The sequence below is a fragment of the Gopherus evgoodei genome, chromosome 6 (genome assembly GCF_007399415.2).
Source record: "Gopherus evgoodei ecotype Sinaloan lineage chromosome 6, rGopEvg1_v1.p, whole genome shotgun sequence".
Taxonomy (NCBI): domain Eukaryota; kingdom Metazoa; phylum Chordata; order Testudines; family Testudinidae; genus Gopherus; species Gopherus evgoodei.
Window position 1 is genome coordinate 113,375,397 of NC_044327.1, and position 70,399 is coordinate 113,445,795.

The window sequence follows — 70,399 nt, forward strand, 5'->3', positions numbered from 1 at the left end:
TCCTTGTACTAGAATATTTCACTGAAAAATGGTGTTTTCAGAAGTTTCAATGATTCATCAGAGGGTTGAGTAACCTAGATGACTCTGTTAGAGGTAAATACCCAGTGTGAGCATCTGATCTCTGTTACATTAGTATGAATCCAGAGTAACGCCACTAAAGTCAGTGGGGTTACCTTGACTTTACACCAATATAACTGATCAGATTCTGGCTCTAATCATTCAGTCCAGTTGTCCTTGAATCAAAACTCCCACTGAAGTCAATGGGAGCAGTCAGCATGCAAGAATGGTAGGACCGAGTCCTCAGTGCTCAGAACTCTCCTTACCAGTTTGCTGGTGGACACACTGAACTCCCTGAAAACATGTGCTACCATCTCCCATGCTTCACAATTCTCCACACTTTCCAAGCTGAGCAGCTTCCGGATGAAATGAAGAACTGCCGTCCTCACCTGCAAGGGTAGAGATGACACACATGAGTTATTGTTATCCCTTCTGCCTGAAATAGGAGATAGGATATGAGAGTCCTTATGCTTTTGATTTGATCTCCTTGGCTTATAAACATGGATCCATTTAACACAGGCAGGAGAATGACATGCCTTCTCTAGTCTGCAGTCTCTCCTCTGGATCTGAATGAAAGCTCCACCCACATATCCATTCATCCCATATCACTGAAAATAACTGAAATATTTCACTGCTCCACACACACTCTTACCGTAGCATTCTGATCACCCAGAGTGGATTTCACTGCCTTCACAATCAGAAACTTTTTCAGTCTTGTCTCGGGCACTGAAAGATAAGGAGAGGTGTACAGTACTTCTTTGTTCCACACACTCACTTTCCACATTGGAATTAATCCTGGATTTCAAAAGGCCCCATTTAAGAATAGTACCAAGCTTCTCTCATATACAGAATCAGTGGGGAAAATATAGGACCAGACTCTGGTCTCAGTTACATCAGTGTAAATCTAAAATAATTCCATTGCTATAAATAGTGCCATCATATTGCCATGATGGAAATATTTTCACAGAGTTAGATAGACTGAGGTCACCGAGGTTTATCTGTGTTTATACAGTATAACAGAACTCAGAATCTAGTCTATAGTGTCTAATACTGATGATTGAGTCAGGAGGGCTATTTTATTTTTATCTGATGATTGTTAATGTGCATTAACCCCAAGTCAGCTTCTGTATCTGAAGTTGAAAAATATCTTGGGCTACATTCAGCACTTAGTTGAACCTGTTGATTTCTGTGTGGCCATAGGGGGGTAACTTAGGGCAGCATTTGGTCCCTTAGTGGATATCCAGAGCACTGGTGACTGTGTGTTATGGAGCCTCTGTGCCCCATTTGCAGAGGCGATGAGTCTGTTACTGCCCTGCCATGCCTACAAAGCCTTGGTTCTTCAGCTCAATCTATAGTAGCTATGCTTTTAGCTCTGGGTGTCCCCAACTCAATCCTCAGCATGTTGGCCAAGAGGGCAGCTAGCACAGTTGCTCCTGTGTTACTTACAGTCAGCATCAACAATAGCTCTGAGCAGATTCAAAGATGTCACGCAAACAGCCTCATTCTTAATCTTCAGCTGGGAGTGCAGAAATGCTATCAGATCCTCCGGAGAAGAACGGGCTGCAAGGGAAGAAATCACGTCCTCACTGATGACAGAACTCTTATTCTTACCATACCTTACAAAGGTAAGGAAGTTACACGGAAACCACTGTGTAACTCAGAGTCTCTTCCCCTTACCTAGCAGAATTATACAATGGACCAGCTCTGCGTGATTTTCTGTGCTGAGCGGCTTAGCTTGAGAACAGATCTGTGGGAAGGAGGGAAATGGTCAAAGAAAAACTAATCAGAAGCAATTGAAAAGAAAATGTTCAATTAATTTCTAAGCTTCCACTTCCTACGTCTCCAACTAGAGGTCTCAACCCCAGGTGGATGGTACTGAATGCACAGCAAGGATCAAACACAATGATCAGGAGGAGGGAGAAAACTTGTTCACCTTAGCCTCTAATGATAGAACAAGAAGCAATGGGCTTAAACTGCAGCAAGGGAGATTTAGGTTGGACATTAGGAAAAAGTTTCTAACTGTCAGGGTAGTTAAACACTGGAATAAATTGCCTAGGGAGGTTGTGGAATCTCCATCTCTGGAGATATTTAAGAGTAGGTTAGATAAATGTCTATCAGGGATGATCTAGACAGTATTTGGTCCTGCCATGAGGGCAGGGGACTGGACTGGATGACCTCTTGAGGTCCCTTCCAGTCCTAGAGTCTAACAATCTATGAATCTATGAATCAATACATTAGATAAGAGAAGCTAGAGTGTTTTGAGCAGCAGAGCTCATCGAATCAAGACACAGCCACAGTTTTTACTGTACAATTCTGACTCCCCCTGATAATCGGCTTATGGTGAAATTGCTTTACAAACTGAGCTGGATATTAGCTAAGAAAATGAGACTGCTACCTGCTCACTCTTGAGCCTGCAGAAATCAGGAAGGCATGAGGAGGTCCCCAGGCTCTGCACTATCATTCGATAGATTTGGATTGTTAATATGCTTCAGATCTGCTGTGCCTAACTCAAGGGATCCAAGCAAAACTACCCCTCACCTGGTTGTGCAGAGCACTGCAGATGGCTTGAAACTCCCCTTTAGGGAGAGGGATCTTATGTTCACCAGAGACCTCCAAGAGCTGGCTCAGACTCTGCAACAGAGGGTAAAAGTCAGATGGTGGCACACACAGGAGCAGTATGTAGTGACTGAAGCAGATTTAGGGGATTCGTGGATTCCAAGGCCGGAACGGATTATTGCCATCATCTAGTCTGACCTCCGGTATAACACAGGCCACAGATCTTGCCCAGAATAATTCCCAGAGCAGAGCTTTTAGAAAAACATCCCAATCTCGATATAAAAACTGTCAGCGAGGGAGAATCTGCCTCAGCCATTGGTAAATGGTTCTAATGGTTAATTATCTCACCATTAAAAATGTACATGGTATTTTCCAGTCTGAATGTGTCTCACTTCAGTTTCTAGCCATTGGATCAAGTTACACCTTTCTCTGCTAGACTGAAGAGCCCATTATAAAACATGAGTCCCTCATGTAAGATATTATAGACCGTAATTAAGTCACCCTGTCACAGGGCAGGTCCATCCAACAGGTTGGTACCAGGCTGTGGAGGAATTGAAGTAGATCTCGGGCGGCCCAGCTGGCCTAGTCTCCCTAGCCACCGCAGCAGTCCTGGCTTCTAGGGCAGCATAGCCTAATGGTTGGTATCAGCGCAGCAGCCCTTTTGTGAGGGTCCACGGCCCAACAGCCTGAGTCACTAGGGCTACTCTTCTAGGTATGGCAGTGCTGCCTAGTGGCCAGAGTCAACAGAACCACCTTTTGTGGCAGGGAAGTGTTGCCTAGCGGCCAGCCCTTCTCCACTGGCTCCTACCTATTCCACAAGTCCCAGCCCAGGGCCCTGTCTTGCCGCAGGGGTATCTGCCACCAACTCAGCAGGGATCCTTTCAAAACATGCCGCGTCAAAGCCAGGTTCCTCAGCTGGATCAGTGCTTAGTCCACCTAGGCTACTTCCCACCCATTCTTCTGCAGCTGGCGGTCTCAGGGATTCTGTGGTCTCTCTTCCGTCTCTGGCATTGGGTGGCTGGGGGTCGTGGGTTGCAGCCACAGTCCAGCTGGACACTGAATCCTGGAGCACTGGCAGTCTCTCTGCAGGAGCCTGCAATGCACCTTTGCTCCCTTCGGCAGCCATCCCAGACTCAGCTGAGCGGCTCTCTTTTATATCCTGGTTCCAGCTGAAGCATGCCCAGCAGAGAGGAGAGGCCATGGCCTCCTCGGCCCACAAAGTAGGATTAACCCCTGTTGAACCAATGGGGTGTAGGGAAACCCCATCACACACCCTTTCACTTTCAGTTTGTTAAATTAAATAGATAGAGTTCCTCGCTTCTACTACTGGAAGGCATGTTTTCTAATCCTGTAATCACTGTGACTCTTCTCTCAATATCCTCTCCAATTTATCAACACCCTTTTTGAGTTGTGGGCACTAGAACTGGACACAGTATTCCAACAGTAGTCACACAAGTGCCAGACTTAGAGATAACATAACCACTGTATTCCTGCTTGAGAGTCTCCTTTTTATGCTTTTTAGCTTTTTTGGCCACAGCTTGAGTTCATGTTCAGCTGATTATTCATCATGACCCCCACAATCTTTTCCAGAGTCACTGCTTCCCAGGACAGCATCCCCCATCATGTATGTATGGCCTAAATTCTTTGTGCCTAGATGCACACAGTCACATTCAGCCATTTTTAAACACACCTTTGTTTGTGCCTAGTTTACCAAGTGATCTAAATCACTCTGAATCTCTCCTCTTCATTATTTACCACTTCCCAATTTTTATCTCATCTGCCAACTTTATCAGGGACGATTTTATGTCCTCTGCCAGGTTATTGATAAAAAAGCTGAAAATCAAATTCCTTCCTGCATCTAAACACTTTTCTCCTTTGTTGCTTCAAGCTTCCAGAATCTCTTTGATGCCATCTACAGATTTTACTATATTTAAGTAGATGTGTAGTGCCCTGATGCTATCAAACAAGTCCATGATGTACTGGTTCCCTCCAAATCATGGGTTTTTCAACCCCAAATGTGACCACATACTCTGTACCAGAAAGCTTCAACCAACAGAGATGGTGAGTAAATATCACTACCAAGAAGTTACAGCTGTCTGGTGACTTCATTTACAACTGTGTAGCCCCACTGAAGACAGAATATGGCCCCTTTCTTCTTGCTCATGTGGTACTCAGGGTATTTGAAATAGAGAGAGAAGGGAAGTGAGACAATATCTTTAATTAGATTATCTCACCCACCTTGGTGCTCTAATATCTTGGGACCAACATGGCTACAACAGCACTGCATAGAACGGGAGATGAAATAGACAGGCAATGCTTTTAGATCCATCTAGTTACAGAATCCAAAGCAATGACTCTCAAGCCTCCTTAGTATTAATTTTCAACCACTGACTGTTGGCTTGGTACTGACCAGAGACAACATATGGCAGCCCCTGCTCTGAGCAGCTTATGAACTAAAAGATAGACACAGAGTTGACAGGATGTACTAGGAAATCACAAGGAGGGAGTATCTTTTTGGGGAGGGGCGCAGGTGTTTTGTTTTTTATCTCCTTATCATCCTCCCCAGGAAACAGAGGATGCTTTTTCATAAGAGGCATTTACCTACAAATCTTGTTGCCTGACTCACCATGTGTATAAACCCAGAACTCGTGTGTATATTTATTTTCTAACAAGTCACTGTCTCAACCAGGAAACCCCACTGGCAGCAAACTCCTCGTGCAGTTCATACATACAGACACATAGACAGTTACCTGAAGGACTGGTACCTCACCTTCGTGATGTGAAAAACATGAGTGTCCTCCTTATATTGTTCAAGGAGCCATGAGATCGTTTCAAATATCTGATCCCGATACTCCTCTTTATGGAGCAGAAGGCTCATCATGGGACCAAGGGCTTTGATGATTGCCTGCTTGAGCTGCATAGATGAGACACAGAATTTATGTTCCTACTAATTCATTCAGTATCATCCAATGGGCACACCTCTTCTACTTCTAATGCCTGCAACTTCCCTTGTTCCACTGTAGGAACGGCCCTATCTCAAGATTTCCTGGTAAAGAACCAGGACTCGTAGGGTTGGTTTCAGGATTATATTCTAATGTACCTCACAACTATACCAGGTAAGATATTTCCCCAGATAAGAATGCATTCTAGGCCAACTCATCCCTGCTGGAACTCCACTGGGGCCGAATGGAGGAATTAATTTAGCCCACTAGCCCGTCTTCATCTGCACGTTAGGTGCATAAAACTAGAATCCATGTACACTGTGTACAGACAGAATTTCCATGACCTGGTGACATTATAAATGTTTGGGTTTAGATGTTTTACATGACACTCTTTTCCATCCAAAAGGACCTACCATTAAATGCCATCATCACAAAGAGTGCCAGATACATAGAATTTAACATTACAATTTCTGCTAAAGGTTTAGAAAGCCAGCAGTTCTCACCTCCGGCTCCTCACAGGTCAGCCAGTTGCTGGTCACATGAGAATACATGGGAAGAAAATGATTGCAGAGTCGCAATTCACCCGCTATAGGGAATGGGCACTTTTCCCAGTTAGTCAAAAAGAGCTTTACTGCCCTTGACCATTTTTCCAGAACTGTATGGACAGAGAGAAGATAGGCAATGTGAAAAGGACATATTAGTAATGAGGAAAAGTTGCTTTACCAATGAATACACCTAGGCCTAAAGTTTACTACATTTCCATGGCAGCTACTGCTTAGTTCAGGACTAGATGCTGAAATCCCAGATCAATTCTGAGCTATTTCTCTTCCTCCCATTCCATGCCTTATTTCTCAAAAGGCTTTTTCATTTTTTAATTTGCAGATCTCTCAATCTTTTTTCAGTTACCATCATTTGAAGACAATTTTTTTCTCCCTTCCTTGTTACCTCTTAATTAGAGCTGCTTGAAAAAGCAGTTTAAATTCAAAGAAAAATCTTTACTGATAGTGTTTTTTCTTTCAAAATTGCAAAGTATAAAAATCATTTATATTTTTCAAAAATCAAAAAAAATTCAGCCACCTCTTTAGATGCTCCAAACCACTGGATGCACACTTCCTGATCAAACTTGTCATTGACATTTTTCAAGTTTGTTTTTCATCAAATTTGGGGAAAAAATTATGGAAAATATAATTAAAAACCAAAATATTTCAGCAAGCTCTCCTCTGAATGACTCGTGTCCCCTGCAGTTATGACATGCATCTGACGAAGTGGGTATTCACCCATGAAAGCTCATGCTCCAAAACGTCTGTTAGTCTATAAGGTGCCACAGGACTCTTTGCTGCTTTTACAGATCCAGACTAACACGGCTACCCCTCTGATACCTGCAGTTATTGTTTATTTAACCCTAACACTGGATGATTTTATCTTGAGTTACAGTTTGTCTGAAAGATGTTGAGTGCCCCTAACAGCCATTGGCTTTACTGGGATTTGAAGGTAGTGGGGAGCACTTTGCCCTGAAATTAGGTGTATCTAGCGTCCTTGCTAAGAAGAATTAGGGCCCAATCCTGTTGTCTATGAAGTCAATGACAAAAATTTCCATTTACCTCAAAGGCACAGGATTAATCCCTTACTAAGCATCACCTGAAAAGCAAAGGAAGAGAGAAATGGAGAGGAAGAGAAGACAGAGAAAGAGGGTGAGAGGAAATGATGATAAAGAAACTAAGGGAAGAGAATGAATGATGGAGTGGGAAATGGGATTTTTAAATGTACAGTATTGAAATCTGCTCCCTTCACCTCCTCCCCCAGGAGCCTTCTGGCAGATGGGCAGCTTCAGCCTTTGTGTCTGTTTATTTTAAATTATATCCATGAGTCATAAAGGGCCTGAACTTACAAATGCTCAGCGCCTCCTGCAAAGTGAGGAGCACTCTCCACTTCACTGAGTGCCACGGGAGCCCAGGAACAAAGCACCTGGTGCAATGCAGGGCAGGGAGCACAGTTCAGGGCCTGTTTGCAGACTTGGTCAGTCACTCCAATCTGTACCAAGACCCCCTCAATAGCCATTCTAGGCACCTACAGTAAGTGCTGGCACTTACCACCACAAAATGCTTGTCTCATCCGGCTGTCATTGACTAACTCCAACATGTGGAACATGGCGTTCAGGGTTATTCTCACAAAAGGGATACACTTAAGTGCTGCAGAGAAAGGCCAGAAGAGAAAGGAAGACAGATAATCGGCTGCTCTACGCCTTCTTAGAACACACTTAGAAACACTGTGGGGCAGGGTGCTAGGGGCTCCTGGGCCAATTTGCACTGCATAAGCAGAGCAGAATGGCTTTAAAGCAGCCATTGAAAGCCAGTGGGGGATGCACCCTGAAGAGAGGAATCCTCCACCAGTGCACAGCTGTGCCCGCTGCCCAACTCACTCCCAGCGTAAGGGCAGAGAGCACTGGGGCCGGATGGGAAGCGGGGTGGAGAAGAGCTCCACCAGACCTGATCTTCCACTCATTCCCATCCCTAAGGAACTTCAGTTGGGGGCAGAAGTTAGAGCTTGCACCGCCGTCTGGATAGCTCATGATCTGGAAGCCAAAACTAGCAAGAGCAGTTAATCCGGGGTCTCTCCACGCACACACGCACGCACACACTCAAGCAGAGCTCCGTTTAGCTGCAACATTTTTAGGTAGAGAGAGTAATCCCCTGTCCTTAAATGAAAGGTGATAACTTTGAAACAAAAGATGGAAGCTACCGTACCATAGGCTGATGACAAGTTTCCCAACGTAATTAAAACAAATTCTTCAGGCAGATTTGGTGGTTTCAGATGACAGAGCAGCTCAGACATGACATGATCGAAATAGCAGCGTGCCAGAGTCACTAACGTGTTGCTAGCTGCCACTTTGACTTCATTTGTTGACTGTTACTTGCTAAAAAAAAAAAAGAGAGAGAGAGTGAGAGAGACTGAGGTGACTGAAGCCGGTTGCACTAGCCAGAGTTGTTTAGATGAGTCAAGTCCTTATTTCTGTGCATAAGTTGTGAATGAACCCAGCCAACTTTCTGTGGATAGACTCATTAGTCATAAATATTTATTGAATCAAAACAACCTTCAGCCTTTGAGTTGCTTGCAAGCTGCTTAGTTAGACTATTCATTATTAGCTCCTTGTGGTGGATGACTGGTCACCATAGTCACATGATATTTTGCCCCACCCTTCCCTAAGGAGGTAGTAAGACACAGACTGGGCAGCTTCAAAGATATTCAGAGAGCTTTCCTGGAATAAACTGTCCCCCAAAAGGAGACTGACTTCCTTTGGAACAAGAGAGAGATTTTTCCATGGGTTTTCCTGCTGGCCAACTAGATTCTAAATCCAATGCTGCTGCTTTTGGAGATAGCTCAGATTCTGTCTGTCTTAGGGTTTTATACTGCCACTTATCGCTATAGTATCAGAGCGCCTCCCACATAACATCAGTATCAAAAATGAAATCCCTAGTAGACTATGGGAAAGACGTGCTCATGAAGAAACCATAGGCCTGTCTCTGTGTCTGATATCATGCATCTCGGGTCCTGATCCTGCAAAGCACTTAAGCACATGTGTAACTTTCACATGTGAGTTTTTCCATCTTATGCATGTGCACAAGTGCTGTCTAGGAACTGGGCTTTGCTGTGGAGGAAGGTGTGGGCTTCTAGCAGAAGAATACATTTTCATTTCAGTATACAGTTTACCCCCCAACCCCTCCAAAAAAAGAGTTTTAATTAGTTAAAGCTTTGGATCCTTTGATTAGTAGCTCAGGAGAATTAACTTACCTGACTCTCTCTCATCTGGTCAAAGGCTAGGGTTATTATTTTGTTCACTAGCCTTCTCTCTAGGCCCCCGGTGTCCTGCTGTAATACCTTCTCCAGGACATAGTAAATGTCTACTCTGTTTTGCTGGGGACAAACCAGAAAAGAGAACAAACAATTGGGAAAAGTTTTTCTTGATGATCATACAGTAATTGGACAAATAAGCCCCTGCCCTAAAGAGCTTCCAATCCAAACATGAAATGATTAGCCCAAGTCTTATCATAACAGAGCAGGTCCGTGGCCAGGAAGAGAATCCACATCTCCTGAGTCATTATCCAGAGTTCTATCCACTAGGCCACACTGACTCCTCAGCCAGCATGCTCACACAACTAATCCATTGGCTTAATTGGTGTAAAATACGCCATGCCCTCCACAATCAGCGCATTTAGCAGCACTTCAGAAGCAGCCGAGCAATTGACATATTTTAATCTTCCAGGAGAGAAAAGAGCCAGAAGAAGCCTCCTTCACTGCCCCCTTATCGAGTGTCATTTACCACTTTGCCCTTGCTCTGTCCACTCCAGACAGAATTTGAAAATGTTGAATTACAAAATACCCAACTCCCGCAGTATGTCCTCAACAGCTCCTAGGGGAAAGGAGCTCAGCAGTTAGATCTACATTGACAGTTGCACACTTGAAGGTGTCTTTTAGGAGGCCCATCAGTGCAGAAATTCACAGATGATAGTATCAGCTGGGACAGATTAAAAATAAAGAGGGACGCAGAGAAATTAAAAACCTGAGCAGAGAACAAGATTCCTTTCAGAAAACTGCAAACTAGCACATCTGGAAAGGAGGTAGAAGTAACTGACAAAATGGGAGGGTGAAAAGTGGGAAGCAACAAGTGCCCTGGGGGTGACCGTGGAACACAAAGTCAACATGTATATGCAAGGGGTGATGGCTACCACAAAGAACCATGTGGGTTAGGTCTTTTATACACAGGGATCATGGCAGAAAGCAGGAAGAGGACAGTTCCTCATGTTCAGCTGAGGCGTGACTGCATCTGGATTATTGCATTTTCTAGCACCACATTCCCAGAGAGATCAACAAATTGGAAGTAATTCATGGGAGAACAAAAAAGAATGCACGGGGCTGGCAGATTTGACTTCTGAATAGAGCCCTGCAACCTGACCCAAATCCTATGGGATCTGACTACAGGCATCAGGGTCAGGTTGGATGAGAAAACAACTGGACTCTCTTGGGCTCAGGTCAGGTCAGTTCTCCTCCTTTAGCCCATGGGATCAACACAGCAGGGGGCAGTGTCAGAGGATCAAGCCGTTAGTGCACATTATTGCCGCTGCGCCGGCCCCATGAGCAGGATGCGGTGGCAGTATCCGGTTTGGGGGGAAAGGTTGGGACCAGGATGGAAAATGATTCAACCCTCTCAGGGTGAGGTGAGTGGGCTTGGGGCCCATTCAGGTTGGGCTTCAGAATTGGGCCCCAGCAGACCTCTACTTCCGAAGACAGACTGACAGAGCTGTCTATGGCCGATGCGGCCAAGGGGTGACTGTGAGGGAGACATGATAATACCATACACCTATCTGAAGGGTGTGAACACCAAGGAAGGAGAGGAATTTTTTAGTATAATACATTTAGGTAAAAGTAGGAGTAATGGGATTAAACTAAAAAAAGACATACAATTTAGACTTTAATAACAAGAAAAATGCCCCACCTGGGAGACAGGTCTATAAGGTTATGACACAGTCTTTCTAGGAAAACAGTGGAAGCTCAGTCATTAGGGGCTTTTAAAATTAGTTTGGCCAAAACAGTGGAAAATGGCTGCTGGGAATGCTCCTGCATTAGCAGGGAAATGGACTGGATGAGCCAATAGGTCTTTTCCAGCTCTGTCTCCTGTGAGTCTGTAAACCTATGTGACCTGCATGCCAAGGTCATAAAGCCCTTTGGAATGTTCAAAGCCAATCAGATCTCTTGATTGGCTAAACATTCCAGTGTGCTGCTTGAAAAGGGATGCTTCTGCAAACTGCAATCAGAACACACAGCTCCACTGGGGAGAAGCTCCTTCCGTTAATTTTTAAATGTAAGGAGGATTTTTTTTAATTGAAAATTGTCACTGATAATTTAGGAATAAGCTCTACGTACTTCAAGTAGCTCTGGATTATGCAACAATTTTATTCTTTGAAACCAGAAGAGATTCATCATTAATCGAATAATTCAAATAATTAAAGTACTAGGAGGCCAAGACAAGCAGTTCAGTTCTGCTCATAAGGGCTAGTGGGGGACGGCAGACTGAGGCAGGGGCTGAATGGGAGTTGGGGGGGAAGGGTTGGGACCAGGATGGGAAATGATTCAACCCTCTCAGGGTGAGGTGAGTGGGCTTGAGGCCCGTTCAGGTTGGGCTGCAAAATTGGGCCTGAGCAGACCTCTACTTCCGAAGACAGACTGACAGAGCTGTCTTCCGAAGACAGACTGACAGGGTTACGGGGGGAGGGAGGTTCAGAGCCACATAGCGATGGGGGAGGAGGTGCAGAGCTACACAGGGACAGGGAGTGGTTGGGTGGAGGCACAGAGACACATGGGGATGGGGGAGGGGGCACAGGGACACATGGGGATGAGGGGAGTGGGTGTCTGAGTGGGGGTGGAGGGGACATATGTGGCCAGGGGGTGCAAGGACCCATGAGGGTGCAGGAACACATGGAGACAGGGGCAGATGTGCCTTCCTGAATGGGAGAGGTTAGGGGTCAGCCAGGGTCTGAATGGGGGGGACGCTCCCTAACAGTTCCTCCCCGCCCCTCCCAAAAAAACCCTGTTCCATACATTTCCCACCCATACCCAGCAACCCTCCAAGTTCATACCCAGGTTCCTTCCCAGCAATTTACTTCCCCCTCCCTCAGCTCCTCCATCACCCCTGACTCCACCAAGCCTTTGCACTGTGGCTGAGGGGTGCCAGAAATATGGTTCTGTAGTGAGTTGAAATGAATTGTTACTCAGAGTTCTGTATTAATATGCATAATAAGGAATCTATTTGTCAAAAAACATTTCCTGAATCCTTTTCATTGTCTGTATTGACACAGACATACTTGCTGACAGGGATTTTGAAATAAATCATCAAAAATAATTTGAACTGGTGCAATTATATTGTATATTTGCTGAAATGTTAAAATACTGTGTGCATCATTTTTATTTTTTTATTGCAGAATTCCCCCAGTAGAAAATATAGAGATAAGGTCTCTTCAGTGCTATAATCTCAATAATATGTCATCATAAGAAAGGAGTGTTGGCTAGGAATAAGAGCAGGGAGTCAGTTCACTTGGGTTTTAGTCACATTCTTTTACTAACTTGCTAAGTGGTGTTGAGCAAGTAACTTAATTCCCTGTGACACAAATCACCTGCAAATGGGGACCATTCTCACAAGGGTGCTGAGATTCTTAATTCACTAGTATTAGGTAAGCGCTTTGAGATTTTTGGATGAAGATGCTAAAGAAGGGCAAAGTATTATTAAAAGAGATTATTGCTAGTCCTATAGTGTACTTTTACTGTATACAGCCCATGTACTCCACTGTGTGTAAAAGGACTATACTCTCTTTATAGAGCATTATATCATCCTGATCTGTAAGAACAGCATTTTGCATGATGAGTTCATGCCTGAGGACAGAAGGGTGAATATTGATTATGCTGATTGTGCGCCAGGCCACGTTCTAGACTGAATTACCCCCATGCACTTCCCCATGAAGTCAGACAGAATTTGGTGTGGACACATGGAAAGCGGATGTAATTTCATGAAACTGCCCTACCTCATCCAGTTGCAGTTTCTCTAGCAGAACTGTCACAATGCTAGCCAGCTTGGTCTCAGCTATACAGGCAATCCTGAGGGCAATTTTGTCCTTATCTTGGTCATCCATATGTGCCAAGAGGGAAACAACCTCATTATAAACACCTGAAATTAAAGAAAAGGATTTGGCTGGTTACCACTGATAGTAGAAATTGGTGCTGGCCTCTTTAATTCAGTATCCAGTAAAGATTCTGCAGGCACCCAAACACTGTGAGAAGTAGACCTGGGACTCATGTAAATCCTCTTCCTTCCTCCTGATGACCAGGTTTGTTTGCTGAACTGCCCAACGTGTTTGGGGGGAAATCATAATGAAGAAAATTTGCTCCTTTCAAGTAGATCCCCATGTAAAATAATCTTCCTTTCTCTCTTTACTATCAATTGATGAGGTTTGATAGCATACAGAATAATAATTTATGGCCCAAATTTTCAAAACTGGGTGCCTAAACTGAAGCTCCTAAATCCATATTAAGGCACCTACGTCCTGATTGAGGTTAGGTGATTGCCCATCCTTTAAGCAAATTGCATCCTTCAGTTCTAACATCCAGATGCAAATTGAATCCTAACTGTAACCTACACTGCCCATTTAGCTGCAGTAGTGATAGTGTGGGATTAGGAGCACTAGTGTTGCTAAGAAATGTGACCCCATGCTTTCTTATCCTGCATTTAAGATATTAGCAGAGCTTCATTTAGACAGACAGAGGAGAAGCCCTTCCACATTTTTTGTTCTAATTTCCCCCATTTCCGATGGATTCCACAACTAGATCTTGGCACCATGGATGAAGAAGACACAAAATGAGGACCCACAATAAATATAAAACCCCTGGGAGAAAAGAAGGGAGACCTCCCCCATAACATTCAATAGAAAATCAGATTCTCAGGAAAGTTTCCAGGTCCAGAGGCTGTAGGCCAACTCCTCAACTGGTGTAAATCAACACAGCTACAAGGAAGTCAACAGAGCGACACTGATTTACAGCAGCTGAGGTTCTGGTCACAGAAATGGAGAACATTACAACTAATCTCTCTGTATGCCTAGGCTTTCTGAATGTGTGTGTGAATATAGACTGGATCTAGAAAATACAGTGCTGACCCTTACCTCTGTCGGTTACCTCCTGCTCAGTCACAAATGTATTCATGTTTGAATCTTTCCTCAACACTTCCTCCAGACAGTCCTTTCTCCAAAGAGCTCCCGTACTGAGAGGCAACTGGTCTCTCAGTCTGTCATGTCCAGGACAGCCAGTGCAGATTGTGCAAGCACTATTATGACATCGATGTGACTGTAGCGTACCACATAATCTGCTGCCGACCAGGTATGTGCTGTAATTACATGGACAAGATCCTCAAAGGTATTTAGGCTCCTAACTCGCACTCAAATCAGTAGCTGTTAGGAACCTAAATACATTTCAATATCTGGGCCCATACATGTAAGCAGTCCAATAGGTCGCTACATTTGCTCCAGTGTAGAATTTCTCATTCTCTCGACATCATTTTGAATTTTGGTTTAGTCCCTCTCTCTGTTTGCCACACTTTCCAGTATTGGTTTTATCTGAAAATCTGCTCCTGGTTGAATTTATATAAAATAAAAGCACCAAACAAAGAAAGAGAAGAAACTGCCTTGGAGAATGCACAGTGACCCTTGAGTGTGGTTGGTTGGTTTCCTTTGCTTTTTAATTTGGTTGATCAGAAAGCCTGATGAAACCTTATTGAACTGTATTACAAATATTGATTTTATGTTGTTTTACAATGAACTGAAATTTATACTTAATTTCCATGTCCTGCCAAACAAATCAACTAAATTAATGTTTATTGTGTTTAATATAGTCTGGTGTCCTATATATGGCCATATGTAGAGCCAACTCTTGATTTTGGAAGTGATGCTGCCTTTAAAGCATTCAAAATGATGACACTCTTTGCAGTAAACCATATGGAAAAAGAATTCCAATTACATTTGTCCCTTGCTATGATTTTCAGGTCATTAAAAAACTTCTGATGGAGCCATATTGGCCTCTTACTATTCTTCCTATCTTTCCTTTGCATTGGTGGTTGTCCTTTAATATTGTCTCCTTGAGAAACTGCCAGCTTTCCTGAACTCCTTTATGCCTTCGATATTTTCCACATGGGTGGCTACCTACCAATTCTCTGAGTATGTTAAAGTCTGTTTTTTGTAGTCCTTCTTCTATCATTCTCACTCCTTCCTTTCCTTAGAATCATGAAATCTATCATTCATGATCACTTTCACCCAAATCACCTTTACCTTCACAACCAGCTCCTCCCTGTTGGTCAGAATCAAGTCTAAAATGGCTGTCCCCCTGCTTACTTCCTCCATTTTCTGAAACAAAGCATTGTCCTCAGTACATTTCTGGAATTTACTGGATAATTTTGTGTTTTGCCATATTCCTTTTTCAACAGATGTCTGGGTAGGTAAAGTCCCCCATTATTAACAGAAATATCCAAAACACAGATCCTGATATTTGTTCTAGAAATGCCTCATCTCCCTCCTCTTCCTGATTTGGTGGTCTGTAATAGACCCCTACCAGGACATCACCCCTGTTTTTTCCCTCTTCCATCTTTACTCAGAGACTTTCAACTGGTCTGCTTCTCACCTCCTTCTGGACCTCAGAACAAGTGTACAATGCAATACTTCCTCTCTCTTTTTCCTGCCTGTCCTTCCTGACCAAGCTATAGCCCTCTATACCAATATTCCTGTCATGAGATTTAGCCCATCGAGTATCTGTGATGCCAGTTAAGCTCAGTTATGACTTATGTACTAAAACTCCCAGTTCTTACTGTTTATTCCCCATTATTATTACTCCTTGCATTTGTGTATAGACATCTAAGATGTTAAGCAGATGCCTCCATGGATTTCCCTCTTGTTTCTCCTATAATTCTACTGCAATTTTCCATATCTACTTCTCCCCAAAGATCTAGTCCGCTATTAAGATTACCTTTTTTCACCTGGTGGCTTTTTTCACCTGCCCCCTCTGAACTTAGTTTTAAGCTCTTCTCATAAGGTTGGTGAGTCAGTGCACCAAGATGTTCTTCTCCTTCTTGACAGACAGACCCCATCTCTTCCCAGCAAACCTCCTTCCTGCAATAGCAGACCATGGTACAGGAAGTCAAACCCTCCCATAGACCCATCTTCATAACCTTATTATGTGGACATACCTACCACCGAGCGTGTATTGAGCAGAAAGAACGAGGGGACTGAGTTAAACGCAGATGTCAAGTTCACATACTTCCATTTTCAGTGACTAATCTCTTAAACCAGTGGGGATGGCCACGGTACAAAAGTATTTCTGTAGATCAGCATGTGATTATTTGTATTGCATAATTACAATAGGCCCTCAGAGTGATATTTCATCTTTCTAGTTTCAGATACAAGAGGGATACATTTATACAAATAGGATGACCACGCTCAGTAGATTATATGCTTTGTAATGATACCTTACAAGAGACCTTTTGCATGAAGCATATTCCAGTTACCTTATATATTTTTATAAAATCATATAGAGTGCAACGTCACAGCACTGCATTCCCACCAGTCCCCAGGGCTGAGGCCAGCAGCAGATCACAGGTGCCACGGTCTCTCACCCCATCCACAGCAGGCATGCAGTGCTCATTTGCCCAGCAGGGAGAGAGGAGCTGGCCCAGGGGGCAGGGGAAACAGGGCCTGCTGGGCTCGAAGGGACTGACCTCTTCCAGGGCACATTCCCCAGCAAGCTGCATGTGCAATTATTAGTAGGGGTACGAGGGGACAGAAATATGGAGAGAGCAGAGAGGGCTGGGAGGCAGGACATCTGGGTTCTGCGCTGAGCTCTGGGAGGGGAGTAGGGTCCAGTGGTTAGATCAGTGGCTGGGAGGCAGGATTCCTGGTTCCATGCCCAGCTCTGCCCCCAAATCCATGAGAGTCACTCCCGCTCTGGGTGCCTGTTACTGAGGTTTCATATCACACGGATGCTGCTGGGCATTTTCCAAACCCCCTGACGGACTGGGATCATATTTTGCGAAGCCTGGGGCACTCTGAGGCTGGCAGGTGCTGGGAAAGCCATGGCAGGGTGTGATGGGTATGGGCATAGGAGAGGTGCAATGCAGAGTCTGGGCTGCAGGGAGCGCACAGGCTGAGAGTGCCTGACCTGGCTGGTGCCCCTAGTGCTGCTGAGAGGAACTGCATTTTCTCCCTCTGCCTGTCTCCCAGCCAGGGCAGCCCCCAGCTGGGCTGGGAAGCAGCCGCCTGCCCTCCCTACCCCTCCCGTGAACCAGCCAGGGGCATGGGGCTTGAAGGGGCGCTAGCCTAATGTGGCCTAGGCCAGGCCCAGATGATCACAAACAGGGTGCACCCAGCCAGGCCACCCCTGCGCCAAACCTGGCTCAGCCCAGGCCCCAACCCACATCTGCATGGCCAAGTCAGTGCCCTACAGCACCCGCCCTCTGGGATGGAGCAGGGGAGCGGGAGGAGAGGATCAGGAGGAGGAAGCAGCTTCCAAAGCAGCCCACGGTTTCTCTGTTAGTCAGCACGAGGCTGGGGCTTGGAGACCAGCAGCTGTCAGGGTACCTGTGCCAGTGGCCAGGAGCTTTCCGTTGGCACATGGCTCAGTGGCACTAGGAGCGGCTCCAACGGGCTGGTTTGGAAGCCCACCAAGGCCCTCTCCCGAGAGCTGCAGGAGCAAGGCTCTGTCTACACAAACAAGGTCAGCTCCCAGACTGCTGCACTGGGCAGCACAGTATGGTGAGAAGGTGAACAGGCCTCTGTGCAGAAAGAAGTGGTTCGGGACTATTTAGAAAAACTGGATGAGCACAAGTCCATGGGGCCGGATGCACTGCATCCGAGGGTGCTAAAGGAGTTGGTGGATGTGATTGCAGAGCCATTGGCCATTATCTTTGAAAACTCATGGCGATCGGGGGAGGTCCCAGATGACTGGAAAAGGCTCATGTAGTGCCCATCTTTAAAAAAGGGAAAAAGGAGGATCCAGGGAACTACAGGCCAGCCTCACCTCAGTCTCTGGAAAAATCATGGAGCAGGTCCTCAAGGAATCAATTCTGAAGCACTTAGAGGAGAGGAAAGTGATCTGCAACAGTCAGCATGGATTCACCAAGGGCAAGTCATGCCTGACTAACCTAATTGCCTTCTGTGAGGAGATAACTGGGTCTGTGGATGAGGGGAAAGGAATGGATGTGTTATTCCTTGACTTTAGCAAAGCTTCTGATACGGTCTCCCACAGTATTCTTGCCAGCAAGTTAAAGAAGTATGGGCTGGATGAATGGACTATAAGGTGGATAGAAAGCTGGCTAGATCGTCGGGCTCAACGGGTAGTGATCAACGGCTCCATGTCTACTTGGCAGCCGGTTTCAAGCAGAGTGCCCCAAGGGTCGGTCCTGGGGCCGGTTTTGTTCAATATCTTCATTAATGATCTGGAGGACAGCGTGGACTGCATTCTCAGCAAGTTTGCAGATGACACTAAACTGGGAGGAGTAGTAGATATGCTGGAGGGTAGGGATAGGCTACAGAGAGACCTAGACAAATTAGAGGACTGGGCCAAAAGAAACCTGATGAGGTTCAATAAGGACAAGTGCAGAGTCCTGCACTTAGGACGGAAGAATCCCATTCACTGTTACAGACTAGAGACCGAATGGCTAGGAAGCAGTTCTGCAGAAAAGGACCTAGGGGTTACAGTGGATGAGAAGCTCGATATGAGTCAATAGCGTGCCCTTGTTGCCAAGAAGGCTAACGGCATTTTAGGCTGTATAAGTAGGGGTACTGCCAGCAGATCAAGGGACGTGATCATTCCCCTCTATTCGACATTGGTGAGGCCTCGTCTGGAGTATTGTGTCCAGTTTTGGACCCCACACTACAAGAAGGATGTGGAAAAATTGGAACCAGTCCAGCGGAGGGCAACAAAAATGATTAGGGGGCTGGAGCACAGGACCTATGAGGAGAGGCTGAGGGAACTGAGATTGTTTAGTCTGCAGAAGAGAAGAATGAGGGGGGATTTGATAGCTGCTTTCAACTAACTGAAAGGAGGTTCCAAAGAGGATGGATCTAGACTGTTCTCAGCGGTGGCAGATGACAGAACAAGGAGTAACGGTCTCAAGTTGCAGTGGGGGAGGTTTAGGTTGGATATTAGGAAAAACTTTTTCACTAGGAGGGTGGTGAAGCACTGGAATGGGTTACCTAGAGAGGCGGTGGAATCTCCTTCCTTAGAGGTTTTTTAAGGTCATGCTTGACAAAGCCGTGGCGGAGATGATTTAGTTAGAGTTGGTCCTGCTTTGAGCAGGGGGTTGGACTAGATGACCTCCTGAGGTCCCTTCCAACCCTGATATTCTATGATTCTAAGACGCGGGCGTTACCCAAGGGCTGCCATTGCTGGGGCTAATGGGGCAGCTCTGGGCACTGACGGGCAGGCTGTTGCCCATGGTGCCACACAGCACTTGGGGGGAAAATGGCTCTGCCCGACGGGACAGGTCAGCAGCTCTCATCAGGCAGTAAAGCGGAGTGCCCCAGAGTGCCCTGTCCCCCAGAGAGTCCCTACTGTCCCTCACCAGCCCCACAGAGCACCCTGCCCGTCCTTCAACCCCAATGAATTCCCTGCTACCCACCCACTAACAGCTCCAGCCCCGTTACCTTGTTCAGCTCTTTCTGGTACTGGGGCATCTTCTTCAGCATCTGGGACAGGTCCTCGATGTTGGCCTGGAGGGAGGCGGTGGTGAGATCCTGGCCCCTTCCAGCGCAGTGCCCCATAGAGGGCAGAGGCCTTGCCTGGGGCCAGCCACAGCAGCCCAGCCACGCGTGGGAGCATATCTAAGGTATGGGCAGGGCATACAGGGGCGTGTCGGGGCGGAGCTGAGCGTGCTCACTTGGAGATGTCAGCGATGTGCATGTGCCGTAGCTGCACCTAGAGTTCGTTGTCTTCGTCCAGCAGCGCCTCTTTCTCCCACAAGTCGCTGGTCCCTGTCGTCTCGTACCTGCGAGGGAGGGGAGACGGGGTCAGGCTGCGGCACCCCTACCCCAAGTGTGGGGGCTGCAGAGCAGCGCAAGTGCCTGGGTCACATCCACCCCAGCCCGCCTGAGGAGGAGTGCGGGGCGCCTCCTGCTGGCAGCCAGGTCCTACTTGTAGGTGTCGTTCTCAATGCTGAGCAGGTCGTAGGCCATGGCCTGGTAGGTGAGCTCATGCAGCAGTGGGTACACAAGTTTGAAGCTCTGGTCCACAATCAGCAGCTGAGAGTGGGCTTTGTCGGGGCCCTGGAGCAAAGGAGAAAGAGACCCGTCACCCACTCCTCCGGCGGAGGGGTCCTGGCCTGGCTCATATGGCACAATCCAATGGGCCCTGGTGGCCTGAAACTTCACCACCAGCCCTCTCTGCGGCCCAGCCCCCAAGCCAAGAGACATCCCCCAAGCTAGCTCGGATGTGCCAGTGGGGAGTCCATGGCAGGGCTGGCACAAAGCCCAGGCGTCCCCACACCCATCCTCACCTCCCCGTGGGGCCTCGGGCGTGGCTGAGTGCCGCACAGGACAGGACCAGCCTGCCCCATGCCAGTGCCTCCCTCCCGCTTACCTCCACCCGGGTCTGAAGCACCTGGGTCCTGCTCCGCAGGCAGCTCAGCCAATCGAGCCCCTGGAACAGGGGTGCACTGCAGGCGGCAGCATATCCCGCAGCTCCGTACGGTGGCCACCAGCATCTCCGAGAAGCTGGAGACACGCAGCGGAGAGGGGCTGCAGGGGCGAGACTTGTCCCAGGCTGGGCGGCACCGGACAGGGGCAAGGAGCCGGTCAGGGTGCCCCGAACCGATAAACTTCCCACCACGCCTGGAGGAGGCTGGTGGGCAGGCCCTGCCCAAGGCAGTGGGACAGGAGACCCAAAGCAGGCAAGAGGGAGTAGGGGAGCGTGGCACCTGCCCTGGGCTGGGGGTGCTGTCTAAAGCGCGGCCAGTCCCTTTCCTCCATCCTGGGTTCTGGTGTGTTGAGGGACTGCTGGGGGGCGGGAGACATGGTGAGAGGGGTCCAGGGTTGCAGGCTCTTGGGCATCCCCTCCCCCATAGAGGGCAGGGTCCTGGCCACGCACTCCCAGGCACAGAGGCTCCTACACCCTGGGGGTGGGGGGATGTCAGGGCTCTGCTCCCCACAGCCCAGCCAGGCTCAGCCTTACCTGACAGCAGCCTGGGAACTGGTGGCAGGGACCGGCTCCAACACAAAGGGCCACAACTTCTTGTCCAGTTTGTCCTCAGTGATGTCTTGGGGGGGGTGGAGGACAGGTCAGCAGGGGCCCAGCAGCAGGAACCTCGGACCTGGTGGCAATGCCAGGCCCCGTTGCGGGGAGGGACTGGGATGGCTCCTCACTGAATGATTGACAGTCCCTGGGGGAGCAGCCTGGGGTCCCCTTTCCAGGGTGGGGCTCGGGGAGTCATCCTCCCATAATGGCTGAGTGCCTGAGCAGTGCCAGTACCTGAGCAGGGTTACAGGAAGGGCCACAGAGCAGGGCCCTCCCCACCGAGCCAGTATGGGGCAGGATGGGGGAAGAGGGACTGTGCTCTCAGGGTCAGGAAGGTTCCCCAGGCCCTGGTGAGCTGGGGGAAGGGGCTGGACGCAGCATCTCAGACCCACATCGGGGGGCTGGCCCAGCCCTCACTCCCTGCCTGATCAGCATGCACTGCCCTCTTGGCACAGCAGGTGGCGCTAGGAGACCAGCCCTGCGCTCCCAGGGCAGACAGCTGACCAGAACGGCCTCTTCTCCCAGAGACTTCCCCATATTAGCAATAAGTTACTCCTGAAGTGCTGCTGCTCTTTTTTCTTTTTCTTTTTTTGCAGATTGGGACAACAGAAAAGCTGGAGCCGGCCCTGGCCATGTTGTAATCATAAAACCATCCCTCATTCATTTTAGCCTCCTGATTACAGACGAGAGAACTGGAGCAGACTCAACCAGTTCATTTCATATTAGGGCACCAGTGCGGCTCCAGCGTGTCCTGCCTTTTCTCTGTGCAGCGAGACATGTGGGGTGGATGGCGTGAAGGAACATGAGCTGCTGGGCCTCTTCCTGCACCTACCAGGAGAGGGATTAGGGGAGAGAGAGCCTGTTAGCCCGGGACCTCCCTGCCCCATCCACATCAGCTGCAGGGCTCAGGCCTCCCTGGAGGATAGTGGGGACCTGCCCATTGTCCAAATAACCCACGATTCCTACACAAGCAGAGTCAGGCTCTAGGACGGTCCCTGTGGGGGGAGGAGACAAACACCCCCATCTTGGGGGGTCCCAGAGCATGGAAGCGAAAGGTCCCCATTAGGGGTGGTGGTTCATCAGGGCAAGACCCTCTGCAGGGAGTTGGGTGCTGGGAAGGGGAAGATAGTCTCGGTTCCAGCCCAGTTAGGGAAGGTTTGTACCTTTTCTCTGCACTGGAGCTACTTTTGGATGATGTTGACAGCAGCCTCCTCTGTAGCCACATCCACCCATTCCTCCTCCTCCTCCTGCTTGTCCTCTCAGTCCTCGTTGGTCCCTGAACCAGGGAGAGAAGGGGACAGGATGACTCCTGCTACCCCTCAGGGGAAGGACAGGGGAATGGTGGGGAGAGCAGGGTTAATATCCCCCCTCACCCCCAGAGACACAGGGCAGATTGGGCCCCACACTTCCCCGTCTCAGGGATGTGTCTTCAGCCCCCAATAGCTTCAGGAGCTCCTAGGAGAGAGCCCCATCCCCTCACTGTCCTGGATTCCCTGGGAGGTGCCTGCCCCCCTGCACCATCAGAGCTCCAAGTGGCAGCAGCTCCCGCTGCCCTGACTCCCAGGTCCCCTTGCTGCTGGGGCAGCTGTGTGCCTACTGCTGGTATCAGTGGGGTTTGCGTCCCCCAAAGCAGTGTTGGAGCGTCTGGGCCCAGGGTGTTACAGACTTACGGCGCGTCTGTGTCACAGCAGCCAGTGATCCCAAAGGGGGCACAAATAGGCAAGGTGACTTGCCCAAGAATCCTCGTCTCCTGGCCCTGTCCAGAGCTCTACCCACTAGCCCACACTGCCTCGGTGGATGGGAAAGACGCTCATGGATCCACAGGGTCGGTGCCAGGACCCCAGCTGGGGAAGTGTCTGGGAGGAAGCCCTTCGCTATGCCAAACCCCAACAGGTATCTCTCATCCTGCAGGACAGGCCACACGGCCTCCCCACCTCCTGAGACTGAACCGCTGGGCTTCACCCCGGGAGCCCTGCCCAGCGAGAACAGCTGAGACAGACCCTGATACAGACGTGTGACAGGGCCACTCCCCCAGTGTCGTGTGACAGGGCCACTCCCCCAGTGTCGTCAGAACAGTCGGGTTTCTTAGGCACCTGGACCCCAGCCCCAGCAGCCCAGCCCACTGAAGGTTAAAGCAAAAGGCCGTTCTGGTCAGCCCAGAGCCCGGCCGAGCTGCAGCGAAACCTGTTTTCAGGCTCCGGGTCTCTCACTCAGGGCCTGTCTACACACTGATGAGCTGCCAAAATCTTAACAACCGGTTCCCTCCTCATCTCACAAGGGGGTCGTGGCCTGCCCTCACCCACTGGGACTCCTGCCCCATCCATCCCCCGCATTCCTTGACACCTTCCACCGGGATCCCTGTCCCACCCACTCCACTTCTCTATCCCGACTGCTCCCCCAGGACCCTTGCCCTCATTCAAACCCCTGTTCCCCGCCCTCTGACTGCCCCGATCCACATCCACCCCCGACCACCCCCCCAAACTCACCTGCCCTCTATCCAACCTCCCTCCACTCCCTGCCCCCTTACTGCGCTGCCCGGAGGTGGCTGGCTGCGCTACAGCCATGCCGCTCGACTGGACCACTGGGTCAGGCCAAGCTCACAGGGAGGCGAAGGTGGTGCAGAGGTGAGCTGTGGCAGGGAGTGGTTCCCCTGCACGCCCCCTCCCCGGTTACCTGCTGCGGTGCGGGCGACTCCCCTGCCCCAGCTCACCTACGCTCCATCTCCATCTCTCTGGGCCTGAGCACCAAGTCGTTGCTTGCTTCTCAGCCCTCTCAGGCTTTCCGCGTGAACAGCTGATTCACGAGAAGCGGGGGATGAGGGGGGAAGAAGTGGGGCGGAGCGGAGGTGAGCTGGGGCTGGGGGTGGGGAGCTGGAGCACTCACGGGATCGGCGCCTAAGGTGCCACTTTTGGATAATGTGATGATGGGGGACGGCCGTTCCCCCTGTTCTCCCCCAGCTACGCTCCTGGGTCACTTCAACTTACCAGTTATTAAATTTAGAAGCCCTTTTAGAACTGGTTCCCGCAAACCGGCACCAGTTCATCACTGCGTCTACATGTAAACCACTGCAGCTGCATCACTTGTGATGCCGCCTTTCTCATATCCCCGAGCGACGCAGTTACACTGACCCAATTGCCTTGTGTAGACCAGGCCTTGGTCTGACCTTGGTCAGTTCTCAGGCGAGAGCTCCCAGGTTCCCTCACTTTATCCTCCAGCTCAAACCTTCCCAACTCTGTGCTTCTCGAGCTGGGGGCCCTTGCTCCGATTCCCTGCTGGGAGCATCCAGCCAGGAGCCGTTGGAGTCGGCATGGTCTTTCTGGCCCCCAGGCTGATCTGGGTTTAATTCCCTTCCTTGAGAGTCCTTCCACACCAGCCCCCTGCCTGAGAAGCCATGCAACAGATAGGGGAAACTGAGGCATGCATCAGCTTCATAAAAGATATTACAAACATTCCCAATTGGTCACAGATGCACAGTTTCCCAGCAGCTTGGCAAAGGCTGGAAGCAAGAGCAGAAGCAACAGGACGGAGAGATCTGGGCAGGCCTTGGATTTTACATCACTTTGCTTCTCCAAGGGAGACAGGATGTCATCATGAACAGGTCTGACTATCAAAAGGAGGCAGCCAGACAACTCTCCAATACCAAATTCTACAGGCCACTTCCCTCAGATCCCACTGAGGAATACACTAAGAAACTACAGCATCTACTCAGGACACTCCCTACACTAACACCAGAAGAAATCAACATACCCCTAGAGCCCCGACCAGGGTTATTCTATCTACTACCCAAGATCCACAAACCCGGAAATCCTGGACGCCCCATCATCTCGGGCATTGGCACTCTCACTGAAGGACTGTCTGGATATATGGACTCTCTACTCAGACCCTATGCCACCAGCACTCCCAGCTATCTCCGCGACACCACTGATTTCCTGAGGAAACTACAATGCATTGGTGACCTCCCAGAAAACACCATCCTAGCCACCATGGATGTAGAGGCTCTCTACACAAACATCCCACACAGAGATGGAATACAAGCTGTCAGGAACACTATCCCTGATGATGCCACAGCACAACTGGCTGCTGAGCTCTGTGCCTTTATACTTACACACAACTATTTCAAATTTGATGACAATATATAACTCCAGATCAGTGGCACTGCTATGGGCACCCGCATGGCCCCACAATATGCCAATATCTTCATGGCCGACCTGGAACAACGCTTCCTCAGCTCTCGTCCACTCACACCCCTTCTCTATCTACGCTACATTGATGACATCTTCATCATCTGGACCCATGGGAAGGAGACTCTGGAAAAATTCCACCATGATTTCAACAGCTTCCACCCCACCATCAACCTCAGCCTGGACCAATCTACACGGGAGGTCCACTTTCTTGACACCACGGTGCAAATAAGTGATGGTCACATTAACACCACCCTATATCGAAAACCCACCGACCGCTATGCCTACCTTCATGCCTCCAGCTTCCATCCCGGGCACATCACACGATCCATTGTCTACAGCCAAGCACTGAGGTACAACCGCATCTGCTCTAACCCCTCAGACAGAGACCAACACCTACAAAATCTCCACCAAGCATTCTCAAAACTACAATACCCGCATGAGGAAATAAGGAAACAGATCAACAGAGCCAGACGTGTACCCAGAAGCCTCCTACTGCAAGACAAACCCAAGAGAGAAACCAACAGGACTCCACTGGCTATCACATACAGCCCCCAGCTAAAACCCCTCCAACGCATCATCAAGGATCTACAACCCATCCTGGACAATGATCCCACACTTTCACAGGCCTTGGGTGGCAGGCCAATCCTTGCCCACAGACAACCTGCCAACCTGAAACATATTCTCACCAGTAACTGCACACCACACCATAATAACTCTAGCTCAGGAACCAATCCATGCAACAAACCTCGATGCCAACTCTGCCCACATATCTACACCAGTGACACCATCACAGGACCTAACCAGATCAGCCACACCATCACTGGTTCATTCACCTGCACATCCACCAATGTAATATACGCCATCATATGCCAGCAATGCCCCTCTGCTATGTACATCGGCCAAACTGGACAGTCTCTACGGAAAAGGATAAATGGACACAAATCAGACATTAGGAATGGCAATATACAAAAACCTGTAGGAGAGCACTTCAACCTCCCTGGCCACACTATAGCAGACCTTAAGGTGGCCATCCTGCAGCAAAAAAACTTCAGGACCAGACTTCAAAGAGAAACTGCTGAGCTTCAGTTCATCTGCAAATTTGACACCATCAGCTCAGGATTGAACAAAGACTGTGAATGGCTTGCCAATTACAGAACCAGTTTCTCCTCTCTTGGTTTTCACACCTCAACTGCTAGAACAGGGCCTCATCCTCCCTGATTGAACTGACCTCGTTATCTCTAGCTTGCTTGCTAGCACACATATATATACCTGCCCCTGGATATTTCCATTACATGCATCTGAGGAAGTGGGTATTCACCCACGAAAGCTCATGCTCCAAAACGTCTGTTAGTCTATAAGGTGCCACAGGATTCTTTGCTGCTTTTACAGATCCAGACTAAGGAACCACTGGGTATCTCGTATGAGAATCCAGGGCAGGGTGGATTTGCAGCTCCCCTCTACTGGGAATGGGATGGGGATGGCACGAGCTATGGCTAAGGCTTAGGAGATCTGGGTTCTAGTCCTGGTCTGACAGACTCCCTGCATGCCTGAGTTTTCCATCTGTAACACAGGCCACCCTGCCTCCACTGGGAGGCTGAATTCATTAGTGAGGTTCCGATACCATGGGGATGGGTGTAGGAGCGCACACAGACAGGAGTGTCCAGGTGTGGAAGAGGCTCTGTGTGTGAAGCTTAGTTCTGTGACCAAACTGCCCTGTTTATAAACAGAGAGATTGTGCTGGGCACACACTTCCCCAGGCAGTGCCTTGGTTTCCCCATCTGTACAGAGGGGATAAGGACACTGGCTTTTGTAGAGCACTTTGAGATCTGCCCACAGCCAGTGTTAGAGAAGGGCTAGGGCCCATAGTCCTCACACAGGGAATGCTATTGTTCTGCCAACTCCTCAGGATCTCCAAGGGGGTCTAGACCCCCCACCCCTCTCCCGCCAGGATCTCTGAGCAGGTTCAAAATCACTCCTTCTTCCTTCTACTTCTCATGTGCTCCTCCCCTATACATCTAAGCCAGCAATTCCACGTCTCACAGGGTGTGAGCAGCAGGCTAGTCCCTGCTGCCCTGTGCTGGCATCAAATCTAGGGCCCTAGAAGGGAAAGGTTCGCCCCAAGCCACGTTGAACACTAAGAGTGGGGTGTCGTACGTCACCGTCCACCCCGTGGCCTGGCTCCTCCAAAGCCCAGCCACCCCTCACCTGGCTCTCGTAGGGAAGGAAGGCCATGTTGATCTCCTTGACTGTTCTGATGGCCTTGGTGATCCGTGACTTCCTCAGCTCCTTGAACAGAGGCTCAGGACAGGCTGCAAGGCAAAGGCAGTGGGTGGGGGTGACAGGTACAGGGCTCAGGAGCCCCAGCACAGCGCCAGCCCCCACAGACAGGGTCAGGACGGGCACAGCAGGGGCATAGTGCTGCACACCTGTGGGGAACCTGGGCAAGCCAGCGGGGCCACACAGGAGTAAACGATGAGTCCAGCCCCACCAAACCAGAGTCACGCCGGGTTCTCGCCTTCTGCAGCATCAGCAGCAAGGAGGGGGGCACAATCTCTCCTATGTAGCCCTTGTCTCACACCCTGCCCTCAGCCCCTCCACAGGGGGAAGTGACCAGACTGTATAACTCCAAATGATGCACAAGGAGGAACGGGGACTTAGGATCCCCCTGCCGCTGGAATGGGGAGAAGCAGATGTGACCCTGACACACTGGGTATTCTGGTGGTGTCCCATCTCACCACCCCAGTTGGGACTGATGGAGCAATGCATGCTGGGAATGGTAGCCAGAGGCCGCCTTTCTGGGTGCATGTTGTGAGCCGTGTTGGCTGGAGGCAGGCCCGTGGAGCAGAAGGGGGGAAGGGATAGGTGGGGTCGTTCGGTCTGGTCTGCTGGGGCACTGGCCTGCTGGCAGATAGAAACCCCACCCCAACCCCAGTGTGTCGCTGGCCAGGCTCCCAGCTGGGGGATCCGCTGCCCCCTGATAGTCACGGCTGATGAAGAAGACGTGAGCCACCTTGTAGTTGAAGGTGTGGGTGCCCTGGAAGTCACTGATCAGAGCCTGCACCGACTGCAAAGTGGGGAGGGGAGTTGTCAGCACCGGCCGAGCCCCCTCCCTGCTGCCCGAAGGGCCCAGCCCATGCCCAGCCCCTGGGGACTCAGGGCCCAGCATGATGCCGTCAGGAGGTGGGCTGGTTTTCACCCCTCTGGCTCTGGGCTCCCTCCCCACCTGGAGCAGGGCATGTGCCCATGTGCCTAGGACAGTCTCAGGGCCCAGTCACGTCTCTCGCTGGCACACAAGTGTCCGTGCTCGGCCACAGACGGGACTTGCCATTGGCCTTGCTGCTGAACTAAGTGGGCTCTGAGCAGTGCCCAGGGAACAGCCGGCCGAGCAGCAATCCCAGGCAGCCGCCATCAGAGCCCGCTCTCTCCCCCGGCGCCACACTGGGCACCTGCAGCTTCGCCACACCAGCTAGCCAGGCAGGGTGTTCAGAAGCTGATTGGACTCTGCAACCGGCCACTGTGACAGGTGAGAACCTGGCTGCCCTGTCCCAAGCCCCAGATCACGGTCCTCTCCTACAGCGCTCCCTCCACGCGCAGCCCCTGCGGGTTCTGGGCTTCACCATGCTCTGCCAGCGCCCCCTGCCCCTGGTCTCCCTCCACTCGCCTCCCTGCTGCAGACGCAGGACCTCCTCCCCCAAAACCCCTGCCTCAGCGATTCTCCTTTGCTTTCAGTTTCAGCTGAGGTTGCCTCTCTCCGCCTGCTGCACCTTCCCATCCAACCCCCATGGGACTGCACGGCGGAGAGGTCTGGGGGACAGTCTGTGCTTCACGTGGCAAAGAACACGAAGCCCAGCTCCGGGGAAGCAGCCTCTTGGGGAGCCCCTACTGGCCCCTTTCCCATCCTGACGTCGTGCTGCGCATGCCCTCGGACAGCGCCACCTCCAGGCAGCACTAGGAGCTACCCCAGGGTCTCCCCTGCTCCCCATCAATCTGCCCCAGGCCCGAGCTCCTGCCTTCTCCACAAGGCTGAGCAGGTAGGGATTTGGCTCCTGGCACTTATCAATGTTTTCCACAACTAGGAGAGAGTAGACACTGGGTGTGGGTCAGCGTGTCCTAGCCACCCGCCCCAGCCTCTCTCCATGGGGATGGGGGGAAGGGAAAGCCAAGGGGAACAGGGATGTTCTCTGGCAACAGGCTGGGGGGTTCCACAGGCTACAATGCAGCAGCCGGTTCGATGTGGGGCCGTGGGCTGCGACAGTACGGAGCAGGGAGGGAACGTCCCTCTGTACTGTGCTGGGGGCACCCCGCTAGAGTCCTGGCTCAGCTCTGTGCCCCTCAACCCCAGGGCTTCTCCACCCTGGAGCAGGTAGCCAGCATTCCCCCTCCCCAGCTAGGACCCTGCCCGCAGTGGGGGGGAGAAGCAGCGAGGCGTTAACAGGAGACTGAGAAAAGCGCTGAAGAGGTTCTAGAAGCTGAAAGCACGGGGCTAAGGGAACTAGACCTGGCTGGGAAGGTACCAATAGCAAGGAGGGCATCTACAGGGCTGCAAAGGGGGATGCAAATGTGAATGTAGACAAGTCAACTCCCAGACTGTGAGGTGTGTCCAAGGGAGAGGGGAGCCCTGGGAGGGGGAGCAGATGGGAGGGAGGGGCCACTCACGCGTGATGCCTTCATCCACGATGTCAGACATCTTGCAGCACGACGAGAGGATGCGCGTGCTGGGGTGGTCCATGATCAGCACCTGGGGTAGCAAGAGGGGAGCTACTCACTGCTCTGAGCCCAGCCGCCCACCATCATCATCCACGGCACAGCCAAGGGAGCAGAGCGACTGCTAACGGCAGAGCCGACGGCTCCCGGCCCAGCCCTTCCACAGCAGAGTGGCAGGGCCGTTACCAAGCCTGCACTTAGCTGAGCTGACTGTGCTAAGGACTGCGTGAGGAGCGACAAGGAGAGCAGCTCCGAGCAGAGTGGCTGGTACAAGATGTAGGAGATGGAGACAAACCTGGGACACCTGGCCATTTGGAATGGTTCCATCCTCCTAGACTGGAGGAGATCAGCCTCTTCACCCAGATGACAGAGAGAGTGCAAGAGGCAGGGACAGAACCCAGGAGTCCTAGCTCCCAGTGCCCTGCTCTGATCCACCACATACCTGCTCCCCAGCCCTCGGACAGAACCAGGAGCAGGGCACGGAGAAATGGAACAAGGGGAGTCTCCGTGTTCCCCTAGGAAAGCCCTGTAGGCCATCAGCCCAACATCTCCACCGCCTTCCTGCCATGCCGAATGTACCCATTGCTCTGTGCAACCCAGCATCCCGCTGCACCAGATCTGGCCACTGGGAAAGCTAGTCCCCTCTGCTCCCTCTGCCGCACCGGCCTAGCCAACTGCTCCACACACCCCAGCCCAGTCCATGCCGGGGGCTCAATAACCTGCCTGCCCAATGGTGCATACTGCGCCCATGCTTGGCGCTCTCCTGCTCCGCCTCCCACTCAGGCTGGCTCACTGGGCCCAGTGGTCTGATCCGGTGTGTGTGTGTGGGGGGGAGGGGGTATAAGGGGCTAGCTGGGTCTGATCCAGCGCAGCAGGAAGGCAGACATACCTAAGCCTAGCTGAGGATGGATGATGGGCTACACAGAGCAGGGATCTGATCTAGCCTGGAAAACCTCGGGTTTCTAATGAATCCCAAGAGGCTGGAGAGGGAGGAGCACAATATATGGATATAGCATATCCCCAGGGGGATACCTGGGCAGCAGGCCCAGCCGGCTTACCTTCCATTCTCTTTCCTTCTTCATGCTGCGAAAGACAACGCTGAGGATCTCTGCGAGAGAAAGAGACAGGGATTAGTGGCGGGGCTCGGACAGGATGGCTGTGCCCTGAGCCAGGACCCACTGGCTGGTGGAAGGACCCCTTGGGGAAGTGGCTCAGAGGCTGCTTTCAGGCCAGCTAGCGATATGCTCCTAGCAAAGCCCCCAGTCAGCGATCGTGGTGGGGTGGTGGGCTAGATGGGCCATGGCTCTGAGCCCCCTTCCTTTCTGCCAGGCCGGACACGAGCGCAGCTGAACTAAGGATCTGGCCCCGTGCAGCAAGACAACTAATCCTGTCCAGCACCTCTTGAATGGAGAGGATCCAGGGACACCCTACTGTGTGTGGGGGACGATAATACGACAAAGACTTTGAATGCTGAATCCTGCACATAGAACCCCTCCAAGGCATGCCCCGCTCAGGGAACTGCCGGGCCTGTCTCCTGGGCCCCTTACACAGCCAAGCTAAGCAATAAGATCGTCAGCTTTTCGGGCCAAGTACCATCTTTTTGTTCTGCCCAGCACAATGGTACCCTGACCCATGACTGGCACTCCTCATTGCTACCATAATACACCTAATAAATAATGTACAGCACCCAGCACAATGGGATCGTGGCCCATGACTGGTGCTCCTAGGTACGACCATAATACACCTAATAAATAATGTACAACGCCTTGCAAATGGGGCCATGGTCCATGACTGAGGCTCCTGGGTGGTACCATAATAAATCTGTTTGTTTTGCTCCTACAAAGCACCGGATTTTGGCTGGCCCCATAGGGCATGGCTCACGGTGAGCAGTGGTCACACACCATCTGATAGCGGTGTTACCTGCAGCCCCTAAATGCCATTCTCTCTGGTGAAACCCCCTCCCCAAATTCTAACTAATGTCAAGGCCAAATTAGGGCATGGCTACACTGGAGAGTTGCAGTGCTGGTGATGGGGTTACAGCGCTGCAACTCACTCTTTGGCCACACTTGCAAAGCACAGCCAGTGCTACAACTCCCTGCTTGCAACGCTGGCTCTACACCTGGTTTGCTTGGGGTGTAGCGATTCCAGCGCTGGTGATGCAGCGCTGGTCATCAAGTGTAGCCACCAAAAGCGCTGTTACTGGCCTCCAGGGTATTAGGAGGTATCCCAGAATTCCTGTCCACAACAAACCGGAAGAATGGCTGAACTCCCATCTCCCCGTAGCTACTTAGCTAAAAAACAAACACAGCTGCTCTTTGCTCCAGCGAGTGAGGGAGCGGAGGCAGGGGAATTGCTTTGGAATGTTCACAGCTGTTTGCTTGAGGAGAGAGGGGAGGGGTAGTGTTGAGCAGCTGCTTATATGGTCTAAAGACTATTTAGGAGTGCATAATTTGCATTTAGTGAATAAGAGACAGGTGGGGGAAAGGCCAAAACTTTTAAAATGATTGAAGGTAGGCACTGTGTATCTTCCAGTCCTTAGAACTTGCAAGGCAGGGAGCTGAGAACAGTGTCAGCTCCAAAAATCCACTCTCTCTGTCTCCCCCATGCTCCCTGTCACACTCCACCCCACCCCCCTCTTTTGAAAAGCACGATGCAGCCACTTGAACGCTGGGATAGCTGCCCACAATGCACCACTCCCAACAGCGCTGCAAATGCTGCAAATGTGGCCACACTGCAGTGCTGGTAGCTCTCAGTGTGGCCACACTGCGGCACTTTCCCTACACAGCTGTACGAACACAGCTGTAACTCCAAGCGCTGCACATCTCCAAGTGTAGCCATACCCTTAGACTCCTTTCCAAAGCGGCTGGGGCCAATGCATTGACCAGACCCCAGGCAGCCTGAACTGCATTCACCAACTGAGCTGCCCTGCCTCCAACCACAACTAGAGCATCCCCAAGGCTGTGGGCCACTTCTGCTCAGTCCCAGTTCTGGGAGCAACCGTGGAACATCAGAACAGAATCCACTTTCCAAGGGTCTTTTAAACCCCAGGTCTGTGATCTGGATTTAGCCACAGGCCCCGTCCACTGCAGCCTGAGCTGGAGATTCAGCCGTGGGTTGGGCTTCTGAAGTAACGCAGCCCTCACAGTGGATCAGGGTGTTGCCAGAAGACAAGGACTAACACTAGAGTGACCAGATCGCAAGAGAGAAATATCAGGACACATTGGGCGAGTGGGGGGGGGGGAGGCAGAGGGAGAGGACACGACAGCCATGGGGGCACAGAGCCATGAGAGGGAGCCCTAGGAAGCTGCAAGAGGGGTTGTTCGGCCCCTGCTGAGCCTGCACTACAAGCCACAGGGGAAAGACTCATGGCCCCAGCTCCAGCCCCCAGTAGAAGCCACAGGGCCAGGGGCACAGGGCTCCAGCTCCAGCCCCCAGCTGAAGCTGCAGGATAGAGGCACAGGTTTCTGGTTGCAAAATCACATGCAATTGTAGGGCAGGGGAGTGAAGGGTCCCAGTTCTAGCTGTGGCTCCAGCCACAGTCACAGAGGGGAGGCCCCCACTCCTGCCTTCAGCCCCAGCTTCAGCCACTAACAGCTGAAGCAAACTACAACACAGAGGTCTGGAATTAGTGAGTCCTGCTGCAGCACCATAGTGTAGACACTTTCTACATCAATGGAAGCGGGCTTTCCATCACTCTAGTAAACCTCCTCCCACTGTGGTGGCAGCTATGTTACTGGAAGAATTCTTCTGTTGACCTAGCCGTGTCTACACCAGGGTCTAGGTTAGCTTAATTACAGTGCTATGTGTTGTGAAAAATTCACACCTCTAAGAGATCTAAGTTGAACTAAATTTTAAATGTAGGCCAGGGCTATGCCAGAGAAAAGAACATAAGAATGACCACACTGGGTCAGACCAAAGGGCCATGTAGCTCAGTATCCTGTCTCCCAACAGTGGCCAATGCCAGGTGCTTCAGAGGGAATGAACAGAACAGGTAATCATCAAGTGATCCATCCCCTGTTGCCCATTCCCAGCTTCTGGCAAACAGAGGGTAGGGACACCATCCCTCCCTATCCTGGCTAATAGCCATTAATGGACCTATCCTCCAGGAATTTATCTAGTTCTTTTCTGAACCCTGTTATAGTCTTGGCCTTCACAACATCCTCTGGCAAAGAGTGACTGTGCGTTGTGTGCATCAGGCTAGTTTGCCATTGTGCCTTTAATACTGTATCCTTGAGAAACTCTCAGCTCTCCTGTACTCCTACTTCTCTTAACATTTCCTCCCACCCCATTTTCTTCCCTACACATTCTGAGTTTGTTGACATCTGCTTTTTTTGAAGTGCACTGTCCTTATTCTATTCTTTCCTTTCTTTAGTCTTCACCTTCACAACATCCCATGGCTAAGAGTTCCACAGATTGACTGTGTGAAGAAATGCTTCCTTTTGTTTGTTTTAAACCAGCTGCCTATTAATTTGGTGACCTCTTGTTCTAAAAACAGAAGAGCTAGTCCTTTCGCCACTAAGGCTGAGAGTGACTTTCTGGAAGGCTCAGGCTTATGGCCCACTTAGGACATTATAGTGACTAAAGCCTAGGAGCTGAGTGCTTAGTACCATGCGTGAGTGGGTCCACTGACTTTCAGTGGGACTACTCACAAGAGTAAAGTTCCTCACCTGTGCATTTGCAGGATCAGGCGTTCAACTATTACCAGTAACTGAACACAAGTTTGTCTAATTAACAGCTTTGCTGAAGACCAGATTGCAACTTGCCCTTGTGCTGGTGCTGATGGAGGCACAAAACCTTTCCCCAATGAAGCCCTGCCAAATGGCCAGCCATAGTCACTGCATTTGAGGGACCACAGAGACTGATTCCTCTCTGCACACCCCAGGAAGAGAAATCTTCTCAAAGAAAGAGAAGAAGAATGACTAGAGCAGGCTAAGCACAGGACTAGGGGTAGCAGGCTTATCTGGAAGTTCATGGATGGATTGTCTCTCCCCATGGTGAAATCCCTTGCTGAGCTCCCATAGGGGTGTTTCAGCTCTATGTATCTACTCAGGACTGAGGTACAAAGATACAATCTAGCCCTTCATAGCCAAGTATTGTAAATTAACATATCTGTTGCCCTTTCATCAATCTGAGCAACATTTCATTCGATGAGAAGAGTGACATGGCGCCTGTAGAAATCATTAGCACAGAGTGTGTGTTAAAAAAAGAGATGGCAGTTCCTTCAGTGCACTGTGCTACTACAATCTTGTTTAGAAGAATATTACATTAATGACAGCCAATGAAAGTATGGAGAGTCACAGATTAGGACGAAACATAAAAGAGAAACGAGGGTGCAGTGGTTAAGATGCTAGCATAGGACTTGGGAGACCCAGCTTCCCTGCTCCATCACAGACCTTGGGTAAGTCACTTAAGGCTGAGATCCTCAAAGGTAAATAAGCACCTAAGTACATTGATTTTCATGGGAGTTAAGTGCCTAAATACCTTTGAGGAGCTGGGCCTTAGGGAACTGATGCACAGAGAGGCTATCTATAAAATGGGGATATTAGCACGACCCTGCCTCTGAGGGGAGTTGTGAGGATAAATATGTTAAGATTGTGGAGAAAGTCCAGAGAAGAGCAAAAAGATGATTCAAGGTCTAGAAAACATGACCTATGAGGGAAGATTGAAAAAAAATGGGTTTGTTTAGTCTGGAGAAGAGAAGACTGAGAGGGGACATGATAACAGTTTCCAAGTACATAAAACATTGTTGCAAGTAGGAGGGAGAAGAATTGTTCTTCTTAACCTCTGAGGAGAGGATAAGAAGCAATCGGCTTAAATTGCAGCCAGGGCGGTTTAGCTTGGACATTAGGAAAAACTTCCTGTCAGAGTGGTTAAGCACTGGAATAAATTGCCTACGGCTGTTGTGGAATCTCCATCATTGGGGATTTTTAAGAGCAGGTTGGACAAACACCTGTCACAGATGGTCTAGATAATACTTAGTCCTGCCTTGAGTTCAGGCCACTGGACTATATGACCTCTGGAGGTCCCTTCCAGTTCTATGATTCTATGATTGTGAGGTGCACAGATACCACAGTAACGAAGGTCATAAAAATACCCAGGACAGTTTACCAAAGTCCAACAGGGAGCATTAATAAGGCTGTAAATCAAATTTACTATATTTTTTCCATGTGTGAGCACAATAAAGTGTTGTAGTTGACAAACTAAAAGAAAACAAAGGAGCAGAGATTACAACCTATCTAGAGTGTCATGTATTGCAATAGACATGGGCACACATTCAAGTGTCTGAGATATGCACAAATATTAGATAAACTTTATTCTTCAGCAGTGTAATAAAGCCCAAGCATTGCTTCTGTCAGTGTGTAAATTATGGGCCATCTCCAGGCGTCATTATATTCATGGAGCACCTATTGAATTCAATGAGAATTTTGCATGTGAATTCGCCCCTTAATATTAAGATAAACCCAAATCTGTTGCAGTGCAGGCAGGGAGAAAGGCAAGTGGCTTGGTGCTGGCCTCGCCTCCCCGAGCCCACCCCACTCCCTTCTCTGCAGGTCCCCCCCTTTGGCCGCCAGGTAAGGTTTCACACCTCCTTGGCCCAGAGGGATCTACCAGGGGGCCAAGTGAGTCCCAGCTGGGCTTACCTGTTGGAGCAGCACCCAGGAAGCATCCAGCAGGCAGGTCCCTCCTTCTGGCTCCTAGGGTCGCGTCGCTCACACAGGGGGGCTCCCTGCCCGCTGCCTGCTGCCGGCATCTACAAGCCCACCCTCGCTGCAGCACGCTGCGGAGTGGAGCCCTCCTCGCCGCCTCTCTATGCCTGGGGTTGCAGCCAGGGCTGCGCTCTGTCTGCAGGCTCCTGCCGGCCGGCAGGCTGGGGCGTGGCTCTCCCAGCCCGGATCTAGAAGCCCTGCTGCAGCACGCAGCGGAGAACGCCTGGCTGCCTCTGTGTGCCCGGGGCAGGGCTTAACTCTGCAGCACGCCAAGAGCTCCGCTGCGCTGCCCCAGGGCCCAAGAGGAAGCGGTGAGTGGCGCCGGCAGCGCCGGCTTGCCACGGTCCCCCCGATATCGGGACAAAGTGCGCCCAGACAAATGTAAGGTTGGGATGGGGGACAAGTCCCCTAAAATGGGGACTGTCACGTCTGGTCACCCTAACTAACACATAGCAACTACCACCTCAGCGACCAGCATGCACAGGGCAGCAGAGGACATGCTGATCGAGTGTCAGGCTTTAACTTGTTCTCTCCTACATTACAGCTAGAGCAGGGGTAGGTAGTGATTTTTCAGGGGCACTCACACTGCCCGGGTCCTGGCCACCAGTCCGGGGCGGGGAGGGGCGGGGGGGCTCTGCATTTTCATTCACTTTTAAATGAAGCTTTTTAAACATTTAAAAAACCTTATTTACTCTACCTACAACAATAGTTTAGTTCTATATTATAGACTTATAAAAAGAGACCTTCTACAAACATTAACATGTATGACTGGCACATGAAACCTTAAATTAGCGTGAATAAATGGAGACTCGGCACAGCACTCCTGAAAGGTTGCCAACCCCTGAACTACAGCCTAGGTCGGCTCTGCGATGGGGCTGGGCTGAAGCATACTGCTTCATTATGGTACAAATTGGCTATGACATCATTTTTCTCCTCGAGCGCAGACGTTACCCGTTCTGACAGGCTGTTTATAATGCTAAATGTACTAGTTTTTGGAGGGTGTTGGGGAAAGGAGGGGTGGCTCAAGATGGAAGTTTTGCCCAGGGCGCAAAACATCCTTGCACCAGCCCTAGTGGGAGTCACCTTGATTGGGAGGTGGGAGCCCTGTGCTGGGGGGCTGGGGGCAGTGCAGAAGGGTGGGAGGGGCTGAGAACAATGCAGACCCGGGACCTGTGCTGGCGGGGGGTGAGGGGGGAGCCGGAGGCATTGTGGGGCAGGGACCCTGGGGTGGGGCTGGGGACTGGGGCAGTGCAGGAAAGGGGCCTTGAGTTGGGGGGCTGGGGAAAGTGTGGGGCAGGACCCTGGGTTGGGGGCAGTATGAGATGCGGGCCCAGGGCTGGGAAAGCTCTCGCCCTGTCCCTGAGCCAGGCCAGTCTGACCCTGGGGCTGAGCTCCAGGCGAGACTGTGGGAAAAGCCTTTGAACCCAGCAGGCGCCTGCTGATCAGAGACACTCATCCGGCCCTTTTGGGTGGGGAGACTTGGCCAGTCCCTGTGGGAACAGACCCTGGGGGCCAGGGCAGGGAAGCTGGGGAGGCCTGGACTCCCCCTTTACCGAGGGGCTGTTCCTGCCAGGAAGGTTGAGGGGATGAGGGGGAGGGGTGGGGATGTGGCAGGGGGCACAGAGATGGGGACTTGGGGGTGGGGATGACTGGGGCATTTGAGGGAGAAGGGTGTTAGGGGTGAGGGTGCCAAGAGTTATTTATGCTCAGAAGAACCCTGCTAGCCCAGTCCTGGGCTGCCCCCACCCCATAAGTCTGCCAGTGCCCAGTCCTGGGCTCCCTCTAGGAGTAGGGACTGGGGCACTGCACAGGGACAGCAGGGGCTGCGGGTCAGGATTGAGGAGCACTGGCAGAGCTGGGGGGAGCCCAGTGTGGGGTCCAAGGGAGGCTTCTAGACTGAGCCAGGGCACTAAATCAAGGACCATATAAGGCCTCTGGTTCCTGCTGCCCAAGGAACCCCCAGCCCTGCTGGGACCAGGGCATGGAAGAGCTACTGCCTGTTGCTAATGATTAAGCCAAAAGAATGTGTCTCTCCTGCAGAGGGGCAGGGGTACCTCCCAAAAATCCCCCCCCCCAAGCTTCTGTTAGGCCTGAATAAAGATATAGCAGACAAAACCAGGTATGCCAACCTGACCAAAGTCAGGCTAACAGAGGTTTGTGGGTAATCCCTGAGTGGAAAACACTGAGAAGCAGCAGCATGTCTCACAAGCGCTGGGAAAAAGTAAGATAAGAGAGAAGCTGCACTCCTGGCATAGTACCAGATGTGCTGTGTTCAGGCAGCTCCTTCGAAGAACTGATAAGAACCCTAGTTTCCCAGCCTCCTTGTTTTCGCTCCCTGGTTTTGTTCTTTGTTTGTTTTTAACTCCCCTACATTTCTAACTTTAGGCATGCATGTATACTAAGGGTATGTCTACATCTACAATTTTGCAGCGCTGGTTGTTACAGCTGTATTAGTACAGCTGTATAGGGCCAGCGCTGCAGAGTGGCCACACTTACAGCAACCAGCGCTGCAAGTGGTGTTAGATGTGGCCACACTGCAGCGCTGTTGGGCGGCTTCAAGGGGGGTTCGGGGAACGCGAGAGCAAACCGGGAAAGGAGACCAGCTTCGCCGCGGTTTGCTCTCGCGTTCCCCGAACCCCCCTGCAAACCGCAGGGAAGGAGACCTGGTTGCTCGGGGATTCGGGGAACGCGAGAGCAAACCACAAGGAAGGAGACCTGCTTGCACGGAGGTTCGGGGAACGCGAGAGCAAACCGGGGAAGTAGACCAGCTTCGCCGCGGTTTGCTCTCGCGTTCCCCGAACCCCCCTGCAAACCGCAGGGAAGGAGACCTGCTTGCACGGAAGTTCGGGGAACGCGAGAGCAAACCGGGAAAGGAGACCAGCTTCGCCGCAGTTTGTTCTAGCGTTCCCCGAACCCCCCTGCAAACCGGGGAAGGAGACCTGCTTGATTACCAGAGGCTTCCTCAGGTATGCTGGGATACCTGCTTATTCCACGGAGGTCAAGAAAAGCGCTGGTAAGTGTCTACACTTGATTACCAGCGCTGGATCACCAGCGCTGGATCCTCTACACCCGAGACAAAACGGGAGTACGGCCAGCGCTGCAAACAGGGAGTTGCAGCGCTGGTGATGCCCTGCAGATGTGTACACCTCCTAAGTTGCAGCGCTGTAACCCCCTCACCAGCGCTGCAACTTTGTGATGTAGACAAGCCCTAAAGGTGTCTAGTTTCTAGCTGTTAGAAGAAGGGGGTGGGTTGCTCCAGTGAATAATTTATGACGCGACGGAACTGTCTATATAGGCTTATACTAAGATGTAAAGAGCAGGCTGGTTCTCTCTGGAGACGAGCTGCTCTCTATTGATGCGTGCACTTGTCAATAAAGAGCTTTTGATCGGACCTTGCTGGTGTTGCCTGTCTCTCTCGCAGTCAGACAACGAACTTTGCCGTCTGGGTTAGAGTCCCTGACATCTTTGGTGACTCCGCCGGGACCCGTCTGACTCTCCGGCGGGGGATCGGACTCTGAGGCAACGCAGCGCGCAAAGGAAATACAAGTTACAGAACTGAAATTACATTTGCAAAGCTTAACTGTCCAGTAAGATCCAACAGTGTGCCATTGTGACCCTGGAGTCGGTGTGGCTTGGTGACACCAAAGAAGCCACAGGCAGCCGACCTGGACTGGAATCTCTGAAAGAGACGCCGCAGGAGATTCCAGGGTGTAAAAGAACAGCCCTCCCAAGAGCAGAAGCATGTTGGAAATTCTGGACAAGCTGTATACAGGATAATCTCCCTTCCACCTCTCCCCCTCCTCTGAACATTATACACAGAAGTGGCTAGTCTGGACGTACATGTTTAAGTATGAAAGGAGCTTCGGGCTTGGGGCATTAATATTTTCCTGAGTGATGTGGGAGTGTTCCCAACACTCTCCGTTGTTGTTTTATTATTTTATTAACGAAGCTTTAAAATTCAGTTATATGGTGTGTTTTCTTTATCTTCCCCCAACGATCCTGTAGTGTCAGCCTGATCATCTGACATGAGGGATAGATTGGTAACAGAAATTTGTCACAGTTTGGTGAGCAATTAAGAAGGGGGGAGCCCTGCAGAATTTGCACCATCTATTTGTTTTACCCTTGTTATTTTGTGTTTGCTTTGCTTGGTACTGTTGGTGTTATATGCTGAGAACTGCATGAGTAAAAGTGAGTCCTAATAGGATAAGGAAACACTATTTGGTTCTGGTTCTGTTCTATGTAACCAGTTACTGTTGTTGTTTTTTTTCTCTGTTCATTTGGGTGTTAGGAGTGTGGGTGGAACTGAACCTCTCGTTCATAATTCCTCGGAGTGGGAGCCATGTGTGCGAGAGAGCTCTGAGGTGGAATTGAGATCCTTCTGTCCCGTCCCCTGTAGCGGTCAGTGTATAAAAGTGGGAAAGTCTGGCTTAGACTGTAATTCCCTCTGCTCTCTGTGTAATTCTCTTTTCTGTTTAAGAGTCAAACAGATGAATGAGTCTCTGGGTAAACCCTCTAAGAATAGTCCTTTAACTTATATGTTAAGTAAATGGCCTTTGCCCAATGGGCCATGTGTCTTCGTCCAGGTGGCAAGCCTCATGAAGGAGGACTCGGGTAGTTTTGTAAGTAAGAATGTCTAAGGCAAGAGACCAGGAGGGGTGGGGGCTAGTTGAGAAGCCCACCCTCCTAGCTAAAATGGTAGTGGAACAAGTTGGTGCCCATGGAAGGGACGGTTCAGTGAGAAAAGCAGGATCGGGCCCAGGCGGGCAGGCAACAGACAGAGAGATTGGAAAACAGGTTGGAAAACTTTAAGGGTGCAGTGGAAGGAAGGAGTAAGTAAGTGTAAGCATGGGGATTTCAAATACCCAGGACTTACTTGGAATGGTGATTTAAGTTGATAAAAGTGGCTGTTGGGAGACAAGCAAGTGATTTAAGGGAGAGTGAGAAGTTAACTCTGTAGTTGCTGGAGGAAACAGCAGTTGAACTTTGTAAAAATGCTAAAGAGGAAAGTTCTTGGTGTCTTTAAAATGTTTGTAAATAAATTGAGGCAAATAAATTAATTGCAATCATTTAGAATTTAGTTAAATTAGCTGAAGAATGTATATAGTGTTATGTAATTGAAATTTTATTAGGCTGTAAGGGCACTATAAGTAGTGATGTTTTCTTTCAGTGTTTGAAAGCAAGAGTTAAAAGTAAAAAGCAAGCCAGAAAGCATCTGTATTCATGCAAATTATCTAACTGATAAGGTAGGAGCCACTGAAACCTGGGCTGCCTATGAAACACACAAAATATGGGATAATTCCTCTGTTTTTCCTGAAATCAACAAGGGTATTTGTCTATTTTAAGCAATGATTGTCTGCCCAGAAGGGGTAGACCTCTGTTTTTTTGTCTTTCAGATAATCAGAGAAAACTGATGCCAGCTGAACAGCATTCAACGTACCATGCGTTTACTGGCACAATAGGAATTATGTTTTGTGTTCTATGTTCTGTCTTGTGGTGTTTGTCTTGTGGCCGAAATTTTTGTGTTTAATATTTTTATAAAATAGTCTAGTTTAAAATCAAACAAAAAGGTTAAATTAAAATGCAGATACTTGTTTTGTTCAACTTGAAATACAAAGTGTTTAGATAAATCAGAAGAATGTGATATACTAAAGTCTAATGCATTTCCTTAAGTAAGGAAAAGAAACTTTATTGGTCAAATTGTTAATTGCAAAAATTGTTGTTAAAATTTGCATACCTCTTTGAAAGCAAGGACATGAAAAGTTAACCCACTCCCCATATTGTACATGGGATCCTTCTGGCTACCTCAGATTTCTAGCCAGAGGGCTGGGGATGGTGGAAGGCTATTGGACTAGAGGTTGTATTGAGTGAACTCCTCAAAGTGGGTGTGCTTGGCCTGGCTTGTTGCTCAAAAGCTCTGTAATAAGGTTATTTTAGTAAAAGGGTATGTGTGGCATATATTAAATAATAAGACTAATGTACTGTATAATGACAATGTGTAGGTGTTCATTGTTGGGAAAAAGGTGTATAAGGAAAAAGTGAAAGTTTCCTTTGCAGGTTAAAAGAAGCCAAGAAGGGAAGAAGGACAAAGAACAGAATGAATTAACTGAAAAAATAAAATAAAATAAAATAAAATAGCAAGCTCAGGCTATAGATAAGACACTGACTCCATTCAAAAACACTGCTCACATTTAAGACTTGGTTAACAACTAGGAAAAGGAGGGCTTGAATTTGCCCACGCAGCTATGAGATCTGAAAAACACTGCCAGGCACTAATGAAATGTGTTAAGTTTCTTTTCTGACAGGTAAGAAATCACTACCCAAAGACCCTAGCAGCCCTGCCACTCCTTACAACCAGGAGACGGGATTGATGTAAAGGTCCACCAACGAAAAACTGCCTTGGCTCCATGCTGGAAAGGCCCTTAAGTCCTGATGACTACCAACACCGCTGTGAAGTGCCAAAGACTGACTGCTTGGACCCAAGATTCTCACTGCAAAAAGACCCCTCCACATTGGGAGAATTCTCCTACTGATGATTAGCCTATTTCACCTTCTAGCTCCACTGTGCCTTCTGGACAGTAGGGAAAAAGTACAAGGTGAAGTGCTAGTAGCCTCTCCCTTATCCACTGACAGATCTACTGTGCCTTTGAATTTTTCTACAAAAAGCAAAGCCATTACAGGGTTATGTGCTAGTAACCTCTGCCCTATATGATGCTGCACCATGAAGAAGAAGGAACACTCACTCCACTGAAATTGCTAAAGTCCAGGAATTCCTGACTAGAAAGGACATTAAGAACTGACCCTGGTGAAGAAACAAAGAATTGTACACTGGCAGAAAAAATTTGTGGGACCCATGCTTGGGAATGTAGTATTGATTGGATTTTGGGGTTTATTCTACAGGCTGTGCCCTGTGTTCTGGATAAATTCTTCAGCATGTATTGCTCTCTCTAATTGGATTTTAAATAACAAGTACCCGAAGAGTTTGTTCTGCCACTGGAAATTTTACCTGTATTGAAACCATTCCAGTGACTAATAATGTAACCCCCTCCTATGCTATTAATGTCAATGCCTTTTAAAAGTACCTGAAAATAGTTAAATAACAAATGTAATATAATACTACACCAAGGAAAGATGGTATTAAATATCACTGAGGCTGGGAAGGCATTGCAGTGGGATCTAGTATGTTTGGAGATTCAGGATTTCCTAAATAACCAGCTGATGGCCATTCGGAGTAATCTTGAGTACCAGACTTGGCCCACTGCCCTTACAGACACATCAGGAGTACCATCTGATCTGTGGTCATAGAGATATACTAAAGATTTTCTGGGTGGAAGTGTAAACATTTACAGTGCTCCTTCCAAGCATTTGGACCAGGGGGGGTGGGCTTCCACATACCAAATCCTGACGGGTCCATGGGGAGGATGCACATGGGACTGGATTATTCACCGAAACATCTGGGAAATTAGACCACTTGGTATACCTAACTGATTTATAGTCAGTGCCCCAATCCCTTAGTTGTCAGACAAACAGGATTCCACTCTTTTGTCCATGCACTCATTCCTGGATTGTGGGTGGCTAAGCTCAAGAGAGCAGTTGTAAATATTTCTGCAGAGCTTGAAAAAAACAGCTAATGCATTAATAGACGCTTTCCAAAAGTTGCAACGAGAGACTGATGAAGTAGCAGAAGTAACTTTGCAAAATAGACATGTGCTAAATGCCATGAATGCTGAATTAGGGAGGGGCTTGTGCTCGCATCGGGGGAACATGTTGCTTTGCTGTTAATCACTCTGGCTTAATTGACAAAGATTTACAAGCTATTAAGAATGTTGCTGTTGTTTTCCATGCTATATCTCTTGATCACACTTTTAGTTTTAAGGACCTCCACTCAGACCTTGGGTCATGGTTTACTAGCCTCCCCCGTACAATTGTTAGATGGATATGTGTCCCAAGAGTCCCATTATGGTCCTCTAGGGACAAAGGGGAGATTGTTAGGCCTGAATAAAGATATAGCAGACAAAACCAGGTATGCCAACCTGACCAGGCTAACAGAGGTTTGTGGGTAATCCCTGAGTGGAAAACACTGAGGGCTTGTCTACATCAGAAAGTTGCAGCGCTGGTGAGGGAGTTACAGCGCTGCAACTTAGGAGGTGTACACATCTGCAGGGCACCCCCAGCGCTGCAACTCCCTGTTTGTAGCGCTGGCCGTACTCCCGTTTTGTCTCGGGCGTAGAGGATCCAGCGCTGGTGATCCAGCGCTGGTAATCAAGTATAGACACTTACCAGCGCTTTTCTTGACCTCCGTGGAATAAGCAGGTATCCCAGCATACCTGAGGAAGCCTCTGGTAATCAAGCTGGTCTCCTTTCCCGGTTTGCTCTCGCGTTCCCCGAACCCCGAGCAAGCAGGTCTCCTTCCCTGCGGTTTGCAGGGTGGTTCGGGGAACGCGAGAGCAAACCGCGGCGAAGCTGGTCTCCTTTCCCGGTTTGCGCTCTCGTTTCCCGAACCCCCGAGCAAGCAGGTCTCCTTCCCTGCGGTTTGCAGGGTGGTTCGGGGAACGCGAGAGCAAACCGCGGCGAAGCTGGTCTCCTTTCCCGGTTTGCTCTCACGTTCCCCGAACCCCGAGCAAGCAGGTCTCCTTCCCTGCGGTTTGCAGGGTGGTTCGGGGAACGCGAGAGCAAACAGCGGCGAAGCTGGTCTCCTTTCCCGGTTTGCGCTCTCGTTCCCCGAACCCCGGAGCAAGCAGGTCTCCTTCCCTGCGGTTTGCAGGGTGGTTCGGGGAACGCGAGAGCAAACCGCGGCGAAGCTGGTCTCCTTTCCCGGTTTGCTCTCTCGTTCCCCGAACCCCCGAGCAAGCAGGTCTCCTTCCCTGCGGTTTGCAGGGTGGTTCGGGGAACGCGAGAGCAAACCGCGGCGAAGCTGGTCTCCTTTCCCGGTTTGCGCTCTCGTTCCCCGAACCCCCGAGCAAGCAGGTCTCCTTCCCTGCGGTTTGCAGGGTGGTTCGGGGAACGCGAGAGCAAATCGCGGCGAAGCTGGTCTCCTTTCCCGGTTTGCTCTCGCGTTCCCCGAACCCCCCTTGAAGCCGCCCAACAGCGCTGCAGTGTGGCCACATCTAACACCACTTGCAGCGCTGGTTGCTGTAAGTGTGGCCACTCTGCAGCGCTGGCCCTATACAGCTGTACTAATACAGCTGTAAAAACCAGCGCTGCAAAATTTTAGATGTCGACATGGCCTGAGAAGCAGCAGCATGTCTCACAAGCACTGGGAAAAAGTAAGATAAGAGAGAAGCTGCATTCCTGGCATAGTACCAGATGTGCTGTGTTCAGGCAGCTCCTTCGAAGAACTGATAAGAACCCTAGTTTCCCAGCCTCCTTGTTTTCGCTCCCTGGTTTTGTTCTTTGTTTGTTTTTAACTCCCCTATATTTCTAACTTTAGGCATGCATGTATACTAAAGGTGTCTAGTTTCTAGTTGTTAGAAGAAGGAGGTGGGTTGCTCCAGTGAATAATTTATGACGCGACGGAACTGTCTATATAGGCTTATACTAAGATGTAAAGAGCAGGCTGGTTCTCTCTGGAGACGAGCTGCTCTCTATTGATGCGTGCACTTGTCAATAAAGAGCTTTTGATCGGACCTTGCTGGTGTTGCCTGTCTCTCTCGCGGTCAGACAACGAACTTTGCTGTCTGGGTTAGAGTCCCTGACACTTCCCACGGTCTGAGTTCACATCTCCCCCACCTCCCCGTGTTGTCCTGGCTCCGACTCCTGCTCTAGCTCTGCTGAGCTGTGGTGTGGCTTGTGGGGCTGATGCTGGGGATTCTAACATGGGCCCCCAGTGAAGTAAGTGCCAGATGCCCAGCCCCCTTTGATCTCCCCTCCTGGCCCCCTGAGCTGTGTGGCTGCAGAAGGCCGAGCCGGCTCCTTGCTCCCTCAATGGGGCTTTGTTCAGGCCCCCCGCTCACCCTGAGCACAGAGCAGTATTGATCGACCCTCCGCTTTCCCAAGCCCTGCACCCCCAGCCACTGCCTGAGCGCCACTCCCACCTGCCGAGGCTGCCAGGCACCCTCAGCACAGCCCTGCAGCGTGGGGAAAGGCTGTGGCCCCAAGGGCAGAGAGCAAGGCCCTGTCTAGTGCTCTGGATGCAGAGTGCAGCCCCAACAGGCTCCCCGCCACCCTCCCTGCAGCACAGCACCCCCTACTGAGTCCTCACCCCACTCCTCCAGCGCAGTGCCCCCTAGCACCGTGCTGGGGAATTGGGGCACAGCATACCACCCCTCATATATAGCTACCTACTTCTCCTGCATGACACCCCTCTTGGGTCCAGCAGAGCCCACTCTTCCCTGGTGAAATACACAGCCACTTCCTCGAAGGTCACCGGCCCCTGAAAGAGCAAGAGTCCAACACTCAGTACCTGATGCCCCACTCACAGCCCCCCTGTAGATACTCGAAGTAAGGGTCTGGAGCTCTTTTAGGATTTGGGACTGCAGATCTAAGCATCTATCTCTACAGATACTTAGCGTGCGCCAGGTTGCAGCCCCTATACCAGCTCCTCACCAATATCCTGTTGCGTTTCTGGCTGCACTTTTCCCCTCACCTCCTTCTCTATGCACTCCCTATCTGTGGCCCACAAAGTTATGGGACCTCCTGGTCAACCTCCTCCTCGCCCTGGCTAAAATAGCCATCCACGCAACCAGGGAGAGGAGGTTGGCCAATGGAGACTCCTGTGACTGTGGGGCTTGTTTCTGATCCTTAGTCTGTTCACGTATCTGGGCGGAGTTCCTCTGGGCAGCATCTAATGGCTCCCTTGACGCCTTCGAGGAGCAGTGGGCACTGTCCGGGGTTCTCTGCTCGGTGTCCCCGTCAGGCTCCCTTCTTATGACCCTCTGACTGCACTCCTGTCTCTGTTCTTTTATTAGTTGTCCCCCGGAATCAGTGGGGTTCTGAGGTCCTGTAGATCCTCCCCTTAGGCTGAGGGGGGATCCTTTAGCACTGGGCGGGCAGAAACCCAATAGATACAGCGCTGGCCATACTCCATCTCTGCCTGGGGAATAACGACTATAGCGCTGCTCTTGCAGCGCTGGGGTGCCAGTGTTAACAGTGATTAATCTTAATATACTGTAACTGACCTCCAAAACCTTCCCATAATGCTTTTAAGATAACACTCTGTTTTGTTGGGATGCCTCTCTTTGTTTTGTTGTGAACTCGGGGCTCCCAGAGCTGCTTCTCTAAAACACAAACACAGCTCCTGTTTACTCCAGCAGAGGCAGGGGGATCCCTTTGGAATGTTTGCTTGAGGACAGAAGCAGCCCGGGGGGGGGGGTCCGTGTTGGAGCAGCTGCTTATCTGCTCTGAAGTCTACTTGCATTTAGTGAATGAGAGAGGGCTGGGGGAAGGGGTCGCAACTTTTAAAATGATTGAAGATTGATGCTGTGTATCTTCAAGTCCTTAGAACTTGCAAGGCAGGGAACTGACACAGTGTCAGCTCCAAAAATCCACTCTCTCTGTCTCCCCCATCCACCCCCCTCTTTTGAAAAGCACCTTGCAGCCACTTGAACGCTGGAATAGCTGCCCACGATGCACCACTCCCAACAGCGCTGCAAATGCTGCAAATGTGGCCACACTGCAGCGCTGGTAGCTCTCAGTGTGGTCACACTGCAGCGCTTTCCCTACACAGCTGTACGAAGACAGCTGTAACTCCCAGCGCTGCACAACTGCAAGTGTAGCCAAATCCTGGGCTGGGCATCGCTTTTAAAAAAAGATGGTGTGAGGGAGTGTCAAAATTTTAGGCATTCAGAAATGGTAAGTAGGTGTCAGTTCCTTTCTCATGCGTTTCTCTCATAATTTTAATGTCAGTTTTGAATTAGTATTAATATCATGTTGTTTTAACAGCAGTAGGGTCCATTTGTATAACTGTTTGCAAGATTTCATTGGCTATTGTGAACCAGCCATCTTAACCTTTTATTTTGAGATTCCTAAATACAATCCAGTGCACCTCTCCTGAAAGACTGCAAGCCCTGGCCGGTGACATGTTCCTTAGAGAGCAAACACCTGACGAGCCCTTTCGCCCTAAAACGCGCATTTGGCTCTTTGACGTTGCTTTATCCACCCCACCAGAAAATGCTATAGGGAACCCGGTCATTACAGCCGACCGTCACTAGGTAAAGTTGTACCAGCTCTGGGCCAACATTCAAATGGGTCTGTTTATCTTTCATTCAGCATTGCAATTCTTAGATCCCATTTAAAAACTGGAAGTGAAATAACCAAAGCAAGTTAAGACGAGAGCGGCATCGGGCATAGGTAGGGGTAAAACAATAAATGGAAAGAACTGACTATGCAAAAAGGAACATCGCAAACTATCAGAGCCCCAGACCCCCATCTAACTGAACCCACCCCAACCAGGCATATCAAGCTGGGTCCCTGAAAAATCGCCCAGCCCGTCTGGCAGTGAACGCTGCATGTTCCAGGCAGAGCTACGCTGTGTGCATCTGCTCTGCTGACATGCTGCTTTGGTACAGAATGCACCACGGCCACAGGGAGCAGAGACATGGACTCCTACAAAACACATTCCCCTTCAATGCCGCATCCTCCCTACCTCCCCACTGTCTGCCATCCCCTCCCCAACCTCCACGTGGCCATTCTCAGCCTATTGCTAACACTTCCTCCCAGCCTTCAGCACTATAAATAAATAAAACATGGTGTTACAAAAGGTACATCATGCCACAGAAACATGATCTGGATGTCAGTAAGGTTTTTGATACAGTTCCACATGGGAAACTATTCGTTAAATTGGAGAAGATGGGGATTAATATGAGAACCGAAAGGTCAATAAAGAATTGGTTAAATGGGAGGCTACAAGGGGGTCATATTGAACGGTGAGTTGTCAGGTTGGAGGGTGGTTACTAGTGGAGTTCCTCAGATCAGTCTTGAGACCAATCTTACTCAACACTTTTATTAGTGATCTTGGCATAAGAATTGGGAGTGGGACACAAGGCAGGGAGGGATTGCCAGTACGGAGGAGGGCAGGAAAATCATACAAGAAAATCTGCATGTCCTTGAAAGCTGGAGTAATAAAAATGGGATGAAAATTAATAGTGCATAAATTCTAGTTGTTAGTCCCCAAGTGCATAATTTTGCAATAAGCTGGGAATTTATCAACTGAAGTGACAGAGGAGGAGAAAGACCAATGTGCATTGGTTGATCACAGGATAATTATGAGCTGCCAATACAATGCAGCCATGAAATAGGTTAATGCAGTCCTAGGATGCATCAGGCGAGGTATTTCCAGTAGACACATGAAAGGGTTAGTGCTGTTATACAAGGCACTGATGAGACCTCATCTGAAATACACCTCGACCTTCTGGCCTTAAAGTCTGTCAGTCTATAAACTGTGCTTTGCGTTGCACAGACACTGAAGGAGATCAGGGCCGCATAATGCAGCTCATGGCAGAGACTCTGACTGAGATCAACCCCTCCATTGTGATGAACACTGCACAGACAGAGTGGGACCATCCTTGTCCCACAGAGATCACAATCCTACAGTACACAGTCAGTAAGAGGAAAGCAGAGAGGGGCTGTGCCTTCCCCAAGGCCACCAAGCAGGTCAGTGACAGACCCCGGAACAGACCCCAGTAACTCCAGTGCCCCATCTCCTGCAGCTTGGAAAGGTCCCCAGACCCCACGGTATTAGGCTGCAGGAAAAGGTGCTTTGTCCATGGATGCACAGGCTGTTTTGGCAGAGCTGCAATCCCTGCACACGGCCTAGGTGTGTTCTCTGGGTCAGGAGAAGTCAGTATCCAGCCCTGTGGGGCTGTGTTCCTGGCTCATACCTCCAGCACTCACTGCTGCCCCTCCCTTACCGAGTGCACTGGTCAGCCACACCCAGGCCTCAGTAAGATTACTGTCCCCCCCAACCTCAAAGCTTCAAACCGGGACATGGTGCACTGGTGCCAGTCAGAGTGCACTACTGTAAATTCTGTCTATACTAAGGATTTGCACCAGTGCCTGAAAACACCAGTGTGGCAGAGACCGTCAGTGCCCAAAACAGCAGTACAGTGGTACTAGAACTGGGATCTATTTCTAGCTCCATCACGGATAGCCTGGGTGACCTTGGACACATCAATGTTTCTCCTCCCAACTTTAGTCTCTTTACCCAGCTGTCCACTCACTGGGGTCTCCTCTCTCTCCAGAGCTGATCACCACTAAAATCTGTGTGCGTGTCACCAGAGCTAAGGCAGTTCAGCTCTGGAATAGTCTCACAAGGGTGGCTGTGGAGTCTCTTTCCCTAGAAGTTTTTAAGAGAAGGTAGGACAAACCTCTGTCAGAAATAATCTACATATACTTGATTCTGCCTCAGTAGAGAGAGCTGGACTTGACGACAGCTTGAGCTCCTGTCCAGCTCTACATTTCTAGGATGCCATGAAATATATACGTATAAAAACAAACCATACAGAAAAAAAAACAAGACCACCACAACATAATGTCAGGCAATTCAGAAAAACAACAACAACAAAATACACTCCACAGCATAAAATGACAATACAAAGGAAAAGAAAGCAACACAGTGCAAAATAACACAGCCTAGGGCAAAGTACACAATGGAAAAGAGCTTAACTCAAACCAACACAACACAGGCACCAAACAAGCTGAGGCAAAACAATGCACCATAAAACTATGCAACACAACATGGTGCAATCCCAGTTCCAAATGGCACCATGCAAAACAGCTCAGTGTAGAACAAGGCACAGCACAAAAGAGAATTATTTCAATGTAGGCCTGGAAGGGATCTTGAGAGGTCCTCTACTCCAGCCCTCTGTGCTGAGGCAGGACCAAGCATCCCTAGACATTCCCAGACTGGTGTATCTCTAACCTGGCCTTAACCACCTCCAGTGAAGGAAATTCCACAGACTCCCTTGGAAGCCAATGCAAGGAAAACACAGACCAAAACAACACTGTACACACACACGCTGGGCTTGGGGTTAAAGGGAGAGGCAAGAATTCAAACAATCTGGGTTAGGTTCCCAGTTTTGCCCCAGATTCTCCATGCAAAGAAGCAAATTACTTCAGCTCTCTGAGCTTCAGCTTCCCCATCTGTAAAATGGAGAGTCGCCTCCCACCATTGGCCTATTTAGCCTGTGAGCTTTTTGTGGCAAGGCCTCTCTGTCCCTGTGGGCATGTCGACACTGCAGTTAGACACCGGCGGCTGACCCGTGCCCGCTGACTCACACGGTTCAGGCTGTGGGGCTGTTTAATTGTGGTGTCAATGTTCCCACTGGAACTGCAGCCCAAGGTCTGGCACCCTCCCACCTCACAGAGTCCTACAGCCTGGCTCCAGCCTGAGCCCAGACATAGGGGGAGGGATAGCTCAGGGGTTTGAGCATTGGCCTACTAAACCCAGGGTTGTGAGTTCAATCCCTGAGGGGGCCATTAAGGGAACTGGGGTAAAAATCTGGGGATGGTCCTGCTTGGAGCAGGGGGTTGGACTAGATGACCTCCTGAGGTCCCTTCTAACCCTAATTGTCTATGATTGATTGTCTATCTACACTGCAATTAAACAACCCCTTTGCCTGACCTCAGTTGGTGATTCTGCAACTCCCGGCATTACAGGAACCCTGATTTTGTTTGGGGTCCCTGAAGCATCTGGCAAAATGTGGGGGCAGGAGCTCTGTCAGGGTCTGTGCCGTGCCTAGTACAGTGGTGGGGCATTATCTCAGTCAGGGTCAGTGCAATGCCAGACCCAATGGGGACACAGATCTCAATCAAGGTCTCTTTAGTGCCCAGCACAATGGATGCATCACTTTGGGTCACAGTCATGCACTGCCTGGCACAAGGGGGGCCATGATCTCGGTCCAGGTCTGTTTTACCTGGCACAATGTGGGGTCTGATCTCACCTGGGGTCTCTGCAGCGCCTGGCAGAACAGGGCCATGCTCAGTACCATAGGAGCCCTGGTCTCATTCAGACACCTGGAGAGAAAACTGGGAAGATTTTTGAGAATTCAATATCAGTATTTCAGAAATGAGGAGAAAATGGGGCACAAACTAAATATTTGCCAATATAAGTGACAAGCATCATGTGGGGAGATTTTATGTCACCATTCAACCACTCAAGAGAAAAGAGAGGAAATTGGAGGGGATTATACAGGGATATTGAATCAACAACAGAATGGGATGGATTCTTCTTGCCTCACGTTCACATGGACAGCAGGGAGCTCTGGGTGATGTGGCCTTCACAAAGGAGAGGACTGGGGCTGGAGTGAGGTCACTGGCTGTGGGGATGGGCTGGCAGTGGGGTCTGGGAATATGACTAGCACAGGGGTCGGCAACCTTTCAGAAGTGCTGTGCCGAGTCTTCATTTATTCACTCTAATGTAAGGTTTTGCTTGCCAGTAACACATTTTCATGTTTTTAGACAGTCTTTTTATATAAGTCTATAATATATAACTAAACTACTGTTGCATATAAAGTAAATAAGGTTTTTAAAATGTTTAAGAGACTTCATTTAAAATTAAATTAAAATGCAGAGCCCCTCAGAACAGTGGCCAGGACCCAGGCAGTGTGAGTGCCACTGAAATTCAGCACAGGTGCCATAGGTTGCCTACCCCCGGACTCGCATTTGTGGGAGGGGGTGTGTGTGGAGGGGGGCGGGGGCTGCTGGGTTGGGCAGGGTGGGGAAGGCAGGGACGGGAGGGGAAGTCGCTGGGCCCTCTCCATGGGGGACACTTGCTCCTCTCTCCCCTTCCTGGGCCTTCCCACATCCTGTTGTCAGCAGAGAGGCCCCCCCGCCCCCAGCCCAGAGGTGTCCCTGTCTCAGGGCCCCCAAGCCTCTGCCCATTTATCCTCTGCCCAGTTCAGAAATCACTCGGGGGAACGATTTCCCACCTACACAAAGACAAATTACTGCAGGTGAAAATGGGGGGAAACACCCCAAACCTGAGATTTGAACTGGCCATTGGCAAAGGGGAAAGAAAATGGGGCACAATCAGGGGAGGGGAACAGGGAACTTCTCAGGGATTTGAGGGAAGGGGGGGTCACCCTGGGTGCTGCTCGTTGCTCTCTAGGGAGAAAGGGGGCAGGACAGGAGAGGAGGGGGTCCCCAGGGGAGGGGGCAGCGGTAAATCTGAGGGGATCTCAGCTCCCCCCTTTCTCTCCCCGCTCCTCGGGGGTCACCTGCTCTTCCCCCCCTCGGCCATGTCCGGGCTGCACAGACATTTCCCAGCCCCCCCAGCCGGTCTCACAACCCCGCCAGCCCCTGCCCGGCCCCACGCAGGGCTCCTGCAGGGACAGCAGCTCCGAGCCCCCCCCGGGCGCTGTCCCCCTCCCCCCGGAGCAGATCCCGGCGCTGCGAGATGCCGGGTCCCCCCCCCGACACTAGGGCAGAGTCACCGCCCGGCCCCGCCCCCGGAGCTCCTCCGGGTCCTGGAGGCTGCAGCTCCGCAGCAGGGCGGGCAGAGCCCGGGGGGGGGCTGCAGCGGAAGCAGGGGGACGGGGCGGGGCGGGCACGGGCGGGGGTGTTAAGGAAGGGCTCTCCAGCCGCGATCTGCGCATGCGCACAGCTCCAACGGCACAAACTCTTCCCCAGCCCTGCGCGTGCCAGACCGAGCCGCAACAACCAACGCCTCCACATGACGTCACTTCCGTTCTTGGAGAGACAGCAACTACATCTCCCAGCCTGCCCTGGGGGCACTTCCGCCCTCTCCAACCCAGGGAAGGGAGGGTTCAGCGTGTGAAATCGCGCATGCTCCGTACCAGCCCCACGGGGGGCGAGAGAACAAAGCTGCTGTTGTTGCCTCCTCAGCCTACGTCCACACTACAGCTTTAAATCGATATTAGTAAAATCGATTTTATAAAACAGGTTTTATAAAATCGATTTTACGCGTCCACACTAGGGCACATTACTTCGGTGGTGTGCGTCCATGATCCCAGGGAACCATCGATTTCCGGAGTGGTGCACTCTGGGTAGCTCAGTAAGAGAATAGGACCAATAACTTCGATATCCGTCCACACTAACCCTAAATCGATTTAGTAATATCGATTTTAGGGTTACTCCTTTCGTTTAGCTGGAGTACAGAAATCGATTTTAAGACCCCTTAAAATCGTTTTTAAGTGCCTTGTAGTGTGGACGGTTACAGCGTTAAATCGATTTAACGCTGTAGTGTGGACCTGGCCTCAGTGTGAGCCGGGCCTGGGCTGAGCCGCTGCTGCTGCCCGGGTCTGTGCGGGGGAGGGGCGGGAAAGTGACTGCCCCGGGGACCTAGGAGCAGCCTCGGAGCCGCCTCAGCCCCAGTCGAGCTGCAGCAGGATCAGCCCCGCCCCCGCTGGGATGTGGGGGGGAGCCCGGGGCCCGGCGGGGGGGCGCTGTGGGGAGGGGGGTGTTGGGTGGGGAGGGGAGGCCAGTGGCACGCGGAGGGAGGGGGCGGGATTTGAACTGTCTCTGGGCAGCCAGGAAATTCCCGGGGGGGAGGTGAAGGGGGAGGGGAGTTGATTGGATCCTGTCCCTGTTTGTGCCACTTGCCTCTCACCCCAGTGCAAATTCTCTCTAGTTCTGCCCCTAAATACCCTAAACGTTTGCCCCACTTCTCTCTACTTGTTTGTTTCTAATTGAATCTGCCCTGAGTTTTCCCCTTCTCTCTCTAATTATAAAATAGCAAGAAAATCTCAGATTTACACCTTTCCTCAGCTTCTTAAACATGGATATAAAATGTTTGCAAATGGTGCCCATTTCCTCTCTCTTCATTTAACATTGATGTGAAACACTGAGATTTTACTGCATATCTGATGTAAAATCCCTTTGATTTTCCACTTTTCTCTCTATTAATTGCAAAAATAGAGCCAAAATCTCTCAGATTTCCAGCCTGTCTCTTTCATGTCTATGTTATTTTCAAATGTCAATTAAAAATCCTTTCATGTTTGGGGCTGTTCCCTGTGTTTCTCAATCCCAGCAACTTCTCCTTGCTTGGGGGAAAGCTGTTGCCCTGAATCATTCTCCATCCTGGAGGTGGCAGGGGGTTAAATTTCCTGTGTTGATCTTTCCCCTCTCCTTTGAGAACCACTTCTTCCCCCCTTTATCTCTGTTCAAATGTTTGCTGATGAAAGTGACCAGCCACATCTTTAATACACATCAGAGCTGGAGGCCTCCCCATATTTGGGGGATCATTGGTTCCCAGCTGGTAACGGGAGAGTTGGCTGGACCCTTTTCTTTTCTCCAGCTGGCCCGGGATGAGGAGGTCACTCTGAGTGCAGCATGGGGCCAGAAGGATCCCAAGCCCCATGACAATTGGTCTCCGTGAGGAGTTGATGCCCCTGTGCTAAGATGTAGCCACCTCTGGGGTGAATCCATGTTGTGTGTGTGTGTGCGCGCGCACGTGTGTGTTGCAGGTCTGGCTCTTTCTATGTGTGTGTATGCGCATGTGTCTAGCAGGTCTGGCTCTGTTTGTGTGTGTGCGTGTGTGCGTGCAGTGTGTTTTGCAGGTCTGGCTCTGTGTGTGTGTGTAGCAGGTCTGGCTCTGTGCCTGTGTGTGTGTGTGCGTGCGTAGCAGGTCTGGTTCCGTGTGTGTGTGTGTGTGTGTGAAGCAGGTCTGGCACTGTGTATGTGTGTGCACCTGTGTGCCCGCTCATGGGTGTTTAGCAGGTCTGGCACTCTGTGTGTGTGTGTGTGTGTGTGTAGTAGGTCTGGCTGGCTCTGTGTGTGTGTGCGAGCGTCTGTGTGTGTGTAGCATGTCTGGCTCTGTGTGTGTGTGCATGTGTGTGGGTAGGAGGTCTGGCTCTGTGTGTGTTTGTGTGTCTGTGCATGTGTGTATTTAGCAGGGCTGGATCCATGTGTGTGTGCGTGGGTAGCAGGTCAGGCTCTATGTGTGTGTGTGCATGTCTGTGTGTGTGTAACGGGTGTGTGTGCACCTGTGCGTGCACATAGGTAGCAGGTCAGGCTCTGTGTGTGTGTATGTGCATGTCTGTGTGTGTGTAACAGGTGTGCGTGCGCGTGTGTTTGTGTTTAGCAGGTCTGGCTGTGTGTGTGTGTTTGTGTAGCAGGTCTGGCTCTTTGTGTGCAGGTGTGTGTGTAGCAGGTCTGGCTCTGTGTGCATGTATGTGAGCGTGTGTGTGTAGCAGTCTAGCTCTGTGTGCGTGTGCTTGTGTGTGTGTTGCAGGTCTGGCGCTGTGCGTGTGTGTGTAGCAGGTCTGACTCTGTGTAGCAGGTCTGTCTGTGTGTGTGCGCGCATGTGTGTGTGCGAGTGTGTGTGTTTAGCAGGTTTGGCTGCGTGTGTATCTGTGTCTAGCAGGTCTGGCTCTGTGTTTCTCTGTGTCCACGTGTGTGCGCACTCGTGTGTGTGTGCGCATGTGTCTGTGTGTGTGTAGCAGGTCTAGCTATGTGTGTGTGTCCGTGTATGTGCGTGTGTGTGTTGCAGGTCTGGTGCTGTCTGTGTGCGCGTGCGTGAGCATGTATGTGTGTAGCAGGTCTGGCTGTGTGTGTGTGTGTGTGCACTTGCATGCGTGTTCGTAGCAGGTCTGGTTCTGTGTGTGTGTGCGCATGTCTGTGTAGCAGGTCTGGCTGTGTGTGTGTGTGTGTAGCAGGTCTGGCTCTGTGTGTGAATGTGTGTGCGTGTTTTGTAGCAGGTGTGGCTCCATGTATGCGTGTGTGAAAGCATGTGTGTGTGTGTAGCAGTTCTGGCTCTGTGTGTGTGTGTGCGCATGTGTGTGTGTGTGGCAGGTCTGGCTCTGTCTGTGTGCGTGTGTGTGTGTGTGGCAGGTCTGGCTCTGTGTGTGTGCGTGTGTGTGTGTGGCAGGTCTGGCTCTCTGTGTGCGTGCGCGTGTTTGTGTGTCTAGTAGGTCTGACTCTGTGTGTGTGTGCACGTGTGTGCGTGTGTGTACCAGGTCTGGCTCTGTGCCTGTGTGTGTGTGTGTGTAGCAGGTCTGGCTCTGTGTGTTTGTGCGCATGTGTGTGTGTGTGGCAGGTCTGGCTCTGTGCGTGTGTGCACGTGTGTGTGTGTGGCAGGTCTGGCTCTCTGTGTGTGTGCACGTGTTTGTGTGTCTAGTAGGTCTGACTCTGTGTGTGCACGTGTGTGCATGTGTCTGTGTATCAGGTCTGGCTCTGTGTGTGTGTGTGTGTGTGTGTGTGTAGCAGGTCTGGCTCTGTGTGTGTGTTTGCGCATGTGCGTGTGCTTGTGTGTCTAGCAGGTCTGACTGTGTGTGTGTGTACGTGTGTGCATGTGTCTGTGTATCAGGTCTGGCTCTGTGTGTGCGTGTGTATGCGTGTGTGTGTGTATGTGTAGCAGGTCTTGCTCTGTGTGTGTGCCTGTGTATGCGTGTGTGTGTTGCAGGTCTGGCTCTGTGTGTGTGTATGTATGTAGACGGTCTGGTTTTCTGTATATGCGCGTGTGTGTGTGTAGCAGGTCTGGTTCTGTGTACGTGTGTGTGTCAAGCAGGTGTGGCTCTCTATATGTATGTGTGTGCGCGCGTGTTGTGTGCAGCTGGTCTGGCTCTGTGTGTGCATGTGTCCACGTATGTGTGTGTGAGAGTGTGAGTAGCAGGTCTGGCTGTGTGTTTGTTTGTGTGTGTGCAGTCTGTGTGTGTGTAGCAGATCTGGCTCTGTGTGTGCGTGCGTGTGTGCGCGCTTGTGTGTGTGTGTAGTAGGGCTAGCTCTATGTGTGTGCACGTGTGTGTGTTTAGCAGGTCTGGCTCTGAGTGTGTGCGTTTGTGTGCGCACAAGCGTGTGTGTAGCAGGCCCGGCACTCTGCATGTGTGTGTGTGAGTGCATGTGTGTGTATGTGTAGTAGGTCTTGGTCTGTCTGTCTGCGTGTGTGTGTGTGTGAGAGTTTCAGGTCTGGCACTGTACGTGTGTGTAGCAGGTCTGGCTCTGTGTGTGTGTGTGTCTGCGCATGTGACAGTCTGTGCGTGTGTGTAGCAGTTCTGGCTGTGTGACTGTCTGTGTGCGCGTGTGCATGCATATGTGTAGCAGGTCTGGCTTTGTGTGTTTGTGTGTGTGTACTCGTGTTTGCGTGTGTATGTGTGTAGCAGGTCTGGCTCCATGTGTGTGTTTGTGTGCATTGTGTGTGTGTTGCAGGACTGGCTGTGTGTGTAGCAGGACTTGCTCTGTGTGTGTGTGTGTGTGTGTGTGTTTAGCAGGTCTGGCTCTGTGTGTGTGTGTGCGTGCGCATGTGTGTGTAGCAGGTCTGGCTGTTTCTGTGTGTGTGTATGCACGTGTGTGTGTGTGTAGCAGGTCTGGCGCTGTGTGTGTGTGTAGCAGGTCTGGCTGTGCTAAGATGTAGCCACCTCTATGGTGAATCCATGCGGGGGAGTGTGTGTGCGCGCGCATGTGTGTTGCAAGTCTGGCTCTTTCTGTGTGTGTGTATGCACGTGTGTGTGTAGCAGGTCTGGCTCTGGGTGTGTGTGAGCATGTGTACGTGTGTGTGTAGTAGGTAGGGCTCTGTGTATGTGTGTGTGTGTGTACGTGTGTGCGCGTGAGTGTGTGTTTAGCAGGTCTGACTCCATGTGTGTGTGCGTGTAGCAAGTCTGGCTCTGTGATTCTGTGCGTGCACATGTGTGCAGGAGGTCTGGCTCATTGGGTGTGTGTGTAGCAGGTCTGGCTCCGTGTGTGTGTGTGTGTGTGTGCACGTGCTTGCATGGGTGTGTATAGCAGGTCTGTCCCTCTGTGTGTGTGTGCACGTGTGTGTGTGAGTGTTTGTGTTTAGCAGGTCTAGCTCCGTATGTGTGTGTACGTGTAGCAAGTCTGGCTCTGTGTTTGTGTATGCACGTGTGTGCACACGTGTGTAGGAGATCTTCTGTGTGCGTGTGTGTGTAGCAGGTCTGGTTCTGTGTCTGTGTGCACGCGCGTGTGTATAGCAGATCCGGCTCTGTGTATGTGTGTGTGTGTGTGTGTGTGTAGCAGATCCGGATCTGTGCGCATGCATGCATGCGTGTGCTTGTGTGTCTAGCAGGTCTGACGGTGTGTGTGTGTGCATGTGTGCACGTGCGTGTGTAACAGGTCTGGCTCTGTGTGCACATGTGTGCACGTGTGCGTGTGTGTTTAGCTGGTCTGGCTCTGTGTGTGTGCACCTTTGTGTACGTGTGTGTGTGTGTTGCAGGTCTGGCTCTGTGTGTGTGTGGGTGTAGATGGTCTGGTTTTGTGTGTGTGTGTATGTAGCAGGTCTGGTTCTGTGCATGTGTGTGTGTCAAGCAGGTGTGGCTCTTTGTGTGTATGTGTGTCTGCGCGTGTGTGCAGCTGGTCTGGCTCTGTGTGCGTGTGTGTGTGTGTGTGTGTGTGGGTGTAGCAGGTCTGGCTCTGTGTGTGTAGCAGGTCTGGCTCCGTGTGTGTGTGTGCGTGCGTGTCTTTGTGTATGTGTAGCAGGTCTGGCTCTGTTTGTGCATGTGCATGTGTTTGTGTGTCTAGCAGGTCTGAGTCTGTGTGCACACATGTGCGTGTGTGTCTGTGTAGCAGGTCTGGCTCTGTGTGTGTGCATGTATGTGTGCGCTTGTGCGTGTGTGTGTTATACCAATTATATTAGACCAGTAAAAACCAGCAGGATCTTATTAAAGGGGACAAGACATTTGTCACATTTATTGTCAATAACATAATAAAATAAAAGATAACAGCAAACAATGTTGTTTGGCTACTTATTCCTATGATTACTTTATTTATGTATATATATCTATATCTATATATATATATATAGATATATATATACACACACACACACACACACACACAGAGCACGGTTCTATTCTTGGTTAACCAAAACCTGCTGGCCCCCGAGTGGGTAGCAGGAAAATAAAGAGCTCATAAAATTGTTAACCAAACCTGCTGGCCTCCGGATAGGTAGCAGGAAACATAAAATTGTTAACCAAACCTGCTGGCCTCAGGATAGGTAGCAGGAAAAGAAAGAAAAATCAGGGGCAACGAGAGGGTCTCAGGGACCAGACAGTGCTGCTCACTGAACAAAACTAAAAATGTTTAAGAAAAGGCAAGGGAAAACAGTCCTAGAGGAAGAAATGAAGTCAAAAGTAGCTTCTACCTCACCTTTTATTAAAGAGAGAACGCCTTTTCAACAAATCCTTCAAAGATATGGGCACAGTCCTTGGACTGAACAAGCCCTTGCAGATACCTGCACCATTTCGGACCTAGAGGATAGATTGGCCTAATATATCCTCATACGCAAACCCCTAACTGCTGCAAAAAGAGATGCCGCAGGAATCTGGCTGCTATGGGAGGCTTGTAATAACAGCTACCTCCGACTAACAGCCTGTAAAGAGGAAAAAATATTTTTAACAGAAAAAATATCCCAATTAGAAAAAGGGGTGGAAAATTGGAAAGTGATGGCAACAAATTCTCACAACCAAATGGAAATAATAAAACAAGCGTTACAGGAAAGTAAAAGTAAAGAACGATTCCTGACGGACCAAATTACAGCCTTCACAGAATTAGAAAAAGAAAATCAGGCTTTGATTAAAGAAAACCAAATCCTACAAGGCATGGTTAAGAAATTAACATTAGAACAGGGCAAAGCCTCAGGAAACCATACCCACTGCGATTCTATTATTAAGCAGTTGAAACACAAATTAGGTTTTGCAACCCGCCAAGTAGCGGCTGTCACATCAGGAGAATGGAACCCAACCGAATGTAAAATACAATCGGATTGGGACACAGATATTTGGGACCCCTGAGAAATTGGACAGAGAGATATCTGGCATGACCCACAAGAGGGTCTTGCGGCTCCGGTAGCAGCCATAGAACGGTGCACTGTGAGCACCCCGGTAGACGGTGGGGGAAATGAACAGGTCACTATCGTTCCAGCATCAGCCTCAGCCGTAAAAGCAATGGCTGATCATTTGGGAACACGAAATAGAGAAACCTTTTCCCGATGGTGTACCAATGCCATCCTGTTGGCAGGGAGAGAAGCACTCACCACTCAAGAAATGTATCGCCTTATGGGCATATGTGCGGCACCAGAAATACGAGCAGCCCTGGACCGCATAAGAATTGGTGCTGATGATAGTGAGCTAGCCCTAATGGCCACCTTTGGAGAACAGATAGGCAGGTGAAATTTTATTGCCCAAGCCATGGCTTCTACTCAGGACACTAACGAAGATCCTGAAAATTATCTCACTCGGTGGGCCCTAATGCAGATTATGGCCGGTATAGTAACCATACCGGCTAATACGGATTTAGATTTAATCCCCTTCCCTGTACCATCTCTCAGAGATTGCGCTGCCTCACTACTTCCCTATTACTCAGGCAAGCTTGCCGTTTGGCAGGATGGGCACCCTGTCACCTTAAGAGAATTAAAAGAGATGGTACAACAGATAACTACCCACGCCGGACCCAAACCCAATATTAAAAAGGAAAGGGTGGCGTACGTGGCGGCAGGGGAGCCAACGGTCACCTATTCAAATGAAAGTGGCACAAAGGGATTTGCAGGATCCTGTGGAGGGCACTCAAAAGTCAAATTCAGGGGAAGGGGGAATAACCAGTCTAGGGGTCGGCTGTACCCAGACCTTCAAAGATCTCAGTCAGCCGAAAACAGTTGACAGCCGGAAAAACCCATCGCTGATGTGCGCCGCCTGGCATGCAAGTTATTATTACAAGTGGGAGGAGATAGACAAAAATGGGAAAAGGCCCCCTTGGCCGATATTATAACAGAGATTCTTAGATTACAGGACCAGCGAGGAGTGGGATCAGAAGTAACCACCCCAAGTGCTCCTTCAGATTTTCAGGAATACTCTTAGGGAAGCCCACTGGACGTGAAATCCCCACTTGGCATAGGAGCCCAACAGTGGAGGATTATAGGGGAATTAACCTGGGATCCAGGAGGAAGACCCTATATCTATGTCCAGCAGGGAAATCAAGCTCCTATGATGGCTCTAATTGATACTGAAGCTTCCGTCTCTCTAATTAAAATCGTTCCTCTAGCAGGAACAAAAGGGCAAAATAGGATATTACACTCATTTCAGGAAAAACCCAGCACCGGACAAGAATGGGTACAGGTACCATTCTCTGTACAAGGATTCCACACCACTGGGAATCTAATTCAAACAAAACATATGACAGATGCCGTGATCCTGGGCATGGACTGGTTGTTCAAAAATAACATTATTGTTGATCTTCCCAAAAGCGCTGTATGGAGACTGGAAACCCTTCCCCCTTATCTCCCTACAGCAAGCCGTGATAAGTTTGTCAGTAACAGAAGTGATAAACTAGTTGCCCCCACAGAAGCAATATCGGTATCCCAGGGAAGCAGAAACACAGCTTGTCCAAATCATTCAGGACCTGGAAGAGCAGGGAGTAATTAGAAAAACTAACTCCCCTTTTAACTCCCCTGTCTGGCCAGTCATGAAGGCAGACGGGCAATCCTGGAGACTAACCATTGATTATAGAAGAATCAACAAAGGAAGTATACCCATGGCCCCCATCTTGGCACATATGACACAGGTCATCCAAAGGGTACAAGCCACCTCCAGGTATTTTTCAGTTATAGATCTGGCTAACTGTTTCTTTGCCATCCCATTACATCCTGATTCACAGGACCGATTTGCCTTCACTATCAGAGACCAGCAGTACACATTTTGGCGCCTACCCCAAGGATTCCAAGACTCTCCAGCTATCGCCCACAAACATGTGATAGTTATGCTGGACCAGTTAAGTCCCTCTGATCGACCACTTGTCTATTCCTATGTGGATGATGTTTTGGTTTTTGGCCAGCTCCAGACGCAGGTGCAGAGACTTACAGAGGACGTCCTTGCACTGATCCAGGACACCGGCTTCAAGGTAAGCCTGGAAAAAAGCACAATTGATGCAAACCCAGGTTGTCTACCTAGGTATTATCATTGGCAGGAGGGAAGACAAGTAGATCAAAGAAAGGTACGGGCTTTAATTGAAATGCCAGCCTCTACGGATGTGCACTCCTTAAGGGTTTTGCTGGGCAGATTTAACTTTCTACGACCCCATATCTACAAATATGCAGAAATTACACATCCTTTGTGGAAACTGCTAAAAAAGAAGACGCACTGGGAATGGGGTCCAGATCAGGAGAATGCCGTAAATATCCTGAAGCAAAATGCCTTAACGGCCCCTGCTTTACGCTTCCCGGATGAATCTAAACCATTTGTCACCCGGTTAGCAGCTAATGAGGTGGCCATGGCGGCTACTCTCTTGCAACAAAATGAAAACCAAACATTGGTACCAGTGGCTTATGAGTCTAAAAAACTACAGGGAGCTGAACTAAATTTTGACGCCTGTGAACGTGAATGCCTGACAGCGGTATGGGCCGTTCAGTCTTTTGAGCCGCTTACCGGCAGTGCCCCAATTACTAATAGGAGGCAGGGTGTCTAACACCCGAATGGCACAATGGACTCTAACACTGGTAAACAGAGGAGTCCGGACTGACACAGTATCTAAACCTGACATGCTGACACATGCTCTTATTGAAAAAGGGGCTAAGCATGTATGTCCAGCAGTCACACCAGAACAAAGAATGGCACAAGCCCAAGCACCCCCCCTGGAAGACTTGGATACCGTGGGTCAGGAGAAAAAAATTTGGTTCACGGATGGCAGTTCCATGGTGGTGCATGGTAAAAAGAGAATCAGATATGCAGCCATCAATTTAGAAGAGGAAATACTGAAGGGGTACTTGGATCATGGCTCAGCACAACATGCTGAACTCCATGCCATATACCAAGTCCTAAAACAGTATGAAACAGAGAACTGCCCCAAGACTGTACACATCTATGCTGACAGCAATTATTGTGTAAACGGAGTGCAATATTGGATGTTTGATTGGCAGAGGAACAATTGGAAAGCCGCAGACGGGAAAGAGATAGCATATGTAGATGAATGGAGATGGATTTATGCCTGGGTTACCTCTCATCCCAACCAGCTTAAAAGCAAACATGTCAAGGCATATGGAAAAGGCTCCGAAGCTGAAACAGTATGGAATAACCGTGCTGATGCCACAGCCAGAGATTATGAAGGGATAGCAGTGGTGACCCGAAGGCAGAAAAAGAAGGTATTAGAAGCAGTCCGCACCCCAGGAAGAATTGAAAGGCAGGAACTGGTGAACATAGCTCATCAGTTCATGCATGACGGAGTGGAAGGAACGCTGGGAAGGTTAAAGCAAGTGGCAGAATGGAAGGGGATGAGAGACGATGTGGATACATGGGTCAGAAATTGTATACAGTGTGCCAAAGATAAAGCTCGTCCTCCACACCAGCCTCAGATGCTACATCAAAGAAGGCTGGGACCCTGGCAGAGAATCCAAATTGACTTCATTGATAAATTGCCAAGGAGTCAAGAAGGATTTCGATATTTACTTGTAATTATAGATTCCTTTTCAGGTTGGGTGGAAGCTTTCCCTACTAGGAACAATAGCGCCCGCACAGCTGCTAAGAAACTATTCTCTGAAGTAGTTTGCAGATATGGGACTCCTGAGATTATTGACTCAGACAATGGAGGATTCTTTGTGGGAGACATATTTACTCTACTACTTAAAGCATTAGGAGTTTCACACAAACGCCACGTCTCATACAGACCGCAGTCTTCCGGACAAGTAGAGAGAATGAACCGCACTATTAAAGAAGCCCTTAGGAAAGTTGTAGACAACACCGGTAAGAACTGGCCGGAAAAACTGCCGCTAATATTAGCAGCCATTCGCAGCAGTAAAAGGCTGAAAACTAAGATCCAGCCATACCAGATCCTCTGGTCAGGCAATGAGGTTGGTCATCAACCCAGAACAAGCAGCAGAATCAGAGACTACAACTCAGGAGCACTGGCATGGTTAAAGCAGTTGCAGGAAGACAAAGCCACCCTGCAGCATAGAATAAGCCAAGCCATTGAGCTCATGAATACAAAAATGGATCAAAATAAGAATGGGGATTCCCTGCTGTGGGAACCAGGGGATCAGGTAATGTATTTGAAGTTGGGTAAAAGGGATCACACACTGGAGTCAAAATGGACCGGTCCCTACTCCATAGTGGACCGCCTCAGCGCCCTCATTTACCGCTTAGACAAAAATGGTAAATTAAAGTGGGTTCATGTTTCACAAATGAAGTTGTTTGTATAAACTAATTCTATTTTTTTACAACTATATTTCCAGATACAAGACCTCCTGTGGCTGCGGTGTATTTTTGTTCCTGCAGGACTATCGGGCGCGAAATGCGGCTGCTGAGACTGCCAGTTCTAACCCTGTCTCCGCTTTTCTCAGAAGGGTAGTAAAAGATCAGACGGAACGATGCCTCGCACAAAATGGGACACAGAGCCACGGCAGTTCTTGGTCTGGATCACAACATTGGCCCTAATCTCAATGATAAAGACACAGCCTGTCCCCAAAGGAAAAATGCACAAATCTCCGCCAATCCCTAACAACGATAGACATGCTTCAACATACCTGGAACAAGGTAAAACAATCCTCACCGCATTGCTGACACACAGCAACTCACACATATACAACATTCCGTGGAGCCCAATACGACAACCAGATATTCACCTAAGATGGATCGATTTTAAAACTAATTTAACAATAACACCCTTAGGGGAAACTCATATATATGTTGGGGATGGGGAGCTGGGACTGCAAGCAAATATCATTGGATGGTAGGGGTGCGCATGGAAGGATATGCAGGAGATACTACGATGCTTTCAGACTACCCTTCACTCCCTTATATATGGGACGGTTTTGTGAAATCAGGGACCCTCGTAACAGTAATCATAGTTTACTGCCCAAACCATGCACATACGATACCATTCCCTGATGGATGTGACTGGAAATGGGAGAAAGAACATATGTTCATAAAAACCACCCCATTACCAACGACAAAACCAACCTTATTTAAAATTCAAACTTCTCCAGTGAAAGTCTTGATGAGCCCCCTATTGGTAGAAGTAAAAATTGACATGGACTGGACAAGATTAAATATCTCAAAAGTAGAACAATGTGTAAGCCTTTTTCCCTCCCAATACTACAAGCCTGGATAAGGACACACAAACTGTCCCCCCCAGATGCACCACATCCCAGAACCAAAAGAGATATTATGGATACTATGCTAGGTGGATTTGGAGCAGGGGCAGGACTTGCAAACTCAGTGGACTTGGAAACTATTAAGAACAAATTAAGCTCCCTGGCCCAACTACAGGACAGCCTTATACCAAAACAAGTACACGCGAATGTAGACTTAGTCCAAATTGGCCTGGGTAACCTAAAGGCCAAATGGAATTTATGGCAATGGCTAAATACTACCACCTGGTTACTCCATAAGAAATATCTACAAATATCTACAAATTGGAAACCACACAGCTATAGCTATGGGATGCACTGAAATACAGATACATGCCCTAGCTACTTTGGAACATGAAATGTTTTGGGTAATTTTGGGTAATATTAAGGTTTTAATACATTTGTTAAACCAAAGGAAAAGATCTCTGTTCAATACTTACCAATATAACTGGATGCAGTATGTTTCCAGTACTGTAAAACCACACTTGTTAATTGGGGAAATAATTGTAAAAATAGCACATCAACAGTCTCTAGAGGCAAAGGTGTGGAAGGTTAGCGCACTCCCCATATTACACCTGGGATCATTCTGGCTGCCTCGGACCTCAAGCCAGTGGGCTGGAGAAAAAGGGGAACTATTGGACACTAGAGGTTGTACACAATGGACTCCTCAAAAGTGCATATGCCTCACCTTACCTGTTGCCCCAGAGCCTTGTAGTAAAGATGTTTCATTGGGATCCTGTATGTGGATGAATTGGATAATGACACCAGAGTATTGTACAATGGACAATGTGTATGTATCCACTCGTGGAGGAAGTATTTTGGGAGGATGGGAGTGTTAGCAGCCCCCCAGTAGATGAATGTAAATGCAATGTTAGTACTGTTTTTACTAAAAATCACACTTACTATTTGCCTCTGCCAAAAAAGTCTCAGCTAACACTAACAGCTGAGCCGGCCGACTTCTCAATTAACCTTGGAATTAAATGGCAAGATCTTACTAATAGTCTACTTAAAAGTAAAGAAGTGACCACATTTTTAGAACAAACAGATAACCAAGTAGGAAATCGGACTATTCATATTATACATGCCAACGGGGACATGTTAAGGATTGCCACTGCAGAGAAACAAATAACAACTTATCATTGGTATGATATATTCTCTGGATGGTCCCCAACCACTACTGGCATCCTATCAGTAATGCTACATCCCTTGATAGTTGTCTTAGTATTGAATTGTATCTGTATTATTGGAATGTTTAGCATGTGCTTTTGGATAAAAAGAATGTACAATAGATTGGAATCACAAACCCATGTTGCCTCACAGGACCTTTTTTTAAACAGGTTACACAGAAAGTGACACTAACGAGTATATGTGTATCGTAGTGTCAAAAGTGGGATTATGTCGGGATATTTTTAAAAAAGGTTTATATTAAAAATGGTTTATGTGAGAAATGATTTATTGATTTAGTGTTAATTAATACTTGATAACTTAAGGTTTATGTTAGAAGTAAATTTGTAATGATTTATTGTTAGAAATAGCTGTATCTGTGTGAAGCCTGCTCAAAAGAGATACTTTGTATAAAAGCTGTTAAACGTCAATTGACTCTAAGCCTTGTTCTCTAAGTGCAACTGCTAAATTGGTCAATTGACTCAGCGCACAAGCCGCCAATTGACCCTATGCCTCAGGCAAAACTCTGTAATTACTACAAATAGAGAACCCCACCTCTGTAAATTCGTTTTTATCTAAAGACAGGGAGTGTCACACCCCAAAAGATAAAGAGTGTATGTGAATGAGTGCCTAGTTGAAATGAATGAATGGTTAGGGAGTTACCAGCCTGAAAAATTCAGTGTCGGCCAAAGAAGGTGTCAAGTGGAATCAACCAGATGACCCCCGGAGGGCGAACTGGAATCCACCCCAAGCACCTAACAAACATCTGACAGAATAGAGCCAGCCTCCTGCTGATTGATCTAGCAACAGCAGAATGAAACAACTCCCATGACCTAACATAGGGAAAAATCCCTATAAAACTGGACTCTGAAGACTGAGGACTTTGAGTCTATGGTTCTGCTGCCAGCCTCCAGGAGCATCAGGTGCACCTGACCCGGACTCAGCTCCACTCTCGTGTACAGGATACCTGGCCAGTATTCTGTCACAAGCAACTTTAGGCTGGTAAGTATAATATCTATACAGAACTAGTATGAATGATAGTGTGAATGGAGATATATATATATATGTATATAAAGTAATCATAGGAATAAGTAGCCAAACAACATTGTTTGCTGTTATCTTTTATTTTATTATGGTATTGGCAATAAATGTGACAAATGTCTTGTCCCCTTTAATAAGATCCTGCTGGTTTTTACTGGTCTAATATAAATGGTATAACATATGCACGTGTGTGTATCAGGTCTGGCTCTGGTGTGTGTGTGTGCACGTGTGTGTAGCAGGTCTGGCTCTGTGTGTGTGTTTGTGTTTGTGTGTAGCAGGTCTGGTTCTGTGTGTGTATGCGTGTGTGTGTGTGTGTAGCAGGTCTGGCTCTGTGTGTGCGCGTTTCTGTGTAGCAGGTCTGGCTCTATGTGTGTCTGTGTGTGTGCGTGCACGTGTGTGTGTAGCAGGTCTGGCTCTGTGTGTGTGTCTGCGTGCGTTTGTGTGTTGCAGGTCTGGCTCTGTGTGTGTGTGTGTGTGTATGCGTGTGTTTTGTAGATTTTGCTCTGTGTGTGTGCGCACGTTTTTGTGTGTGTGTGTAGCAGGTCTGGCTCCGTGTGTGTGTTTGTGTGCAGTGTGTTTGTGTGTGTTGCAGGACTGGCTCTGTGTGTGTGTGTGTGCGTTTGTGTGTGTGTGTGTAGCAGGTCTGACTATGTATGTGTGTGTGTGTGTGTGTGAGCGTGTGTGTAGCAGGTCTGGCTCTGTGTGTGTGTGCGCGCATGTGCGTGTGTGTGTGTTTGTGTGTGTGTTTGTATAGCAGGTCTGACTCTATGTGTGTCTGTGTGTTTGCACGTACGTGTGTGTGTGTAGGAGGTCTGGCTCTGTGTGTGTGTCTGTGTGCGTTTGTGTGTGAGTATGTGTAAAAGGTCTGGCTGTGTGTGTGTGTGTGTGTGTGTGTGTGTGTATCAGGAAGCGCCTGGCTCAGCATGGCAGCCCCTAGTGGTGAAATGCCAAATTTTACATTTAAACCCTTCTCGGGCATTGCTGTTGCTCCTGGGGCACTGGCGGGGCTGGGTGATATTTCCTGGTGCAGGGGCACCTGCTGCAGGGTTCTCTGTCTGTACTGAACACAGGCTCACATCACAATGGGATATAGGCTTTAACTTCCAATGGATTTGGGGCACAGAGTGTAGCCCCATATCTCACAGCAGCCAGCAGGTGGCGCTGAGAGCCACACGTCCCCCCTCACCCAGAGACTCTGTCGTCACGTTCTGTGTTGTCCTCTCCAGAGACCGGAGCGCAGTGGCCAGTGCAGCCAGTTCCGCGCTCTGCAGCAGGACC

General features: G+C 49.6%; 2 protein-coding genes across 14 annotated transcripts in view; both read right to left on the minus strand.

Annotated features, from left to right (window-relative positions):
- Window positions 1-20,344, minus strand: part of LOC115653285 (maestro heat-like repeat-containing protein family member 2B) — a 28,277-nt gene extending 7,933 nt beyond the window's left edge. For 2 of the 12 annotated variants that reach the window (XM_030566330.1, XM_030566340.1), the window contains exons 1-16: window positions 20,268-20,343; window positions 20,014-20,121; window positions 19,781-19,846; window positions 16,107-16,249; window positions 14,258-14,478; window positions 13,127-13,269; window positions 9,341-9,467; window positions 8,300-8,459; window positions 7,646-7,744; window positions 6,059-6,210; window positions 5,384-5,527; window positions 2,596-2,688; window positions 1,735-1,804; window positions 1,504-1,617; window positions 710-783; window positions 324-446 (exon numbers count right to left, since the gene is read on the minus strand). In XM_030566330.1, the coding sequence (XP_030422190.1) occupies window positions 324-446; window positions 710-783; window positions 1,504-1,617; window positions 1,735-1,804; window positions 2,596-2,688; window positions 5,384-5,527; window positions 6,059-6,210; window positions 7,646-7,744; window positions 8,300-8,387 (957 nt within the window). In that variant the 5' untranslated portion in view covers window positions 8,388-8,459; window positions 9,341-9,467; window positions 13,127-13,269; ... (3 more) ...; window positions 20,014-20,121; window positions 20,268-20,343. Of the gene's footprint in view, window positions 1-323; window positions 447-709; window positions 784-1,503; window positions 1,618-1,734; window positions 1,805-2,595; window positions 2,689-3,505; window positions 4,560-5,383; window positions 5,528-6,058; window positions 6,211-7,645; window positions 7,745-8,299; window positions 8,460-9,340; window positions 9,468-13,126; window positions 13,270-14,257; window positions 14,479-16,106; window positions 16,250-19,780; window positions 19,847-20,013; window positions 20,122-20,267 lie in introns of those variants that run through there. The other 10 variants (XM_030566336.1, XM_030566331.1, XM_030566341.1 and 7 more) reach the window with 10 other exon arrangements.
- A 1,594-nt stretch (window positions 20,345-21,938) lies between these two features.
- Window positions 21,939-53,310, minus strand: LOC115653287 (syntaxin-binding protein 2-like). Of its 2 annotated transcripts, XM_030566342.1 has the most exons (9): window positions 52,836-53,310; window positions 47,242-47,329; window positions 31,312-31,361; window positions 30,206-30,287; window positions 29,560-29,621; window positions 28,535-28,613; window positions 27,755-27,858; window positions 22,529-22,641; window positions 21,939-22,193 (listed from the first exon to the last, which is right to left on the minus strand). In XM_030566342.1, exons 1-9 carry the CDS (start codon window positions 52,881-52,883, stop codon window positions 22,088-22,090), a joined length of 732 nt encoding a protein of 243 aa, XP_030422202.1. In that variant the 5' UTR covers window positions 52,884-53,310; the 3' UTR covers window positions 21,939-22,087. The 2 variants fall into 2 exon arrangements, with proteins under 2 accessions (XP_030422202.1, XP_030422203.1); XM_030566343.1 differs by lacking the exons at window positions 28,535-28,613; window positions 29,560-29,621 and having other exon boundaries at window positions 21,939-22,195; window positions 22,532-22,641.
- Window positions 53,311-70,399: the final 17,089 nt, after the last annotated feature.

Bases quoted from the DNA above. Each gene is read 5' to 3' on its own strand.
- LOC115653287 (XM_030566342.1), bottom strand. From the start codon at position 52,883: ATGGTACTGAGCATGGCCCTGTTCTGCCAGGCGCTGCAGAGACCCCAG. The intron at 47,330-52,835 runs GTGAGATCAGAC...TTGCTCTTTCAG, and splicing joins AGGCGCTGCAGAGACCCCAG to GGGCCGGTGACCTTCGAGGA. The intron at 22,642-27,754 runs GTGAGGGGTGGC...TCCCTGGTTCAG, and splicing joins TCCTTCCCTACGAGAGCCAG to GGACCAACGAGGACTGAGAG.